Source organism: Pleurodeles waltl, chromosome 10 (genome assembly GCF_031143425.1).
Source record: "Pleurodeles waltl isolate 20211129_DDA chromosome 10, aPleWal1.hap1.20221129, whole genome shotgun sequence".
NCBI classification, from domain to species: domain Eukaryota; kingdom Metazoa; phylum Chordata; class Amphibia; order Caudata; family Salamandridae; genus Pleurodeles; species Pleurodeles waltl.
In genome coordinates, this window is record NC_090449.1 from 1,000,191,190 (window position 1) to 1,000,263,278 (window position 72,089).

The 72,089-nt window shown below is 42.6% G+C and overlaps 1 protein-coding gene across 1 annotated transcript; it reads left to right on the plus strand.

Annotated features, from left to right (window-relative positions):
• Positions 1–23,727: 23,727 nt before the first annotated feature.
• LOC138262098 (DNA excision repair protein ERCC-6-like) lies at positions 23,728–55,604 on the plus strand. Its single transcript, XM_069211842.1, has 2 exons — positions 23,728–23,956; positions 48,834–55,604. The coding sequence occupies exons 1-2, from the start codon at positions 23,850–23,852 to the stop codon at positions 53,311–53,313; spliced, it is 4,587 nt and encodes a 1,528-aa protein (XP_069067943.1). The 5' UTR covers positions 23,728–23,849; the 3' UTR covers positions 53,314–55,604.
• Positions 55,605–72,089: the final 16,485 nt, after the last annotated feature.

A 72,089-nucleotide genomic window follows, 5' to 3' on the forward strand; every position in this document is an offset into this window, starting at 1 on the left:
TGACCCCAGTCGCTGCACAATGGATGACATGGAGCCACCTCAAACTGAACGCCTTCAAACTGAAATACCTGTGGTAACTGGAAAATCTCTACGCCTGGCCATACAATATAGGACCACTACCGAATATATCCGTGGAGTTAAGAAACCTTGGAATTATAAAGACATCAAGCTGTCCATGAATGCTCAAGCTCACCTTTACCAATCACAAAAACATTACAGAGAATTCAGAATTTTGCCACCAGACTATTACTACATGTAAAGCCACAGTCCCTGATCTACCATCTCTTAAAGGCCCCCACTGGTGAGAATTTGCCAGAAAATCCTTTTTCAGGCTTTGTATCTCCCTCAAAGCAGTAGATGGCAGTGAACCACATTTCATCATGAGGAAAATCCCAAAATACATGCAACACAGGAAGGTACACTGTAGACTGGCACCCTGTCTCATAATCTCAGAATAGAAGTAAAAGGCACAGAGCAGCAGGTTGCTAAAATATGGAATTTGTTACCACCAAAATTAAGATGTCCTGAGACCCATCTTTGCTTTAGAACACTATTCAGGAGATGGCCCTTCCAGCATGATCACAATACTCACAACACAATAATGTACAGCAATAGTATGAAGATGGCATTTAAAAAATAACCTCTGCTGTGTATATAACATATGTGGACATTGTAATGTGCGTGTACATATGTGTATGCGTATATGGGTTGATACTTTGAACTAGGATGCACTGTTATATATATGTATTTTTGATGTGTGTGTATATATATATATATATATATATATATATGTGTGTATATATGTACCTATGCCTATATTTTAGAAATATCTGTTAGGTATATGGTAATGTTTGTATATTTATGCATGTATATGTATATCAGAATATAACTGTTGCTATCTGCATGTCTGTGAGCATCAATTTAATTTCGGATTTGTGTATGGATGTACCTGTATATGTACCGGTGTGTGTGTGTATGTACATCTGTATTCATGAATGTGTATTTTTTAAGTATATAAGTATATTATTAAGTATATAAATATGTATAAATAGCAAAAATGTGTACATATTCAACACTCCCAATAACCTCTCACATCTTTCCTTTATAAGCCCATTTCAATTAAGCTGTATCTAAGTTGTAACTCATATTAATAACCTATTACTTATTTACCTCTAAGCTTGAGTTCTGGAGTGGTGTGATACTTGCTGAAAGTGCCTTAACATCTTATCAGAGAGTAGTAAGCTATATATAAATACAATATACACATACAGTTTCTATGTTGTCAATGTTTGTGTGACTTGCCTTCCTGTTACAGCATCAGGACTGGTAATTAGTCCTGACTTCTAAGTTTTTTCAAACTTTGGGAGCTCAGTTGAAGTGTTGGCTCATTTAGAAGTGAAGAGAACTTATGGGTTTCCAACAGCAGAGCAGCAGCTGGCTCCGCCATTGGACACCAGAGCCGGCAGCCCAACTGTCACATGGCTATAGGCTAATTAACAAAGGCTGCTGAAGATGGGCTGGGCATTCCAATGCTTATTTTTCCTATCCAGGACCACTGTATGAGGCATGGCAGTCCTGAAATGTAACAAATGCACTTGGAGAACACATGTCCAGGAAATTTGTTTTGGTTTTGCAGAGATCAACTCCTGTTCCAGGGTTCTGAGACAGAGAAACAAAATCTTTGCAATAGCTCACATGTTCTGAAACTTGTCAAGAATGAGACCTAATTAACATATGTGATGACACAACAGGAAGTGATGCCACACAGCCTTTGGTATTGAGAGAGATCAAGTTTTATTAATTAATTAGTGGCAAAGAAGTAGCATATGCAGTTAACAAACCTGCATTTAAAAGGCCTTGCAAGAAAAGTAAGATAGAAAACAAAACGTGCATGTTTAGAAAACAAAACGTGCATGTTTAAAGTGTAGTGGACAATTTGTGCCTAACAGTCGTATTTTGACAGTGTTAAACATTAAATCATTATGCAGTCATAAATGAGTGAATTATTAATAAATGTTAACCTGAAAGGATTATTTTGAGTAGAGACAGTAGAAATAAAGTGTATTCATTTCATAATGAATTATGTGCTTAGAAAAATAAATGCAAATTTTAAATTTTTGTCGTAACATGAGTACAATGAATGTATTTCTGTGCAGTTCGGTTTCTTAACTTGACTAGGCCTTCAAGATTCATTTTGCAAACAGTCATGAAAAGTTTTACTTTTTTGTCTTGTTTTTAAAACTGAATTATTTTCTAGGTAACAAAAGCCATGATGAATTCTATATTGTATTCCAGGAGAAGAGTATGTTTCAAACTTAACTGATGTAACACTATTTGTTCTTGCTGTCGAATGGAGAAGGAAAACATAGTGTTTATATGAAATAATAATATTAGCTTAGTTATTCTAGATTGTGCAGAAGAAAAGGCATGTTTCAAAATTATTAGAAAATGCAATATTTTGGTAGGACCCAAATAATGACATGCGAAAAACAACGGACTATTCCTGTGAAATCGCTAAAAGTTTCAAATTTAGTGGTGCCATCTACAGTGATTGGATACTGAAATCAGCACCCAGAGTGTGCCCACTGAGAGGACCAATCAAATGGTTTAAGGGTATTTTAATTGGTGAAGAACTTTGGAACTGAGGTCAGTCCATTGCCAGAGTCAGACACAGTTCTATGTTGTCTCAAGTCTGCTGTCACATTCTCCTAAGTTTCCTGATGAGTTTCCTCATCATCATCTTAACTGCTTTATTCTGTTATGTGATTCAGTACTAATATGCCCAACTAATTCTGAACTGCTAATCTGTCCTATGTGCAGCCTGTGTTCTGCACCATTCTGAAACAGCTGTCAACCAATGCCAGAAGATAGTGGATGCTCTGCTTGATGAATCTCTACTGTATGCTGTCCCATCAGGGGAGGTATAACTAAATGTGGTTTCTTCTTTCCTTTTCAGTTAGTTGCTCACACCAGCATATTTTTGTAGTGAGTTATTTTAGTTACATGTTTTCCAAATGATTTTTTATCTTCTTTTATTTTTGTTTTTGCCCACATGTGTTAGCCCGTTCCCGCACATGCAAGTCTCAGTTCTGGTTAGTGTTAGGAATGGCCCAGTTCTGAAATCGATTGCTAAATCTGTATTTTGATAATTTACTAATGTCACCATCATCTGCTTTGAATTCTGGTAATAATGTGCATATAGTGTTGTTGCTAATTTACATTATTCTTTTGGAGTGTCTAACAGTATTGATGTTTAGTACGCTGAATCTGTTCAGATGCTATGGTCATCCTACGGTTTTCATGTATGTTTATAATTTAGTCTTGCGCACCATTTATGTGACATTGATTTTGGGATTGTAATAAAGCTTTGAAACTTTATTCAGTTTGGAGTTTGCTTTAGTGTTAGAAATTGGTTTATGGTGTTTAATATTGTTTATGGGTTTAAATTGATGAATTGTGTTTGTATAAATCTTACATCTGACTTCATCACCAAGTCCAAAGATTCGGTCGACCTCTAAGGATGAGTATTTATGATGGTGTCTCACTCGAGTGTTTACGATTTCTGAACTCAAGGTGGGAAGAAGACTTGTGTGAGTGCTCTAACATTATCAACGACAACACAGGAAGTAAAAACAGTAAAATGATTAAAAGGTATATAAAATATGTCCAAAATGAATAGAATAACACCAAAATATAACAAAAGTACACTTGTGTATAACAAAAGCAGGGGAACAGCACTTGCCCCACGCAGCTCCTGTGTGGTATATGTGCAGATTATACTGGTCACCTTATGTATGACATCATATAGAATGTTGGTGAGATTTGATGTGAGGAGTTATATGAAGGAGGCTGCTTTGTTTCTCTACTCCTCGTACTGTTAAGTTCCAGCATGCTATGAATAAAAGTTAAAGGAGAATCAGTGTGTGGACCCTCCTTTACAGATTTGGCAACGACCTGGCCCTTGAATCCATGTGTGAGGAGGTATTTTGGAAAAGTAGCATATGTTATTTGCATCCCATACAGAACTTTTCTTACCGAGTGTCTCGTTTCGGCTGAGGGGGGCATTTTAGTTGGATTGTGAGTACATTGCAGTGGCTCTGGCAGAGATACTTTTATTAAAACACTGACAGCGCACAGTATTTTTAAGGGAAAAAAACTGACTTACAGTTTAGAATGACCATTAGTCTTGACCGCACTCTTCTGCCTTCCTCACAGCCGTGACATATATTATTGTGAATCACTACAAGAGGCACGATTAGCTAGCAAATGTAAGAGAACCTGATTGGTTGCACAGTCTTCACAGCAATCCTAATTGGATGTTTTTATCTAACTCCTGGTTGGATACAGAAGCTTTAATAGAGTGTGAACCACGGAAGCCGTGCTGGAGCAACACAATCATTTGCATGGAACTTTGAGACGCAGTGGTCATGGTCTTCCTCGGGCAGGTGCACAGTGGAAAATATATACTATCTAACAGAGTGCTGTGTTGCAATACGCTATATACTGGCCAATATTCCTGCTGCAGTTTAATAAATGAGGTGATTGAGCTTAAATAGATATAAATAAACATATTGGCAGTGTTTTCTCTAACCTTATTTAACGTTTTTGAGGAAAAATATAAAAGTGAAGAGCAGCAGATTCTTCATGTAGATACATTATCAACAGATATTAATAAGTAAGGAACTGTGTGTACTGTTAAGAAATGAATATAGTTACAGGCCAAAGGGAAAACATTAAAGTGGAGTGAATGGAAAAGAGTATTTTATAAACCATATATCCATGTATGAGGATTATGAGGACCTGCCTGCTTAAAAAAAATATATATATATATATAAAAAACAAAAAAGGAAAATTCTATTGCACTGCCTGAGCGTGTAGGTTTGAAGATCTTCATGATGAGTTGGTACGTGACCAAGTAGCGATGCATACTGTTGATCCTAATATTCGAGATAGGTTGTAGGAAAAAGGAGAAGCAACACTGCAATAAGTATTTGGCATTGTAAAAAGGGCAGTGAGGACTGGACACAGTGCTAAAGCCATAATAGCAGAAAACAAGGGTAAAGTAGAGGAGAGCAAGTATAAGGGATTTGTGGCAAAATGTGTGCAATGAAGATAACATCTAGTATCCATAAAGATAGTTCTAAGAAAGAATCCCAGACTACTATGGAGAGATATAGACAGGGATCAAACCAAGGAACTTTTAAATGGAGATTTTACCAATGTGGAAATATAAGCCATTTACAAAATGACAAGAAATGCCCTGAACATTTGAAGAGATGCTCAGGGTGGGGGTTAATTGGACATTTTTACAAGGTATGTTGAAAGAAGAAGGAAAAAGCTGTAAAATTACTTAACCCAATCTCTGATACAGAATCAAATAGTGGAGGGGAAGATGATATGAGAATCAAAAGAGGAAACCAGTTTGTAGAATGTCAATCGGAGGCGTGGGCATTTCCATTGTAGCCAGTTCAGGGTCACCCTATACAATTGTCAATAAGGATGTATGGAAAGGAACATTTTCACCTATTATTGGGGATTTATTAGGGCCTGCAGATATTAAACCTAAAACATATACAGGGGAAAGCATGGATATATTGGGAATAAGAAAGTTGTTTTTTATATTTAAGGATAGAGATGCAAACTGTATGTTTCAGTCACTGGACCCTCAGTTTTAGGGTGGTGTGGCCAAGGAGAATTAGGGATTACCCTAAACCTTAACAGTCCTGAACCTGTGCTATCCCTTCAACCAAGTGGTGAGTATGAAGAGTATATTATGAAACTGTGCACAGAAGTATTTTCAGGTACTATAGGCCATCTTAAAGGGTTCCAGCACAAAAGTGTATTAAAGTCTAATGGGGAACTGTGTCTCCACAAAGCAAGGACTATACCTTTGGCTGTGAGAGAGCAAACGGCAAGTGAACTAGAGGAACTATGTGGAATGATAGAGCGTGTTGAGTCTTCAGAATGGGTGGTCTCTTTGGTGATTGTGAAAAAGTCTAATGGTAAAAAGTGCATGGACTTTAGAGACCTTAATAGGAATATTGTGGTGGATCAATTTCCCTTACCTAAAATAAATGAAATGCTGTCGGCAACCAAGGGAGTGGAATGGTTCACCACAATAGATCTTACACAGCATACGACCAAGACCTACTACACCCAGAGTGCCGGAGTTTGACCACATTTATTTCACCCCTTAGTTGCTTCCAGTTTATAAGAGTGCCTTTTGGTCTAGCCCTTGCAGCAGCCATGTTCCAGAGGATAATGTTTGAATTCTATAAAGGATTAAAGAAAGTGGAATTTTTCAGGATGATATCCTGATTATAGGAAAATCAATGAAGGAACATGACCACATTGTCGAAAAAGGTAATGAGAATCTTGAAAAAAAAATAGTCTGACTGCAGAATTCATGAAATATAAATTTGCCAAACAAAGCATAACTTATTTAGGACATAAAGTATCTGTAGAGGGAATTAAACCTAAAAAAGAAATACTAGAAGCCATTAGGAATTCCCTGAGCCCAAGTAATAAAGATTAAGTGAGGGCTTTCTTAGGCCTAGCAGAGTTTTATTGAAAGATTGTGGAAAACTTTTCGAGCAAAACATACAGTATCCGACAGCTTTTAAAAAATAAGAATACATTTAATTGGCCCCCAATATGTCAAAAGGATTTTGAAAGAGTCAAAAATTATATTTGTGATGCATTACCATTGCAAGGATTTGATCCAAGTTTTAAATCTATAATCACAACAGATGCAAGTGGAAAATGCATAGGTGCAGTTTTGGGTCAAAGGAATGAGAGTGGAGAAGAATGTATGGTGGTATTTTCTCCACATTTGTTAACTCTAACTGAAGAGAAATATTAAATAATTGAACATGAAACGTTGGCATGTGTATGAGGAATGGAACACAACAGTTAGTTCTTTTGGGGGTCTGAGGTAATACTAAGAAATGGTCACAAACCAATTACCAAAGTTTTAACCACCAAAGGACTGTATAATGCTTCACCACATCTAGCGAGGGTGTCAATAAAACTCTTGGACTATAAACATGTAGTGCAACTTGTATCAGGTCTTAAAAATAGGGTGGGAGAAAAGGATATTGAAATACTGTGCGCTGCAAACATTAATAACTGTGGTCAAAGTATTTTGAAAGAAGAGTGGATTGAAGCATATAATAAAGACCAGTTTTAATGGGTCTCATAGACAGAATTGCCAGTGGTTGCCCTGAGGAAAAGATATTTAGTGAAGAAATTAAAGTATTTGGGGAATTAAGGCACAAGTTATCGGTAGAAGAAAATACAATTTTGAAAAATGGGAGAATAATTCCACCAGAAAGTTTAAGAATTAAGGACATTTAGGAATCTGTAAGACTAAACGTAGAATGAAGGAACTATATTGGTGGCCGGGTATAGATGCTGCTACTGAAAACCAGATCAGGGATTGTGTAATGTGTGAAAACTCGGACAAGACACAGGTGACTTTTAGGCCATCTTTATGTCCAATAAGTACTCCAAATACGCCGTGGGTAAAGATCAGTTTTGTTGTTAGAGATCCAATTTTAGATGGGGAGACACACAAGTACGTATTGAAGGTTATGGATCATTTCTCACAGTGACCAGAAGTTGAGATCGTGGAACATGCTGAATTTAAGAACGTAGTTCAGGTTTTATATAAAATATTTTTGAAGGAAGGATTACCCAAATGTATAATTACAGAAACGGACCACAGTTGCATCTGATACATTCAAGAAGTTCTTGATGAGAAATGGTATTATACACAAGACCGCTTGAGTTTATCACCCCGCAGGAAATGGTGCAGGTTTACCCGGATCATCTAAGGAGCAATTCAGTTAGCGAAAAACAATTGTTTAGATTGGAAGATTGAATTGTTCTATACAATTTGGGCATTTAGGGTTGCTCCCTGCACTGCCACTGACCATAGTCCATTTAAGCTAATGGGGGAAGGGGCACAATTATCCAAAGATAACATTAGTCGGATGCCAAAGATAGGAGAGTGGAGTAGAGTGGGAACCAGAAGTAGTGAAGGTTAGAGTTACCAAAGCCCGGAACCATGATACTCAGAAGACTCAATGGCTTGGGTATAAAGGGTAAGGCGCTCAAGTGGAATGGATCCTTTTTGGAGGACCGTCGAACAATGCAGATCTAGGCCACATGCTCTCACGTCAGGAGTGCCTCAAGGCTCTTTTTTGAGCCCTTTACGTTTTAATCTTTATGTGAGGTCATTGGCTAACATCAGCAAGGGTTTTGGCCTCACTCTTTTCCTACATGGATGATACCCAAATTGAGGTTTCCCTGACGTCAAACAACCAGTCAACTGTGTTTGCATTCCCTCTCTGTCTTCAGCAAGTGGCAGTTTGGATGCCTGCAAATTTCTTGAAGTTGAATGGTAATAAGACTGGGGTACTATTGGTCAGTAAATCCTCTATACCACGGGGCCTGCACCTTTGGCTGGCATCCTTGGGCGCTCCTCCACTCCTCGTTGGTAAAAAGCCTGGGAGTGTGGTTAGATCAGGAGCTGTCAATGAAGCAACAGATAACTAAGGTGGCTGCCACATGTTTTGGCATCTTGAAATGGCTGGAAAAAAATATACATCTTTACTGTATTCCATTTACAGCCCATTGTACCATAATCCAAGCCTTAGTTATGTCAAGGCTGGATTACAGAAATGCTCTTTATCTTGGAGTAACAAAAACCTTATTAAAACGTCTTCAAATAGTACAGAATGCTGCTGCACTTCTTTTGCTTCATCCAGTACAGTTTACTAACTCTGCCATCTTAATAAAATCTCTCCATTGGTTGCCTGTGGACAAGCGGGTGCATTTTAAAGCACTCTGCTTAGATATAAATGTCTCCAAAACACTGCCCCTTCTTACTTGAGCTCTGAAGTTACCTTGACAAGGTGGTCATTCTTTCTGTGTTCTAGCACCTAAACTCCGGAACAACCTCCTGTTACTTTTGAAAGACTGTAACTCCCTTTTGGAATTCCACAAACTGCTGAAAACCTGGGTGTTTGAGCATTTGAGTATAGAGGTCTTGGAGGCCTGGTTGTCGATTACTGTAACCTTAACTAGCGCTAGTACACCTGATGGGTAGTCATGCACTTTATAAATTGCATAATCAATCAATCAGTCACAATGTTTATAAAGAATACCATGATAACAAAACATGGTTGTAAAAGTGTTGACATAAAAGTGGGTGACATGGTGAAAGTAAAATGGTTGGGGATTTTAAGGAAAGGGAAAACTAGGTTTTCTAATCTCCTCAAAGTAGATAAAATATTTTTTAATTTAGCCCTGTTAAGCGATGGGAAAATTAGACATTTTGGGTCATTGTCCAAATGCACCAGAGATAAGAGAGGAGAGTCTAGGGAGCCTTGGAATGAATTTCTAATGAACCGTAGGAATTGGATGATAGACGAGGAGGATATTGGGGAGAGTTTATATCCAGTTACTGAGGAAATGAGAAATCCTGTTGCTGAGGAAATAGGAATGAACCAAAATAGAGGTGCCCAAGCACTGAAAAATACTACAGTAGGTCAGACAATAACCAGAGTATCCAAATGGAAGGGAAAGTGGGAAGGTTTGGCATGACACTCCATAAACCTTCTAAATTGAATAAGTTTATCTGTGAGTAAAACCATCAATATGATACATTTTTGTGTGTATCAATCATGGAATATCATTTAAATTACATTTGATTTAAATCTATTACCTATAGGGATATTTAGCTACAAAGTAATGCATAGGTCAGTGTACTATTATAGACATGATATACAGTAAAAGTATATTTATCTTTTTATATATTTATGCATTTATTTATTAGAAGTACTTAGAATACTGTGCACATGATCATTAGTTATTGTTCAGGTTAAACGATGGGGGATGTGTGGTATATGTACATATTATTATAGTGGTAGTTGGTGCCAAGCATGGCACCATGCCACCTCTTGTATGCGGTCAAATAGAATGTTGGTGATATTTGATGTGAGGAGTTGTATGAAGGAGGCTGCTTTGTTTTTCTTATGTTCGTACTACGAATAAAGGTTAAAGAAAAATCAGTGTGTGGACCCTTCTTTACATCCTCCAATCAAATTCAAGAATTTGTAGGAGGGTTTCCAGTGTGGCATGGTTCCACAGCAATTTAGAAAAACAACGTAAATTTGAATAAATTATTTTACACCAAAATGGCAAAAATCCATTTAGCAGAACTGGAGTTTTGAATTTTTAATTTTTTTTAGTGAAGACTTGCACCTAAAAGATCAAAGTGCCAACCACAGACATCTAGTTGCCCAAGACTGCGTCGTAATCGAAGAATGTGGCTGACTGCGAGGAAGCGTGGGTCAGATACAAGAAGTGGATTAGCCTTGACTGGAGCTTACCTTCAGACTCTGGAGTCATCCCAAAACTACTCTACAATGGTGTTCTGATGACTTCCACTGGCACGTAGTGAATACCTTTTATAACTCCACGAATACTAATTGACAACTTCAGGATGAGTGTAAATTACCCCAGGATGGTCTCAAGGCAATTTTATGATGCCTGTGGCTTACTCTAGGATGATTCCACAGGTTTCAGGATGAGTGTGGAATACTCCTCTACGATCATATGTCCGCTTCAGGATGCCTGTTGATAACTCTGGAATGATTCTCTGACAGTTTAAGGATGAGTGTGGATTACTCTAGGATGATTTAATGACAACACAAGAATAAGCATGGATTTCTCCAGGGTGATTTTAGGACAACTACAGAATGAGATAGAATTACTAAACAATGACTACACGAGGACTTTCAGATGATTGTGAAATACTCTTAGATGATTTTACACCAACTGCAGTCCAAGCGTGGATTACTCCTATATGGTTTCATGAATAATTTAGAATGGCTGTGGATCACTGATGATTTATTAACGCCTGGGATACACGTTGACAATTCCATGTTACAAGCACATTACCTGACTAACAGTCTTCCCTGACAGGGTCTCCATAGTAGTTTAGGAATATGGATTTGTTGGTAGGGAAACGTTTAGGACAAATAAAGGCATTTCTCCTTTTAACACCTGCTTCAAAGTGACATTTTTTGGAGAGAAATCCTGTTTACTATTGTTAGTTTATAGGGCTGCATTAAAAAACATGGGCGGTTGCATGGAACATCCATGAAACACCCCTGGAATGCCCCCCCCCCTTGATGCAGAATAATGCAAAGCAGCTGTTTGTGATACCTTTACTTACAAACAAAAGCTGATACTAACTTGCATTGGTTTGTAAATCCTGAAAAGGATTGTGCCAGTTTTGCATTATAAAATGTATGCAAACCAAACACAAAACTTCTATAAATCTGGTACTAACAATCAGATCAATAATCTCCTGCTTTGGAAAGATTACTTGCTAAACTCTGATAGGTGGGCAAAGGTATAAAGTAAATCAGAGAAAGTTGCTTTTTGGATAGGTTTGTGCTGTAGGAATACCATATATCGACAGAAGTAGTTGTCTGCAACAATGTTATACACTTAGCAACTTGTGCCACCTCTCCCATACTCTTGACTCAATGGGACTTGCCTTACTTGGAGGTACAGAGCATTATCTGAAGTTGTTTTACATGGCAAATCACTGAATAAAAACAACAGTTGAATTGAAAAGGATCATAAAAGGTGTGTCAAAATGTAATTTTATTTATCTAAAGCATACATTTGGCCTGGATACCAAACAAGACAGCAAAAAGAAAGCGTAGGGCACTGTGCAAGAGAACAAAAAGAAAGGCCAGAATACTTAAAAAAAAAGAAAACAGAAAACAGAAAGGCTTAATAAAAACCAGCAACTTTGTTGTTCATTTCCAGAGTTGGAGTTTTCCTTAGTTCTCTTCCAGCATTGCAAATCTTTATAGCCAGCTTCCTTCTCATTGTTCTGTTGTCCATTGCTGGCCAGCTGTTGGCCCTGCACATATACTTCATAAACTCTGCGGGGGAATGGGGAGAACAACATATATTGGTATCACGTTATAACCACGATTTTAGGTTTTTAATAGGGCTGGGCTACTTTTAAAATGTCTCCAGCTCGATATTTCAAATAGTATACTTGACAAGATAATTAATGTTACAAGGGTTGATAAGTTTACCATGAAGGGCACGTGGTCAAAGAGGCACAGGTGAGAGCAAGGCATGATGGAGGTGGGGACAAGAAGGAGAAGGAAAATGTTCCTTTGGAACTTAAGAGTGAAGCAGCAAGTTGTAGATTTAGGAAATCAGTTCCAGAGTTTCAGGAAGAGGACAGAAAAGGTCCTTCTAGAACAAAAGTCTAGAAACGTTTTTTTCTCTGAGTGCCCCTAAGTAAAATGTATTGAGTTAGGCCCCTTCTAAAACTTCTATCAAGACTTGGGGGAGTAGGAGTGTAAGGGTTAGTACTGGGGGTACTTTTCTGTAGCTCAAAATCAGCAATATATGTGAGAATCATTAAAAGAGCAAATACAACTAACAAAAATAGAAGTTGATCACAAACCACCAACCCATATATAACCCAGGTGTTTAGCTCCTCATATTCCTGATCCCTAATGTAACTGCACCGGCTGCACTGATGTTTCCAGACCTGAGTAGCAGGCTGCCTTCTCTGCCTCTTTCACCCTTTTCCCACCATGCTTGGCCATCTGCCCAATGCTGAAAGAGTCTGCCCTTTCATAACAAAGTATGTTTTCATTAATAGACATACACATTGTAAAGTAGTGCCATGAGTTAACGGTTAGCTCCTTTCAAAAAGTCTTAGGTTTATTTTAGGAGATAATTGCAAGGCTTATGTGGACATGCATTCATTAAATCTTACTGCATCATCACTGGATTAACTTATTTCAAGCTATTAGGTTTACTGAATCATGTCAGTAATTTCTACCAATACCCTTCAGTTGTAATCACAATACAGAAGTCTCTCTCTTCAGTAATTGGCCGACCACTTTCATTAATATTTTCAACCAGCCATTTACATAGAACTTCACCGGATTGTCCAAAAGCAGACATTTTCCAACTTTTCTAACACAAACCGAACGATCGCAAGTGAAAAACAGGACATTGAAAGATGCCATGATTATATCCTGCTTGATACAAAAATCAGGAGTTAGTTGCAACTGGCCTAAACTTTAGAGTTTAGTGTTATGATATAGAACAGTTTAGAAATGGATTTACAGATTATTTCATTGTAAAGCAGCATCACAGTTTATATCTACCATGGGAATATTTTGAAATACAAAGAAGTGTTTAGGCCTCCACTGTAGGGCATTGAGGAAACTGCATAAATATCCAGTATGTGGTTATTAGACTAAAGGTAATCCAGATTCCAAGTAATATAATTTAATAGTAGGCAGATCCCCATGGAGCTCCAATAATCTGACTCAATTTTAACATAGTAAGTAAGGGAATAGACATGTGAGGCTGGTTGATGGGAAAGACAAAGCTGGAGTGGGGCTTAGCGGTATCACATACATAGCACTATATGCCAACCACATGTAGTTTCAAGGCACCAGGAGCAAAGACAAGCATTGGAGATTTTAGACAGTGTGGCAAACCTAGAGAGATGAAATAGTTGGGCATAGTGTTCTTAAGAAGGCATGCACATGCACACAGAACTATTGGCCAACTACTTTTAAGACATAGCACAGCGGTACTGTAAAAGTATTAGAAGGCTATCAATGTATTAGTAAACGTAAGCTCTACTTCACTTAGGCTAAAATACATTTGCAGCTGTAAAATGTATGATGAAGTATTAACTGTTTGCAGATTAACATTTATTTGCCACTGAATATAGTGAAATGCACAAATTAAATGGATATGCTCTTGTGCACAGTTGTTAGTTGTAAGGTGTTTTAAATGTGCTATCATATAGCAAGGCACTTTTTTGTCAAAACAAACAGTATATCTAATACTCTCAAATCTACACTAAAGCATGTGGATCCACAATGTCCATGTTGATCACATATGCAGGAGGATGTATACCATTCAGTACCATCTTGTCACTTTGCAGCAACTCAAACGGAACATAAGGCTTCTGGTTTCGATTTTTTTCCCTTGAGACACACAAAGCAATACAGACTCAGAACACACATGGAAGATGGAGATGTGGTGCCCACACACAAATACATACATTTTACTATTGACTGTTTATGTACATATAGCTGGTTATAGCATTAAAATTAGTGCTCCTAGTTTAATGGTATTTATTGTTTTTAATATTTCTGTCTGTATTTATCCATTTTAATTTTTTAGCCATTTTATTGGTACCTATCCATATGTATTTTATATTTTGAGAATAAATGGATTGTAAAATGGTATATTCCCACCTTTACCTGATAAACACTCAATCATACTTGGATGTGTTTCACATTTTAGCAAATTAAGGACCCAAATATAACAAAACACTACACTGATTGGTAATTATTAGCATTATATTCACAAATATGTTGACACATGCCTGTATTTAAAGGCAATTGCATCCTGGTTTTAAATCCCCATGCTGTCTATCTGCTTAGCAGTGTCTGTAATTCATGAAGCACAATAGAGAGAGTAACTCGCAAGAAGCACAATTTTCTGTATTTTTCGGCTTTTAAAAACAAATTCAAACAGAAAATAGACTGTTTTCCGTCTGTATTTATCTGTAATGATCAGTAAAAACAGAAATCTGGAAGCCTTAATTAAAATCAAATCACATATAAATGTTACATTTGTCTTTTACAAAACTGTACCATTTTCTCCTTATTTGGAATGAAGCCAGCAAACAGGAGTGGTTCACCTGCGAGGAAACAGCTTTCGTTGTTGCCATGCTGTTTACCAGGATGTGCCCTTAAACATATGTTCATCACAGAATGGGAAATATTTCTTTATGACGAGGATATTGCACAGCTGATGGCCCTTGCCACAGACAGGGAAATGCTGCAGTGTGAAAAGCTAACTGGAATTCCTAGGGAGGCAACATCTTTCGGCAGACAGTAAAATTATCCTGTGAGCCACAAGTGCTTGCAGGTGAAAATTAGAACTGAAAGCTCCAGCCTCTTTTTATTGGTGTATTGCACTGCAACTGGAATTCTACAGTATATTTAGCACTGCACTGAAGTTAATTTTTAAACATTGATTGTTTTCAAACATGAACCACTGAAACTAAACACATAAATCTAGGATGTTGCGCTGGCGATGGAATGAAGCTACAGGCATGAGCTTTCCATGACTCCCTGAGCCCATAGCAAGTTAAAAACATGCCCATATTGCCATCCTGTGTCACATTGCGCACAAAGTCACACTCGGTATTCATTTACCAGAAATTAAACACATAAGAACTAGGATGTTGCGCTGACTGTGGAACTGAAACCCAGCTCCTATAGTTCCCAAGCTCGTAGCTGCAGGTTGTACCGAGTGTAGATTCCGAGTGTAATGAAGGCAGCAGGCATGAGCTTTCCTTGACTCGCTGCATGCACCCATGCAAGCTAAACACATCCCTATTGTCAGCGGATAATTGCTGTTCTCTAGCTGGCTGCATACCGTCGGCAAATTAGCATTTCTGACCCCTGGATTTTTACCAAACCCGTCCCACGTGCCCTTCCCTAATAAGCCTGAATTAAACTACTGTTGCTTGCAGGTGAGTGTGAAAATAGGGAAAGAGAGCAAAGCATTGCCATTATGCCTCTCTTATACAAATTCATTTGCATCCTCGCTGTATTCTGTTGGCGCTGCAGTACAATGACATCACCTCAGGTGCTACCAGATGTGCATAGAGCCTTTAGGTCCACCTGTAGTTTCATTCAGGTATCTGCATAGAGGTGAGTGCACATCATGAAGATATATTGAGAATGAAAAATAACTGTTTCAAAAATGTGTATGTGATGGGGCAGTTACAAGACTGGCAAAAACCGGATTAAAATCTCGTGATTGTAGGCAAATTGTTTCCCCACACTTAAAAATACAGATCTGATTATGTAACATTTTTGCAAGTAAAGCGCTGCAATGGCCCTTTATCAAGTTTGCACAGCAAAAATACTGTATAAATAAATGTGACTGGGGCATCATGTTATTTCCACGGGCAAAAAAGTCGATGTTGGTAACCCCCATGACAAGGCCTTGTAGTAGATGGTTAACTGTTGTTTTCCAACTGTAATGTTTTAGGTATTTGTAATTTTATAACTGTACACCCTATGGGGCAGATCAGCAACACTTTAGGCTCATCTGCCCCTGGGGCAGAAAACCACTTGATACAAGGGAAAGTTTCTGTGTGTGTGAACTGGAGCTAGACTGATGGTCTGCATGTACTGGCATTTGGCTGGCTGTGTGTGTACTGGCATTTTGCTGGCTGCGTGTGGACATGCACTTGGCTGGCGGTGTGCGAGGACTAGCGCTTGACTGATGGTGAAGCTTGTGTGGATCCCCCAGCATTTTCTTACCCAGAATTCCATGCAAACCTCAGATTTAACTAAAAAGTTAAATTGTCCTCACATTTCTGTGTGAAAATGTTGTAAGATCGCTGCATCATTACAATTTTCCGACCACTCAGCATTTCCCTTAATCTCCTGATAAAAATTATACCTCACTTGTGTCAATGCCCAAAGCAGAGTCATCCAAAAAATGTATAAAATGAAAAACTGAGGGGGAACCAAAGTGGGTCCAAAAGAGCAATCTACACGTTTTTTGGGCCCTTCCCTATCGCAGGTGCTTGGCCCACCAACTTGTGAGCACATGTGTAGATGGGCCAAGTGCCTGCGATAGAGAAGGGCCTAAAACATGTAGACTGCTCTTTTGGACCCACTTTAGTTCCCCCTCCGTTTTTAGGCTGACTCTGTTTTGGGCACCCACACAAGTGAGGTATAATATTTTTGGGGTGCCGAGGGGAACCCTTGGTGGCAGGAAATTTGTGCTGATGCAGTGATCCCACAAAGAAATGTGAGGAAAATTAGTTTTTTAGGTAAATTTGAGGTTTGCAGGGGATGCTAGGGAAGAAAAGGTTGGAGGATCTACGCAAGCCACACCTTACCGGACTCCCCCATTGTCTAGTTTTCAGAAATGCCTGGGTTTGGTAGGTTTCCATAGATGGTCGCCGAGCCCGGGACCAAGAACACAGATCACACCCTTACAAAGCCAGGTTGTTTTGTGATACATTAGATACATATGTTGAATAGGCTAATCATTTTTCAAGGCCACGTCAGTGAATAAAGGAGGACAACTTTGAAAAGGAAGGAAACGGGGACCATTCAAAAAAATAGTTAACAGATAAGTTCACATTATGAACTCTGTTCATAGCACACTTCAGTCTACAAAACTGATTTACTCCTAAAGGCCAGTAACCTCAGAAGACACTCACCAAACTTACAGGTGCCCATTTTATCAGCCTTAAAAAACGAAATCGTGCCGTAATTTTAACGTTATAACGGGGTTAAATTGTCCAGTTTTGAGGACACATTAACCTAGTAAGCCACTAGACCAACTTCTCTGATTTGCATGAAGCAAAATCAATACAACTACACTCATCCGTAAGGAGGTTATTGTACGAGCACACTATTTGTTTATTTTCAAGTCTCATCCTATAGCCCTGCAAATGAGATGAATGCAAACAAGACACAAAATAATTCACACTGGGGTTACAAGAATTGCTCTATAAGTGGTACTTTTAGAAGTTGAAAAAAGTCCTGTGCTACACTTTACCAAGTGCAGAATGGTAATAATTGTCACTTATCTGCATGATTGCAGACAGAACATTTCACTGAAGAAGCAGATGGCAACATTATACAGTACTCAGCACCGAACAAAGTAAAAGAAGGATCCTTGCAGACTTCAGGCAGAGCAGATTACATTATCCTCAAAGGTGCAGTATGAAACTACAAACTCATTTTTATACTGCTGGCGTTAATTTGATGCATGAAAATATATTGTTGAAGGCTTGTCACCTGCAAAAATAAAGGTCCTCATTAATCCACCTTCAGTTTCTGTCATCACAAATGTTATTGGTTGTTGACCCATGATACAATTGCAGTTTAAATATATTTTACTTACTAAATGTATAATAACATTCTTTCTTTTGTTATAGTTCTTCACACATCACCTTCTGCAAAGCAGTGTACATTACATTCAGACAACACTACAGTGTTACCAGATTATACCCCACCAGTAGAAGACACAGATGACGATCCAAAGGACAGTGCTTGGGATAAGCTTTGTACCAGCTTAAAAGGTGAACAGTATGCTCAGCTCAAAGATGATTTAATTAATGATTCAGATTTAGCTTTTGAACAACTTGTGGATCAAGTTGGCTATACCATTCGAAATGAGTATGAAGAAATTCAAGTTTGTTCTGGTCAAATTAATACCACAGATGCACCTATTTTTGAAGGCTCCAACAAATGCTTAGGGGTGGTCATACTGTTGCTTTGTTGCTTCATTATTCGTTTCCCCTTGAGCAATGAGGCAGCTGCCTACATGCTGAATCTCATCTATTTGCTCTTACCTCGTGATAACAGAATGCTCAGAACTATGTATCACTGACACAAATATATATTTTTTAAAGTGTTAAGGCTCCTAGTATTACTTACTATTGTGCCACTTGCTATGCACGTGTTGATATAAACACTCAGGCCTGTCCTAACCAACATTGTATGAAAGATTTCACTCAAAGTGACTCTGTGTCTTATTCCATTCAGCATAGCCTAATTGCACAGTCACAGACTATGTTTAGGCGAAAACAGTTTACAGAAAAGGTGAGGAAACATCAATTTGATCACTATATGGAGAACAAGAAACAAACAGTGAAAGATGTATATGATGGGAAAATGTATTTGGATTTATACAAGAGTGGATTCCTGAAAAACCCCAACAGCCTTTCATTTGCAATGAACACAGACAGTGTTCCTGTATTTAAAAGTTCAAAAATATCAGTGTGGCCAGTGTACTTGATGGTAAATGAGTTACCTGTACCCCAAAGAAAGCTCTGTCATAATATATTGCTATATGGTATTTTAGTTTCCACAAAAAAGCCAATAATGTGGTCTTTCTTAAAGCCATTATATGATGAACTTGTACAGCTGGAAAGTGGAGTGTCATTTAAAGATCACAATTGTAGTTTTACTTGTCACGCTACACTTCTGACAATCACATGTGATTTACCAGCTTGCTGTCTTGTTTCAAACAGCACCCAGTTTAATGGCAAGTTTGGGTGCTGGCATTGTCTACAAGAGGGTAAAGTTGCTGTTTCAGGAAAAGGGCACTGTAGAGTATTTCCTTATAATGTTCTAAAGCCAAAAGGCCCACCAAGGACACTGGATACTATTAAATCTGATGCAAACAGTGCAGTAGTTAATATCGAGAGTGGGCTTCCTGATTACAGTGGAAGGGGGATCAAAGGTCCCATGTGGTTCATGTTTTTTTAAACATTTCTGTGTAACCAAAGGATTTGCTATTGATTACTTGCACTGTGTCTGTTGTGGCATTATGAAACTGTTGCTGACCATCTGGTCCACTAAAGAATATAAGCATTGTTCTTATTCTTTTTATGAAAAAGTCAAAGTAGTTAATGTCTATTTGAAACAGATAAAACCCACACTGGATGTTAGTCGGGTTCCAAGGTCTGTTGATGAACTACCATATTGGAAGTCCTCAGACTTTCAAAACTTTCTTTTATTTTATGGAATACCTGTGTTAAAACATGTTTTAGATAAATTGTGCTACTTACACTTTTGTGTACTTGTAAAAGCAATTCATAAGCTGTTAACTGACAATATTACCCAGGAAGATTTAAATATAGCAGAACAGTGTTTACTTCTGTTTGTGCAACTATTTAATGATTTATATCAAAAGAAGATTTTTGACAATGAATGTTCATTGACTGGTCCATTTAGTAGATAGTGTAAGAGCAGCAGGGCCTCTGTTTACTTCTAACTGTTTTGTTTTTGAAGAGCTTAATGGTTTCCTTTTACAACATGTGCATGGTATGGTAGGCATAGAAACGCAGATTCTAAATGGAGTAAGCATGATACAAGTAATACCTTTGTTGTTGGAGAATCATTTGCCTCTTGATAGTGCTGAGGCAGATTTTTACCAGAGTATGATGTGTTCATATAGTAGAAAATGGTATGTAAAAATAGGAACTTGCATTTACAGTGTTGTGTCTACATACCTGTACAGCTTAACAGAGAATGAATATATAGCAGTAACTCAGAATGTACATATTTCAGGCTCTGATGTAGTAGGCTATAACAAAATATTTTTATAACAAAGCAGTTGTCTTGTTTACAACTCAAATTACACTCATATTCAGAGGAGAGACCAAAGTGTAATAAAATATGCAACAGAAGCTGGGGTGTTTGCCTGTGGCAGGGTCACTAGATTCAATCAATGTAAGCAGGCAGACTTGTCTATTAACCTGGCTCTCATGATTCCACTTAAGTGTGAATCCTATGACATCAGGGAACCAGATCATATGGTAGAACTAGATAACAACATCATAGCTATCAGAATATATATGATACAATGTGCCTGTTTTTACATTCAGGTAAAAAAGGAATCATTTGTAAGTGAAATGCCAAATCAATTTGAAATAGTTTTCTCCAATTTGCAATTCTCTCTGTATACAACATTTAACTTAAAATCATCGAGATCAGCATACTTAACCTGTGCTCCAAGGACCCCATGGGGGTCTCCAATACTTACTCAGGGCTCCATGACTGCTTAGAAAATAATATAATGTTGACAGAGTAATAAAATGTATATCAATAAAGCAAAATGTCAAACTGAAAATTCAAAATGTTCTGTAAATGTACAGCAATGTGAAATTAGAAGTTAATAATTAATTTGGTATCCTTTGATGGATTTGTGAGAGCAGTGCAAGTACATCAAGTAGAATACAGTATGGCCGATTGGTGTCCCCAAATGAATTTAGGAAAGTTTCAACCTTCCACTTAGAAGTAAAATGTTGATTTTTTTTTAATTTGTCAATTAAATACAACATTTCACTATTTTATTATTTGTTTGATGAATGCTTGTTTTGTAGTTTTGTGTGTTGATTTGTTGTTCAAACCATCAACTATCAAGATGGCTTGATAAATAATATGCTACATAATGTGGCGCCAGTGATTAAAATCATGCAGTATTCCTTTTTAGGTCTCGGCTAGACAGCGCATGCGCTGTCTCAAAGACATGTGTTGTGCTTAATCTGTGGGTTTCAGCCCGACCACGAGCTTACCATTTGCTTGCTCTATCGTCTGCCTCATATACTTGGACTCCATTTGTCCATGGCATGCATATGTCATGCTTCCTCTTGTGTTTAGCCATCCCCGAGCACGGACCAAGTACTTGTGTCCGTCAACTGCTCCTGTGTTTGAACACTCCACACCTAATTTACAGTATCCTTCCAAGTGTTCCTTTTCTGTAAACATGCCTGTAAATCGTACTCTTATCTCGTCACATCTGCTGTGCATTCAAAGACCAAGGTCAAATGTCAGGCGCTGTTTTCCAAGAGTTCTTGTTTACTTTTGTTTCTCTGGCTTCAAGGTGAGAGGATATTTGTGACCAACTTGCTGGATACTGGGGTTAGGAAAGAGTTTTTGTAGCACACAACATTTAAATGAATTGTGTAAGTCCCAACCTGTGTATCGTTTGCAGTTCCAGTCATCAACAATGTTCAGTTCTGGGCCCCCAGCTTCCAGTAATGACTCAGTGGGGTTCCCGAATTCCAATAATCATTTCCAGGTTCCAGTAATGATAAAGTGGGGGTCCACAGAAGTCAAAAGGTTGGGAACCACTGGTGTAAGTATATCAAAAGGGATCAGAATGCAAATGATGAAATGTTTTTATTATTTCTGAAGTTTGTTGGAAACAAATACTTTTATATACAACTCCACTCTTCGCCACTTTCTCAATGCAACTCTGCAACACTGTGCTCTATGCCACTACACTCTATGTTTCTACACACTATGACAATGCGCTTTACTCTGTAACACTCAACTCTGTCCCCCTGCAGTCTACGCCAATCCACTGTACGTCACTCTAATCTACTCTGCACCCATGCACGCTACACTACTTTACTCATTTCCATTACACTCTAAGACACTCTACCCTCCACCACTCCACTTTACTTGTTTTACCTATTATTACAAAATAAAGTGGCAAACAAATGTTAAAAAATAACCTGTGACTTAGCCACAGTTCTCTAAACATGTTTTATGCTCAGTTGTGTCTAATAGAAAATGAATGTCATTTGCGTTTATCTGCAGATAATCGTGCAATCATCCAACAGTTTGAATTTTTCTAACAAAACTGAAAGCAAAGTGGTGGGCATGCTCTTGAAATAATCAGTAAATTATGTTGAAATCACCAGAAAAAATCTATTTTGATGGAAACAAAATGGTACTTTTGGAGAATTCAGATGCTCATTTCCAAATCACCCTAAAGTCATCTGGGACACTCGCATCTAGAAAATTAATCAGATACTCATTTTTAAGTCATCCTTAAACCATGAGGAATAATGACACCTGAAGTCTTCAGATACTCATTTTCATGTCATGCTGAAATCATCAGGGATAATGACACCTGATGAGGTCATCAGATACTCATTCTTCAATCCTCCTGACGTCATCAGGAATAGTCACACCTTATGAAATCATCAGATACTCATTTTCAAGTCATCCTTGTGCCATCAGGCTCAGGTTTCTATTCTTTGCTGATGACTTCAAGAGCTTGATGATGTCTGATGATGTGAAAATGACTTCTACAGTAGTTGGATGATCATCCAATGACCCTGAGATGGCTTCTAAAGTAATTATGTTTGACCTGAAAGGGTCAGGACCAACTACTGGCAGGGCCCCAGTGAAACAAATCATGGCATCTGCAGTATAGAGAAGGCATGGATCTAACTGCCAAGTGCCATGCATCTCGCGTTAGAATAACGCAGTTCGGTAATTTCCCCGCAATGCCTGAGATTGACAGTACTAAAACCGCGTGCTGAAGTATGATAAACCCGTATAATTCCAGTTTCTCACTTTGCCGGGATGCATAAAAACTGAGCTCTGAGTACTGGTTACCAAAGGCCACAAAGAAAGGGATATTTACCATGTTACAAAAGAAATCTGACAACCTCACACAAATGATTTGTCACCCACCATCTCAGTGCCAAAAGGTAAACTGATGGACGATGTTTTTACCAAGGAAGGTAGCAACCCTATCCACACGGCATCTGGAAGCCAAGAATGGACAACAATCGTAACGAAAAATGACTCTTGCAAATATTTTAATATGTATTCACATGGCTTTTGATTTACATGAATCAAAATAAAGTGCCGCGCTATAGAGCGGTTTCGGCCATACCCAGAAAAATGGGCGGAGTAAAACTGCTTACATCACGATCACTGGCTTGTGAACAAAGTGGCCATCTTGTGCTTGATGTTTTTACATTCTGTGGTCGCACGTTAGCGCGGCTTAATAAACAAATAATTCGAAAGACCTAATACGGCCAAAAGAACACATTGCACTCATAAAGAAACATCAGTAATCAAACAAAAAAATTGAATATAAACAATGGTTTATCTGTATTGCAAGTCAATAAATGCCGTTTCCAATACTCTTGAACGTTGAGTTAGTCAAAGCACTCAAACGAAAAAAAAAACTACTTGCACAAACGTTGTAATCGAAAATATGCACTTGCCATCGCCGTTTATGGGCCGTGGGCTCTTCTAGCATTCACCGTGACAGTTCTATAAACCCTGTCGCAAGGCATTGTGGGTGGGTATTTTGAACAGCGGCGCGCGAGCAAGTCATTGCTCCACCTACCGCTGCATCGGTGTGGCTGGTGAGAGTTGCCAGGTGCGCGAGGGGTTACCCCGATCTCGAAGATGGAGCAACAGGGTGGAGGGCCCTATCGGAGCGGCAGTGACTCTATGCCCGCAGTCCTGCCTCAGAGCAGCGCTGTAACCGACGAGCAGGCAGAGAGATACGAGAGGTACGTTTACGCCATAAGCATGCGTGTTAAAGTCGAAGGCGGGGGACACAGCCGTGACCCAGGGTAACCTATCCCACCACTGTCCTTTAATATCACACTTCCCATAGCTGACAAGTTTTTAGACTGCTTATTTGTAACATATCCGTAGTTTCACTCTGGTTATGTGTGACGTTTCAATTATTTATGTGACACTTAGAGTGATACCCCATAGAGAACAACAGCTGTATCTGTGTAGTGAGATACATTTCTCAAATTAGCCCACATTATGCCATAAATACAGACCCGAGTCCCTAAAATGTTTATAGAATGTCATTAACTTCCATGTACTATTAGCATCAGTTTGTAGTCACGCTTGGTATCTTGATAACCAATGAATTTATTTTGAAGGGCAATTGCTCTAGTTTAATAAACATGTATGTTATGTCGGGAACATACTTCAGTTCAATTATGGAGACTGTTAAACCATAATAGTTCATCAAAGACCGTGCATGGTAATCACAGACACCAGAACAGCATTTCCGCGTTTTAAAGAAGTGACACCTGGTCCAGTAGCACTGTGGTAACCCGCAAGAGGTTACAGAGCAGGTATTTTTTAAATAAGTCAATGTTTAACTCGGAAAACTAACGGCAAATGATTAGGACTACTCGCTGTTTAGCTCTGACCCAAAGCCATTTGGGATTCAGACAGCATTTGCTAGACAGGGGAACGACAACAACGGTCATTCCTTCTCCCTCTTTACCTTCTCGGTTGCATGATGCAGATCCAGTCCTCGAACAAGGTCATATGCCGGGCCTTGCACCTGATGAGTTTGGGAAAGGGCAGGTTTCTCCGTCTTTACGTGCTGGCATCTTCACGTCTCCATGATCAGGGTCAGCGGGCTGCCCTGGGCACCAGTATTTTAACTTCATGACAAAAAAGTGATAACTGTTTACAAGGGAACCTCGTCTCTTTTTGGTCCTCACCTATGCCTGGAGTACTCAGAAGTATGACCGTTTTATTTACTTTCACGCTGCCAAGCTAAGAGCAGCGTCTCCATTCAAGCAGGGTCTCTAATTGGCTGGACCTTTAGTTTCAGTGCGGTAATGCGAGGCCAAGCTCTGAAATACGTCACTCACAATACCATACCTGATAACTCTTCCCCGCTACGTTGCTCGTCATCCCAAAAGAGTTGAGTGCAACCTTGGAGTTTGCGCTGTCTCACAACGTCAGGGTTACTTGTGTTCAGAGAAGTAGATTAGTCTGGCTTCGCTTTCTGACTAAAATTAGTAGACTGACAATTAATTCTCATCGCACCAGACCCGGTGTTCCAGGCATACATTTGTACTTAACCTTGTGTATTTTGGGACTTGTGGTCCTGGTTCTATTCAGTTGTACAAATTCACCTCAAGGCTTCTAAAAATAGTGATTTGTGAATTTAAAGACTAGGAGGGTAACATTGTGTCCGTAGTACATTTGGAACCATTTAGTAAGGTTACTCTGACCTGCTGCACCATGATTCCACCATTCTGGCGTTCTAACCAGCACTAATGTTGCCCTCCAACTAGGCCTGAGTGAATTTTAAGTTATGCCAGCTGGGAATTCTGGGAATTTCACTTTACACTTGTTGCATACAATTTCCAAAATTATGCCAATTTGCAAAATTATGTACCATTCGCAGTAAAAAAAAAAAAAATCATGGAAATGGCGCCATAGCGGTAAAGATTTGCCACAAATGCAGGGAAACAACAGAATGCAAGGAACAGATGTTCACATTGCTTTATTTTAAAAGCGTCCTTGCACAAAAACATGGTGTGATGAGACAGATCGTGCAAAAATATAGTGCATAATGATGGGTTTGCATTTCACAAACTTTTGCATAATTTTGCCATAATTGTGCAAATTTGTCATCCTCTCTACCTCCGGTCTCTTGACTACAGGTTTCCCAAAGCCATAGTATTAGTTGCTGCCACTTGACGGTGGCAGTTTATATATAAATTGTGCTGCAGAATCCAGAATTCAGCAGGAGGGATAATTCTGCTTTTCTCTCGGCTGTCTATCTGATCATGACAAAAGATTTGCACTGGCTTGCCGTACTCAAGATGTATGTTCAAGGTCAGTTGCTTGGTTTTTAAAGCACTCACTAGCAAATGACACTATATTTTTCTAAAGCTGGAAAAAAAAACTAATCGGCCCACCAGATCTCCGTGGTCCGTCAATGGTAAACAAATATGCATCCCTACAATTAAGGCATGTGCTCTTTTGCCTTCTTGGTTTACAAAATCTGTAATTCTCTTCCTCTGAATCTTTGTCTCACATAATCCTAATCATCCTTCTGAAGAAAACGAAAAACCTAGCTATTTAATCTATAGCTTCCTGCTGTCTCGGAAAACAGTTACACTTAATCTAGATCAGTGGTTCCTATCCTGTGGTCTGAGGACCCCTGGGGGTTCTGCGAAGACTCCTCAGGGGGTGTCTGACTGCTTAGACAATTACCTAATATTAACAGATTAATTAACAAAGTGTATATAAATAAGATCAGTAGATGTACGATTGACAAATGTACTGTAAGTGTCTGCAAAGCCTCTTCAGAGGGTCCGTGCAAATTAAGACGTATTATCATTTGTCTGTGTTTGATGGAATGCCTTTTTGTGTATTGTTTTGCGGTTCAAATCATCAACAGTGTTTAGGCCTGGGTCCCCAGCTTCCAGTAATGAGCCAGTGAGGGGTCCCCAGATTAAAATAATGATTCAGTGGAGGTTCCCAGGTTCTAGTAATGATAAATTGGGGGTCAACAGAAGCCAAAAGGTTGGAAAACACTGGTTTAGATCTTAACGGCAGAATGCCCTGTTGAATAGCAGTCACTATATAAATTAATTCATTCACAACCTGGTCTGAGTACCTCTACCTCAAGGGCCACATTGTAAAGGAGCAGCTCATAGGATAGTGATAAAATGACCAAACAAACTGTTATTGTCTGTTTGTATTTTAATGTCATGCCCCACTTATGCCATGAATAATCGACTCCACATCAGTACTTCTTCCTCTGTAGGGACACTTTAAACTGTTCATCTCTCAAAGTATATGAGGGGGAATGCAATCACCCCTCTGTTTCCCTCCCTCCCTCCTTCAATATTACAGCACACAACCTGTACTTAATTACTATGGCAAACAATTTTGTTTCTTAAATTGGGTGTTTTTGGAGCGGATGCATCAAAGCCTGTCGTTCAGTTTTAAAGTTTCAACATTTTAGGGATTGTGTAGTAATTTACACATCATGTCACTTGTTCTTTTTTACAGTGACCTCACAGAAAGTAAGAATAGATAACAACATGAAGACCTCACTGACCTTGGCAATTACTCAACACCTCACTAAAAGCTTTCGTAGAGATATATATCACGCCTTAGAAACGCATTTTTAAGGCAATGTTGGCACTTATTCAGCCCCATCACTAGTGCATCGTAAGAACGAAAATTTAAGTAACTATAAAAACACATAACAGGTGTATTTGTAGAGTATGCGTTCTGCTGGACTGGTTTCATGGTGCTTGTTGTGCTACTCAATGGCTTAATGGACCCATTGATATTCGAACCTATGACCATGGGGACAAACCCAGATCCCTGAAGTGGATGCATTATTCAAATGAGCCACCAAGACTTGCGTATTGCAATAGTTTTGGCAAATGTAGAAGCCTGTACCTAAAGTATATATATTGTCTTAGAATACAAGGGTACACTAAATTTTGTTGTAGTCTTTATTAGATTTTTTTTGTAGAACATAAAATACATCGGCATGTGACAATCAGAGCTGTTTCTCCGAGCATGTCGCATCTAACAGGTCAATCAATAAGATTCCCAACACCCCCCTCCACCTGACAATGATCATCAAGGAAATTGAGACAAAAATTCTCTAGGGCATCACTCTGTCCTGCCTATTGCCCATTCCCCCGTGCTCTTTTACTTCACAATGATGTCCCTTGACGGACCAATACCCCCACAGCAGACCCTCGACATATGTCCGTGCTAGGGGCACAGTGAGAAGGTTCATACTCCTCAATGGCATACTTGAATATTTTCAGCGTTTTGATGTATGAAAATACTGTTGTTCAAGAGCTTGCATGTAAACCTTAAATGATGGGTACTCAAAATAATGCAGAAGCGCTCAATATTTGGTAAAGGATTCATTCTGAATCATGAGTAGAAAGGAAGCCACTTTGTTGTGGTGCAAACAACAACCTGGAAGAGTGGCTTTTGTAGTTCTGCACAGAAAGCAGATTGGCAGAGACGAAGATTGTTGGTGATTCAGCAATTAGGTGCAACAAGGTTTAGTGAGGATTTTCAAGGTAAGGGAGACCTATGTGTTAAGGTAATGGTGGAAAAAAAGGAAGTGTTGTTTAGAGGAAAGTGTAAAGGTGAACAGTTTTGTGGTCTTTAGGGAAAATGTCAGGAAAGGGAAGGTAGTGACCCAAAACCAGATTTTTCAGTATGTTTACTGTAGTTTCAATTGGTTAGATTGCAATGGTGTTGTCAGATTAGGATGTATTTTAGTAAGGTGACAGTAGGTGGTGGACCACTAACGAAAGGAATATAACAAAATTACTTAATATTGATTTGTCGAGGTGATGGGAAGAAGCTGCAGATGAAGCCTTCTCATGCATTTCCTGTAGTCTTAGTCAAAAAGAAGTGGCTAGTATAAGAGCCTAGAGGTGTTGAAAAAGGAAATCAGTTGAGTGTTATTGGGCTTTCAAGAGTGTTAATGGGTTGTTTAAAATGTACTTTGATTAATTCTTGCTGGGTGGTGGATTTTCCTTTAGTAATGCCCCAATAGATAGCCTTGTACAAACTACCCATCATACCAGTGACTGCTGATAGACACTCTAGCCCAGTCCACTGGTCAAACGCCCAAGATCGGTTCACCCTAACATTCGGGCTCTGAATAACTTGAAACTTGGGGTTTTAAGGGGTGTGTCCAAGATGGCGCCCCCGGACAGGAGTGAAACCTCAGAGTTCCGCCGTCGGCCAGATAAGGGGTGGAGATTTGGCCTCTTCTGCTCTGGGGACTGCTGGCAGATGGGGGAGCGTAAGTATGCTGGAAATACGAGCCCTGTCTGTCGCCACCTCCTGCCCCTGGGGGCCAAAGTGTCCTCAAACACCCCACCCCTGAGAGTTTGGGGGTCCAGACTTCGACCTCTGTCAGCCCTAGCACGTTCCCTGTCGCTCCCCCGGATAGGCAATCCAAGAGGCTGGAGACACTTGGGAAGATGTTTTCTTCCGCCAGCCTAGCATTGCGGTCTGTGAACGCCACATGTCTCTTGGGCTGCTATTCCTACACTCTGTGGAATACTGCTGTGCAAGTGCTGCCTACAGTCCCAGAGAAGACAAGCTGTGCTCTCCCAAGCAGCTGTAGCTGGAAGAGATGCAGCAAATTTCACGATCGGATGTGGATTCGACACAAATGAATCGCTACGCAGGGCGGTTTTGTCGACAGTGGCCATTTGGTGGGGGGATGTCATGTCTTCTTTAATGCACATGCCCTTTTGATGGCTCCTATCTCTTCAGAGCCAACGCAGACTCGGTGCTCAAGAGGTTTAAGCACAGTGGGGTCTACCCCAGTACTTGGGGCTATCTTTTGCCCTGAGCCCGCTCTTAGAACCTTTAATGGCTACGGAAGGGGCTACCAACTGCACCAGTTCCTGCCCAGTCACTGTGCTGCCCATGCTTTCCAACCCCTGTGTGGCCAAGTGTGCAATAGCCACAAGCCACATGGATCAGACAGTTAGAGATTGGGTCAGTTCACCATCCCTGCGGTAGCATCCAAATCTGCCCTTGTACCGTCACCGGCACCTAGTTGGTGGCAGGATCCGTGCCCCATTGACAGTCCATAACATCAGACAGGTGTGTTTTTTTTTTGGTTTTTTTTTGCAGTTGGTCTGAAAGGGTTACTCTCTCCCCTTCCTGACTTCTCCCCTCATTCACCCATCTCAAGACAGGCTGACAGAGGATCATCTTTCTCTTCTCCGCAGGGAAGTTGTGGCTCTCTTGGCCATAGAGAGGGTCCAGATGCCAGAAGTAGGTCAATGGGGTTATTCCTGCTACTTTCTAGTGCTGAGGAAGGAGAGGCCGTTGTCCTGTTCTAGACGTGCGGCCCCTCAACTACTTCCTCAAGGAGAAATTCAAAATGCTCAGGTTCTGTCTGCACAGGAGACTGGATGGTAGCGTTGGACTTGTAGGATGCAAACTATTATATCCTCAGACTGTTTGCCCACAAATGTTACCAGCGGTCCACGGTGAGCCATGAGCCTTTGATCAGTGCCCCTCGGCCTTCACCAAGGTGATTGCGGGTCATCTGCGGAGTTCAGGAATGTCGGTCTTCCCCTAACTCAGCAACTGACTGTTGAATGTGGCCTAGCCCCAGGCTGTCATCTTCCACCTCCAGGCTATGGCGAACATCCTGCACTTGTTAGGTGTAGGAAGCTGGCTCTGTATATACTATATTAAAATGAGATATAGTGTGCAGAGAGTCCAGGGGTTCCCTGGAGTCTAAAGTAGATAATACAAATGCTCTCTTTTGTGGCAGACTTTTGGGGCTCATGGCCGCCTGCATCCTGCTTATGCACATGTCCGCAAGTGGCATATGTGGGCTTTGCAGTGAGACACTGAAGCTCCAGTGGGCACAGCATCAGAGGAATCTCTCAGACATGGTCCTGATCTGAGAAGGAACGGCACATGTATCAATATCACTTTGATTAGAACTGGCAAGTTGTAGAGTGTGCGAATAAATGGCAATAATCTGTAATTTTCAGAAACAGCTCCTGGGGGAAAGAAAAGTTAGTATGATTTGAAGGTAAGTTCCAGTCCACGGGTTGGGGATAAAGTTAACCCCAAACACCCACCACCAGGAACACGGGGCCTGCCAAGTGCAGAGGTCAAAGATGAGGCGAATTTAACAGGGGCCCCTATGGAGGCTGGGGGCACTTGAAATCAGGCCTGCTTGCAGGTAAGTACCTGCGTCTTCTGAGGGCAGGTCTGGGGAGTTTAGAGGAGCACCGGTGGGAGGGGGTGCCACAGGTGAGCACCAAACACACACCCTCAGTGGCGCTGGGGCGGGCGAGTGCAGGATGCAAATACAGCGTCGGGCTCCCAATGCTATCCCATGAGGTGATCCCAGGGGTCACTTAGCTCGGGGAGGAGGGGGGAAAAGGGGGGGGGTTGGGGGGCCCTCAAGGGAGGGCAAGTGGGGGTGGGGGGGGCTCAGGGGAGGGCTCTGGATTCACACTTCAGGCATCGTCGTGGAGGACAGGAGAGGTCAACCCAGGGTGCTCAGAATCACCTGGGAATCCTCTAGTCTGTTGGGCCGTCAGGGCACAGGCCGTGGACGTCTAGTGCAGAGTGGTCGGAACTTGCGGATCCAGGTAGGCTCTGGAGTCCTTAGATGTAGTTTGTTCTTGGACAAGGCCTCTGTCCACAGAAGTTCTTGGTCCTCTGTGATGCAGATAGTCCTCTGGAGGCTTGGCAGAGGTCGCTGGTCCAGCAGGATGCGTCGCTTTCTTTTTCAGGGCTTTTGAAGCTGGAGACAGGCCGGTAGTGCTGGGGCTGAGTCAGTTTTTGTCTTCTCTAATGGGGTTTCAGCTAAGCAGTCCTTTCTACTTGTGAGGTCGCCAGGAATCTGACAAACTGGGTTCAGGGGAGCGCTTAAGTCCTGGTTTTAGGGGCGTTACAGGGGTCATAGGGCAGTAGCCAATGGCCACTGTCCCCGAGGGTGGCTACACCCTTCCTGTGTGCACTCTTTAGGGAGGGGGGGTACAACCCGAACCCTATTTGTCCCTGCCCTGCAACAAAGATGGAGGATTTTGCCAGGAGTGGGTCACCTCAGCTCTGGATACCTTGGGGGTTGGTCCCAGCTGAGGTCGTCACTCCCTGCTTTACCTGATCAGCCCTCTCTTCAAATCTCCTATTGTACATAGGTTCTTGAAAGGTTTTAGTTAATCTTTTTCCCCTTTTAGAAATTGAGTCTCTGGTCGGCAGAGGTATGCACCCTGTCCGAGTAGGGACCACAATCCTAGTTAGGGTAAATTAGATACACAACCTAAATTAATCTCTGCTCACCCTCTGGTAGCTTGCACAAAGCAGGCAGGCTTAACTTAGAAGGCAATGTGTAAAGTATTTGTGCAACACTTAATTTCAGTAACAGTGAAAACAGCACAAAAAGACCAGTTTAGAAAAATAGATATTTATCTGAGTAAAACAAGACCAAAACAACAAAAATCCAATCACTAGAAGTTGAGATATGAATTTTTAAGGATTAAATGTGATGGCAGTGCTTAAGTTTTTGGTGGTAAAAAGGTTACTTGAGGTTGCAAGGGAGCGGTGCAAATCGAAAATCTAGGCTGAATGTGATGGAGAGTAGGCCGACTACAGAACCCACTCGGGGTCCGCTGAACAGTACCTTTGTTGGAGCAGTACATTGACAGCGAGGACACGATGCGTTGATATTTCTGCAGCACTTGGGGCGATGCTTTTTAGGTTAAGCGTACAACCGCTTGTATATTTTCAAGTATACCTCTGTGGGCTTCCAGGTATTTCATTTGTCGGTTTCAGTGTCATTTAAAAATCCTTGCTTGCTTGTGATCAGTCATGCCCCTTTATCCCTCCTTCTGTGGGGGGAGCAGGGAGAAACTACTGTATGATTACGCTTTGGCCTGCTTATCTAGTCTGTAAGGGACGTTTTATTTACTTTGTTTCCTGCTCCTGTCCAGGGAAGCTTCCCTTTTCATTTGCATAGCATTCGTCCTCTGAGTTTAGCTTTAAACAAGGCTATAAATCAGGCTGCTATGTTGGTCACATTTGGTCTTTGTGGGCCCTCTGCACCCTCTCAGTTGCCTGGCTCCCGCCATTCCTTGGCTTGAATTTTTCTTTACCAAGTGTGTCTACCTGCGTGCTTAGAGCAAAGGCGGAGGATCACTTGTAATTGCTTATAGCCTAGGAACCCAGCTCTACCAGAGCTCTGCAATCTTAAGACAGTGCCCACTTCTGCTCCATACTGGGAACCCACTTGCAGCTCCATCATTGCACCTCAGTTCACACATTCCAAGCCCTCAGCCGTGCCAGGAACCCCACAAACGCTGTCTGCCAGAGCACCTCAGTTCTTCCAGTCAGTTCACTCTGCTGCTCCAGTACTGGGACCTCGGGGGCAGCCCCATCAGTACACCACAATTCACATATTCCAAGCCGTCAGCCGTGCCACAAAACCCATACATGCTGTCTGCCAGAGCACTTCAATTCTTCCAGTCAGTTCACTCTGCTGCTCCAGTACTGGGACCTGGGGCGCAGCTCCATCAGTGCACTGCAGTTCACACACTTCAAGCCCTCAGCCGCTGTCTGCCAGAGCACTTCAATTCTTCCAGTCAGTACATTCTGCTGCTCCAGTACTGGGACCTTGGGTGCAGCTCCGTCAGTGCACTGCAGTTTACGAACTTCAAGCCCTCAGCCGTGTCACTGCCAGGAAACCCACACACGCTGTCTGCCAGAGCACTTCAGTTCTTGCAGTCAGTACATTCTTCTGCTCCAGTACCTGGACCTTGGGTGTAGCTCCGTCAGTGCACTGCTGTTCACACACTCCAAGCCCTCAGCCATGCCAGGAACCCCACTCACGCTGTCTGCCAGAACACCTCAGTCAGTCCTCGCAGTCAGTACCAGGGATGTGGAATTCCTATCACCCGACGCCCGGGACATATTTTTTGGAGTACAGGGCAACATGTTTTCTTGTTTGTTTTGTCCTTGGGCAAATAGGCCCAACCCCCTGCAGCACAAACCCTTTGTCTGCCAGCTTACAGACAAGGGAACTGTCTGCAGTTGTGGTAATATGAGTGTCCATATGTCAGTGCTGTTTGAACTTGTATTTATGGTTCATTAATGAAAAGCCTTCATTATTAGGGTGAGCGCTGTAAATAAACATTTTAAGGTCACACTGCACTACTGACAGTTGTTCAAGTGTGAGGAAAAAAAGTGTACATGTTTGGAAACATTTAACAATATGAGGCTCAGTATAATGCTCCCAGAATATTCTCTGATTAGAAGCAAAAGCTTTATTTGCTTTCAAAATAGAAATTTGACTCACTCAGAGCAGGTGCTGTACTGAGGGGCCCACTGGATGGGGGCCGTAGGGCCTTTGTTACGCCACTGGTGTGGCAATGTGGGTTTTTGAGACCCAAACCCTTTTTTTTTTTTTTTTTTTTTTTTCTCTTTTTGCTAGTGTTTTACTGCCATAATTTGTGGCCGCACTACATGGCACCAAAGGGACAAGTAGATTTTTTTTTTACAGGACAAGTAGATGTCAGAAAGCAACCTGTCCCATGGACAAGTAGATATTTGAATAAATTCCACACGTCTGACAGTACACTCTGCTCCTCCAGTACTGGGACCTAGGGTGCAGCTCTGTCAGTGCACCTCAGTTCACACACTCCAAGCCCCTCAGCTGTGTTGGTGCCAGAACCCCACACAACACTGTCTGCCGGAGCACCTCAGTTCTTACAGTCAGTACACTCTGCTGTTCTAGTACTGGGACCTTGGGCGCAGCTCCATCAGTGCACCTCAGTTCACACACTCCAAACCCCTTAGCAGTGCCCGTGCCAGAACTTCACACAAGCTGTCTACTAGAGCACCTCAGTTATTACAGTCCGTACACTCTGCTGTTCCAGTACTAGGACCTTGGGCGCAGCTCCCTCCGTTCTACCCCAGCAAGGTCACTTTCATTCCTATACTGGGACCCCACTCGCATACAGTTCCATTATAGCAGCTCAATTCTAATATTCAGTCCCACTGCCAAGCCAATACTGTAAACAAAAGAGCAAAACACAGCTCAGCCAGAGCACCTCAAGTCTAACATCCAACGCCTCTGTTGATGGGAACCACCACAGCTCCGCCAGAATCCATCAATTCTAACATTCAGTGCACATTTCTTCTCAGTACTAAGGCTCACACACAGCCCCTTCAGGACTTATCGCTTCTGTGGTTCATAGGTAATGCTACTCCCATACTGGGCCCTACTTGCAGCTTCACCAGGACACCTCCAGGCTAACACTCCACTCCGCAGCACTGGTTAGCCAGTACTAGGTTCCCCACATAGCTCCTTAAACATACCTCACTTCTGACTTGTGTGCCAGTTACTATTCCTGTACTGCAGCCCACATACAACTCTGACAGTGCACCTCAACCCTAACCTGCAGCGCCCCATTATTCCAATACCAGGAATTACACAGCACTCCGTTTCTCATTCCTCACTCGCTGCCTTTGTTATTCCAGCACTGGGCCAGGACACAGCTCCGTCTATACCCCAGTCCTGATCTGAAGCGCCCCAATATTGCTGTTTTAGGGTTCACATAGAACTCTGCTAATGCGCCTCCTCCTGTTCTGCAGTGCCCCCTGCTGTTCCACACTCTGACTTCTGTTTGAGGACACTGGGGAGCCAATTAAATCTATTCTTAGGTGCCATCTTTATTTGGGAGGGTCTATTTCACATATCTCACTTTGTTCTTTCCTTTACTCTGTTTACTTTCATTGTTTTCTTGCTCCTCCACTTTTCTCTTTCCAGCTCTTAAAATCCACAAGATAAGTTTTGCTCTTTCTTTCAATTGTTTATTTTTACTCCTCTCCCATTTTTTTATTTGTCTTCCTCTTGCTACCTCCTCTTTCAAACTTGCAAAAACGTTATTTCTGTCCTTGTTTCGTTCCTTTTTTTTTTCTCTCTCTCTCTTCATCAGGCTTCATTCTTTCTCTATTTATTTTCTCTTCCCTTCATTCTTTCTGTGTGTTTTTTTTTTTTATGTGCTCTTTCCTTTGACTCGGTATGCGTCCTTACACTTTTTTTCTTAAAATTTATTATCTTTTATCCATCTTCCTTCCTTTCCCTGGTGTTTTTCTTATCTGTCACTTCACGTTTTTACTGTAAATCCCTCCTTCTTCTTCTTCTTTTTTTTTTTTTTTTTTTTTTTTTTTTTCCCCTGTCTGCATGTTTAAGACACAAGTTACTTGTCAGGACCCAAAGTGTCAAAGTGGTTTTCCCATTCTGTGTCTGTGTGAAATGTCATTAGCCCCTGGTTTTTTCGGTGATGGTTTCTCTCACCATCTCTCCTTTTTCTCTAATGTTAGTTTTTCTTTCTTTTCACACTTCTTTCATTATTTTTTCCTCTGTCTTTAATTCGCTAGCTCCCTTCTCTTTTTTCTCTCATACGCTTGCTCTGTTTCTTCTTAGCTTTCATTTTCTTTTTCTTTCCCTTCTTTCTTTTATTTCTTTGCGTCCCCTTCTCTTGCTTCCTGTCTGTATTCCTTTCGCTTCTGTTTTTCTGCCCGATCCACTTTCTCTCCTGAGGCCTAGTTATAAATGAAGCAACAGGTGCAGTGGCACCGGAGCCCAGAGACCTATGGATCTCACTGAACTCTAATTACTGCTGTATGTTCCTACCAAAATTGCAGGCAACAATTTTCCTTTCTTACTCCAGGGCCTATGACACCGTTACTACACCACTTGTCCTCTCAATCTTTACTCCCGACTCACTCTTTCCTTTCACCCTCCAATCCATCCCAAATTATATTTTTGTTATGGTGTTTTAAGCATTACACTCTAATGGCAAAAGTTTATTTCCGATAACGGTTTATATAATAATTGTGTAAGTTTTTTAAGATACAAGAAGGTAAATGGAAGTGCTCTAGTTAAATGATGGGCCACTGGAATAATGTAGCAGGGAAAGACAAAATTATGAGGCAGGGTTGACCAATGCATGTGGCAAGAAAAGTCCAGTTATGAGTTTACAATGCCAATAGCTCTAACTCCCAAAAATGCAAGACCTATTGCATTGCAAATGCTTGTTAAAATTTGGAGCTGCAGAACCCACTCCAGGACCCGAGGGGGGCACCTCAGCAAAGGTATGACTCACAGATGGCAGAGTCCAGCAGCACCAGGAGAGTTGCAAGCAGTCTTTGATGTCCCTAAGTAGAGTTCTGATCTGGTGGTGTTTGGGCTCCAGTATTTATACTGTGGTTCCCTGGGTCTGGAAGGTGGGAGAAACCTCCAGGCATTCCGTTGAAGCCCACAATGTCCCTGTCTTGCCCTCCCTGGCTCCAGACTCTCTACAGGGGATTATGTGATCCTTTGTGTGGGGAGAAGCACAGCCCTATTCTGGTATGAGTGAGGCAGTGCTAAGCTCTTCTCCTCCCCCCCCTCTCCCCCCCCACCCCCGCAAGGCAGGCCAGGTAGTGGGCAATTAAGTCACACCTAAGATCCCACTTTATGACTGTCTAGAGAGAATGCACAAAGCCTAGCTGTCATCTACCCCATATGTCTATTCAGAGACGGGCAGAGGCACAGAATGATTCCTAAAAGCGGCATTTTCAGACTTAGAATTTAAAATCAGATTTTACCATAAGTTGTGACTTTAAATTGTGAGTACAGGGTCACCAAACTCCATATTTCTATCTTTTCCCATTTGGAAATTGAACTTTAAAGTTTAAGATAATCCCGATGTTATCCTATAGGAGAGATAGGCCTTACAATAGTGAAAAACAAAAGTACGAGTTTTTCACTATGTGGCACCTTTCAGACTCATTACTTGCGAACTGTTTAACGTGTTGTTTGTTTTGTCATTGGCCCAGCAAGGTCTTGAATTGGCCACTATTAACGTCTGTTTGTCAGCTATTTCTTTTGTGTTTTATGGGTGTCGGATCAGCCTTCTTTGTTTGAATTACCTGGTGTGCTGAGATTACTTAAAGTTTTGCAGCATTTGTTTTAATCACAGCCCTTTTTAATGCCACAGTGGAACTTAAATTTGGTTCTTTCTTTCCTCATGCTCACCCCTTTTAAGCTGATGCGCAGTTGTCCACTGCATCTTTTAACATTAACGACTTCTTAATTGCCATAAAATCGGCTTGGCGTGTGGCCTTCAGGCACTCTGTCAACCTGACTTACACATAATATTTTGTTGCGTTCCTGCCTAAAATGGGAACCTCTTTTCATGTCTGACCGGCAATCACCCTTCTGGCGATCTTTGCCCCTTCGAAAGTGAAAGAAAGACTGCATCGCTTAGATCTCAAGAGAGCCCTCAGTTTTTATATTGATCATACAAAGGGCCGTCAAATATACAATCACCTCTTTGTGGGTTCCTTGGAGGCAAATAAGGGCATGGAGGCGCAGAAAAGAACTATTGCTACATGACTAGTACGTTGCATTAAAATCTGCTATGCTTTAGCTGAAAAGCAACCCTCTAGGGAATTCTGGCTCATTCCACTTGAGGTAAGGCTGCTACTACTGTGCTGGCACAAGGATTACCTGTGCTGGATATGTCAGGTGCTATGTGGGCATTGGTGCAACATTCATGAAACCCTACTATATTGACAGACTAGTCAGCAGGGATGGACGTTTTGCCTGTTCGATCTTGCAGGGGTTTTTGGTCTCAGCCATTCCATACCTCCAGCAAATGGGGAGGTAGAGCTTTGGTATTCACTCACAAGGTGAGTATTCTGCTATTAGAAGTACCCATCTGAGGCAATGCTCCTCTACGTGGATACTCCAACTGCAAATTCCTCCCACCATCTGCAGTTGAGTATCCCCATCTCTCCATTCCGTGGAATGGTCTCTTTCAGCTTAAAAAAAAAAGTCTTAATCTAGAGATCTGCACACTGGTCATACCAGTTTGCAGATGAGCTCTGCATCTGAGGTCGCGGACAAGCCTTTAAAAGTATCTGACTGCAGTGCACCTGGGTGGCGCTTATATGTGCCCCACTTGTTACTTACGGTGCAACATTGGTGCGGAGCACCACAACACCACCTACTGCTATGCCAGAGTACTGCTGCTGAGATTCTGGGTCCAGTCTCCTGGGAAAATAGTCATGAGGTCATTTAATTTGCGGCTAGAATATCTACCAGAAAGGGCGTTGCTGAAGATAAGTAACTTTTTTAATTATGAGCATCCAATAGCTTTGTCTCACTTTGTATTCGCAAGTGACTACCAAACTTTACACTCTAGCTCGACAGCCCTTGTTAATCACTTAAGTTGAAGGCAGCCTGAAAGGCTACACTGTTGCAGCACAGCCAGCCAGTTAGCTCTGTAGATCTTCAAGATGCAGCCAAAGGGCAAATATGAATTTCATAGTCCTATGATTGCTCAAACAAGTTTTGCATGCACTTTCCTTATCACATCCCAAGGGGAAATAAGCCAATATGTAACTGAGTTGCTCTAGTCGCAACTTCTTGGATTGTATTCAGGGTAGCATGCCAACTATCATAAACTATTGCAATTGTTGTAAACCACTGGGAAAAGAACCAAAAAGCTTGGCCCACTAGTCTATTTTGCATCTGAGCAACTTTTATTAGCTTCATTTGGGGGGGGGGGGATACTTTTAACTGTTCGAGTGTGTAACATAAAAGTTCTGTATCCACAGCAAGAAAGTTTGCCTCATCTAGATTACACGTAGCTGCCTTCTGCATGAGCTTCGGTCATCCTTAATCAATTCTTAGGATTTTTTTCCCTCTCAGGTTAAAGTTATAGCTTCCAAGAACATTTCTGTATTCTTTATAGGAGAAGCGAATTTTAAACGCAATTGCTTTCCTGTGTAATAAGGTAACTTGCCTCTCAAATTTTAGACGTTCATGGTTGCACCACCCTCGTAGGCATTCTGTTTTGTTTTGTTAGGTCACATTTTGTGTAGAAGGGCCTGGCAGCTGACATACGCAACCAGACTCTTCCTGTGAGCAAACAAAAAGCCCTTTTATGCTCTTTAATTTCATTTTAATTATTTTTATTTTTCGATGCTAGTGGTGGCTGCCATCTAAGAAAGGTCAGTAAAAAAACACTGATGCTTCATTCTTTAGATGTGCACGCTGCAAAACATCTGCAAAAAGCATTTACATAGCGAGTAGGTCTACAGTGCAAGATCTTTTGGCTTTTCCAGTGCTTGTTCCGTATTGGCAGCATCCATTTGTATGTGTACCGATTAGTAGTGAGAATGTGAAATTGAGATAATTGTGAGGTTAGAACAGTCGACATGACTAGGATATTGTTTAAAACCCACACTTGTAGCTAATTTCTGATTGGCAGCCAATGAGGCCAATTCATGCCTGTTAAAATGAGGATAAGTCAGTTGAAAAATCTTCCTATGGACCAATGACCAATCTTACCGTGCAGTCTACTGACTAATAGCAGGTAGACTCAACCAATGAGTTTATAAATGACCGAGCACAACCGAGACTAAAATCATCACTTGCCAAATCCCACTCCCCATGGTGTTCCAATTAATTAAAAGCCAGCAAAAGGCATACAAGCAAACATGAGAATACGAAACAAAATCCCAGAATTCTTCTCCAGCCTTAGAAAACAAGAAAGGCACATGAAGATCTTATCACCAGAATGAAATTCTAACTACTACAAAATTGCATAAGCAAAGCAATCAACTTACCAAGGACTTTCAAGTAATAAAACGGTGTACCAACCCTGTGAGAAAACAGAGCGGCTAACATTTACCATAAAACTAAGTACTTCGCTAAGTGTTTTACGTACATAATTGATAAAAACTACAACAAAATAAAGCATTCACCAACTACTGTAGTCATACCTTTTCCAGCCTAACAACCACTACTTAGACTTTTTTCATTCCTCTAGAACTTGACTTACTCCTGAAGATCATTGCCCCGACAAACCCCTGTACCTTTTCAGAAGACCCTATAGCAGCATCTTTATTCAAAACATTCCTGCAATCAATACTCCTCACTAACATAAGGTAATCGGCTCATAGCTCTGGAAAAAGTCATTTTCCCAGCAACACTTAGATCTCGCTAAATATCTCCCCTGCTTATAAAAAAGTAAGCCTCAATCCAAACAACGCTGAAAACTTTAGGCCCATAACAAAGTTACTCTTGCTGGAACAAAATTATTGAAAAAGCACTTGCACACCATTGGCAGGCCACACATCAAACAAGCATTTTCAATGCAACGGGGCTTGCATTTGCTCGATTTAGAGCTATTTGCGTTGTAAACTCCTAACCGGACTTTTCTTGACACAAATTAAAAGAAAAGAAAACACAACGCGATCACACTATGTAAAATGCAGCGTGATCGTGCTGAAATTGAAAATGTAGAAACGGAGCGCGATCGTGCTATGTAAACCCCAGCGTGATCACGCTGTGGGGAAAATAAACAGATAAAGTAGTCCGGAAACCCGCGCTGAAAACATCAAACCTCGAATGATTTCAGTAATTTACCGGTGCTGTGTAGGTGGGCTAAACACCAGAAAAGGCATGCCATATGCATGCCTTTAACAAATGAAAGCAAGCAGATTTTAAAGAGCAAGCCCAGGAACCAATGAAAGTGACTGACGTGACCTGGGTGTGGTTTGAAGCCCAAAGAGAGATCACATCATGGACGGAGCGCTTTGCGCTCGCCCATAAAAACTACCTCCTGAACAAATTCCAGTCTCTCTTGATACTCAAATGCAGCACCAAAACAGCCTAACGCTAGATGATGAAAATGTGTGCCTGTTGATGATCTTACCTATCTGCTGTGATTGACGCATCAACATAATTCACTGCTAAGCATTTTTTTAATGTGGGGTGGACTTAAAATACTAAGTTGTGTACTGGTTCAAGTCTTTCCTACCAACACAATCATATTTGTCACCTTGAAACACTTTAAGATCTTCTCCATTCCCAGCTAAGTGTGGAGTACTTTAAGGCTGGGTCCTCTCACCATATCTCTTTAATCTTGAGATGGAGCTGCTTAGCACAGTGTTCCATGATAAGAAAGAATTATTTCACCAATATGCGAATGACTCATCCTTACTTCAGTTTCCAATTCTGATATCACATTCTTGTTCATGCTGCTCCATTCGGAGAACTCCTTTCACTCCCTGGACATCTCATCATCTCTAGTACCATCATTGAAATCCCTTAGTTTCGTCATAGATTACAATCTCATTCCAACTGAACACCTCAATCTAACCAAAATTACAGCACACTAGCAGATTTCAGGACTGTTCAATTCCTTGTCTTTCAACACACTGTTGGCGGCAACAGCCACTGTGCCGCACTAACAAAATCATCCACTGAACCTCTCAAAAGTACTCTACATGTAGCTGCTGGCTCATTTCTAATGGAAAAAAAGTAGGGTCATATCACCCCTGTGTCAGAACCCTGTTCAGAGGGCCACAGGGCGATCGGGGGGGGGTTTACCTGGCCCAGCCGGGGGTGTTTGAGGCCTTTTACTCCTAATGTCAAGAGCCTGGCCTGCTATGGATCAGGAACAACTGAGCCAAGTACCCTTCAACACTTGACTCAGTGGTATCTCGGATTGAGCAGTCTAAAGCATCTTGGTAGTGAGGTAGACTGCCTCATAACTCAAAAAATGTGCAGCAGCAATAAATGATTGACCAGTCCATACTTTTATGATAAAATTAGTATTTATCTATGACTACGAAGTAAAATACGGAGGGTTTGTGTGATGATCTTGGCGCTGGTCCTCAGTCATGGTCCAGCCCGCTAGTATCACCGTGGCAGCCTCTCCCCTCCGATGACGTTCTTGATCAGGTCACACTTTCTGCCAAATGTGTTCACCGTCTCTCCACTGCACAGAGGCTCTGACCCGATTAGCAGAGTAGTACTCTTCATAGCGTTCCCGCCTGATATGGTGGGTCACAGACTTCCCCTGAGCACAGGCAGCAGGCCTGACCCGATCGGAGCAGCAGCCGTCTCCTCGCTATGGGAATCCACTTGCTAGCATTCCCCACTGGACCTCTCTCAAATGCTCTCCTCTTCCTGACTGGGCTCACTGGTCTTGGCAAGCAGGTAGGTGTAGGTGAGCTTGGATTCCCTGGGTGATGCCCCCTCACCCAAATGGGCATTTGACCCCCGTCCCAGTCATAGGCAGAAGTCTTGCAGAGCTTGTCCTCTTCACACAACCCGACTGACTGCTTGACATTTGACAGTTTTCGAGGTCTCAATGTTCCCTTCGTATAGTCCTTTTCCAGACACTGGACGTAATTTTAGAGTGAGTTTTTGATATTTTTTAGGGGAGTCTGCTTCCTTTTGAAGTGTCCTTTCCTCTGCTCTCTTCCTCCTGAAAGCAGTCAGTCAGAGTAGGAGTGACTCCAAATCTGCACCCCAACCCGGGTCATGGGAGTGACAAGAGGTTCACACCTGGATCTTGATTACAGTGATGTGTATCAAAAGATTACCACAAGGTCTTGACCCTACTTTTTGATTCTTATATCAGCCCTGTTAGAAATGGGGTCTCTAGTTGTCAGTGGTTTGCAACCTGTCCAAGTAGGGACCCTCACTCTAGTCAGGGTAAGGGTGTCACACAGCTAAGATAACCTCTGCTCTCCCCCTTGGTAGCTTGGCTCAAGCATGCTTATCTCAGCGGCAACGTGCAAATTATTTGTGCAGACAGTAACACAGTGAAAACACTACAAAACTACTGCAAACCAGTTTAGAGAAATTATCAATATTTATCTGAATAAAACAAGACCAAAACAACAAAAATCAAACATACAGAAGTAGATGTCACTTTTTAAAGGTTTAAATGAGTCTTAATCCATAGGAATCTATGGTTGTATCCTTTTAACACACAGTACCTGGAATGCTTCAAAAACTGATGCTGCAGGCTGCAGGGGAGGTGAGGTGCTGGAAATGCAAAGCAATGCTTCAGTTCTTACTGCCCAGGGGAGGAGATGCATTGGTTCTCACCTAGCAGGGGAGGCGATGCGTCAGTTTCCGGTCACACAGCCTCTGTTCCTTACTGCAGTGTGGGGTCGATGAGAAAGTGACGCACGGGGACGATGTGTGGAAAGTTCAGTCATGCTGTGATGTTGGTGGAACAGGCGCTGCATCAATCCTAAAGGTGCTACATCAATTCTTGTTCTGCAAAACAGGCGCTGCTTCGATTTCTTTTTTTTTTTTGTCCCAGTCGCAAGACTGCTGTTGTCAATTTTCTGCTGCAGCCCTTCTATGGGTGGAATTATTTTCCACAGTACACCAGTTTCCACTTCAAGGGCACAGGGACTGGATTTGGCACCACTTGGCAAGTAAGAATTCTCAGTAGAAAAGCCAAGACACTGGTCAATGAAGTTTTTGATGCCCCCTGAGACTTCTTAATAGGACGCAAGCTCAGTTCAAGCCTGTCGAGATCCTTCGAAAGCAGGAGGTAGAAAGGAAAGTCCAGTCCTTTCACTCCCAAGACAGAAGCAGTAAGCAGCTGTCCAGCACAGAAAAGCAACCGGCAGAGTACCAGTGCCTCCTACAGCATCCACCTCTTCTTTCTAGAGGAATGTCTTTAGTCCAGAAATGTTCCAAAGTTGTGGTCTCTGAGGTCCAATACCTATACTAATTTTTGCCTTTTAAAGTAGACCAACTTCAAAGGAAAGTCTTTATTGTGCACAGAACCCTGCCTTTCCTTGCCTTGGCCCCAGACACACTCCAGGGGGTGGAGACTGCTTTGTGTGAGGACAGGCACAGCCCTATTCAAGTGTGTGTCAGCTCCTCTCACCACTCTAGCCCAGAAAGACTCGTCAGGATATGCTTCCTTTGTGTGCCTGTCTAGATTGAAATCACAAACAGCCCATCTGTCATCCGGACCCAGACGTTTATTCCATCAGACGGTCAAAGACACAGCAAGGTTAAGCAAGAAAATGTCCATTTTCTAAAAGTGGCATTTTCAAACTTAGTCTAAAAACCAACTTCACCAAAATATATGTATTTTTTAATTGTGAGTTCAGAGACCCCAAACTTGAGATCTCGATCTGCTCCCAATGGACAATTACACATAAAATATATTTGAAGGCAATCTCAATGTTGACCCATGGGAGAGATAGGCCTTACAATAGTGAAAACAGAATTTAGCAATATTTCACTATTAGAATATGCAAAACGCACACACTGCCCACGAGCTGCCTAGGACCTACATTAGGGGTAACTTACATATAGTTAAAGGGAAGGTTTGGGCCCGGCAAGTGGGTTGCTAGGTTGAAATGGCAGTTTGAAACTGTACACACACACACTGCAGTGGCAGGTCTGAGACTTGTTTACAGGGCTACTCATGTGGATGGTACAATCAGTGCTGCAGGCCCATTAGTAGTATTTGATTCACAGGCCCCGGGCACACATGGTGCGCTATATTAGGGACTTATTATTAAATCAAATATGCCAAACATGGAACAACCAATCACCAATACAATTTAGACAAAGCATTTGCACTTTAGCACTTGTTGGCAGTGGTTAAGTGCCCAGAGTCCTAATGCCAACACAAGCGGGTCAGATAAAATAGAAGAAGGCAAAAAGTTTGGGGATAACCCTGCAAAAAGGGTCAGGTCCAGCAAGCCACATCTCCTTCCTGAGATGTGATGAGGCCCCTTTCTTTTGACATTTCTCTGAATCAAAGAGCAGCCTTTGAAGTGTCACAGAGAGACTGGCTCTCCTGTCCTCCATTGCTTCCCACCCAGCTTACAAAAATGAAGCAATCCACAAATCTGTCTGGGGGAGTTCCTCTTCCTCCCCGCCTCATGTTCCACTGTGCATTTATAGGCACCCATACACCCAGCAAATGCATATGGTATACACGCACTGCATCCTTCATGTATTGTACCACTTACACGCACACATACTCCTAGCATATACACTTAGCATACATGCACTGCACAGTACTCCATTAACCTTCTATAGTACCATTCACAGGCACACATACACCCAGCACATGTAGATTACACAGCAGCGGGAACTGTGAATGAGTGAGTCTGTAGGCCTCACTCTAGTGACACAGGTTAAAGAGGACTTGTTTACTCCTACTGGTCACTACACAGTGTATTGCTATAATGTGTTTGTGCTGCTTAATTCCTGGTAAAGGCACTGGACGTTTAACAATATGAGTGGTGCTTTGGGTGCCCCTCCTGGTCCAATAAGCCTGCAATCTGTGAGACAAGCCTATGTCATGGTACATATACATGATCTGCGTTTGCCCATAATACCAAAAATCAGCATTGGGGATCCAGACATAAGTATGTTTGGTGCACTCAGGGCAAGGGTGCGCATCCATCACGATGCGAAGAACATTCCCATCCCAACACCCTGTAACTATGTAACTGCACTGGTTGGTTGCCTTTATTGGCCCACATTGTCTTCAAAATTGTTTGCATTACCCACAAGGCCATCCACGCCAGTGTGCCTTCTAACATCAGAGATAACCTCTCACAACTCGTCACGAAAGACCCACAATAGGAAAAATGATCCTTTCTCTAAAGTAAAACTGCCAACCGAGCTGTCTCCTGCCTAGTCCCCAGACACTGGAATGCTGTCCCAGATGCTTTCAGAATGAACTCGGACCTCCTTAATTAAAAAAAGACCTAATGACTCCTCGCTTTAAAAAGCATTTACCGGTGTAATTCTCCGTCTCTTCAGATCAACTCAGTTTGCTCTGGTAGAAAAACAAGGTTCTTGTTCAGCCCTCTGATTGTCTTCAGTTTCAGGTGCTGAGATGGATAGGAGCAATTCACTGACTGAGAATATAGAGGTGAGCGTTCTACACTAGTCCCTGAAAACAGACTTTGATTGATGCCACAGTTCTTGCCCTATTCTGCACGTTTCTTACCTGCTTGTCCAACTTCTTGGCATCTACTGCAGGATCCAGCGTCTTACTGTCTACAAGATGTAAAGTGTTTGCAGCTGAGGTGTGTCCTGCTGTTGTGTTTTTTTTTTTTTTGTGTGTGTTTTTTTTATTACTGAAGTTAGTATCTGGTTAAAAATTAGATTTTATTTCTAACTGCAGGCCCTCACCATCTGTGCCCCTATTTAGCGTAGTTGAAGGGGAAAATAAAGCACCAAAATGCCCACTGAAGGAAAAACTGATTATTTTTAATCGTCTATTTGCAGTAGCCACTACTGGTTTTGCACATTCTAGAATAGTGTTTTCCTTAATAGGTATGGTGACTACTCCTCCTAACAGCAACTCCTTAACTGGGACGTACTTCAGTTCAAGCATTGTGATCTTTTTAACCTGGATACAACCCATGAGCTTGAGTCTCCAGCCAATTTGTGACTGATGGGTTAAAATAAGCATCACGTTAAGAGCCGTCAACAGAAAGTTTGATGTGGAGTCTTGTGCAAAATAATGGTCATTTGTTGTTTATTCACAGACTGGTTGCAATTTGGGGAACACCCGGCATTGTGAGGCATCCTGAGGCTAAATCGGTCATCTTCATGAAAGAAGACCAGAGCATTAGACCATGTCTCCGTTGCTGAAGAGATCAATCCGAGTATATGAAATTATTTTAATTGTAATTGAACAGCAATGATTAACTTGGGCTGAAAAAAAACAGCAATAAAATATATAAAAATGGAAAAATCTTTCTAGTTTTTCCAGCCGGGGGGCCCAGCCTAACTTCCTCTTTCCAGCCCGACAGAAGACTCAGCTAATTTTGAGCTGCTGCCCGACTGATGCACGTTCTTATAGTATGGGAGGAGCGCTAAGTATTCATGTCCACCAGCTAGATGAAGGCCTGAGCGACCCCCTGGTCTGTAGCAGAGAAAGGGCCACAGAGTAATCCAGGTAAATGCCTACTTTTTAGTGGGACTAACATTGCAGATTCCTGCAATATAATACTGAAAATATATATAGAAGGACACTATGAGCAGTCCTTTTGTAGCGTCGGTGCTGGGTAGGACTACCTACCATGGTCTCCCAAACTTCAGCTGAATGCAGGGCCCGAGTGGTCCCTTGGTCTGTGGCAGAACAAGGTGTGGAGGCGCACCACATATACAAAAAATGCTGAGCCCTGTATTTTAAAATGCACGGTGCAGGTAATGAGGATATTATTCAACCAAGATGTAATGTCCCCCGCCCCTAGCCCTCTTGTGAAGCACTTTTGATATCCTGTTTCTGCAGTAGTACTGACCTAATGTGATTTAGTAGGCATTTACTACTGCATTTCACAAGGATGTGTTGGCAGAGGATGTCTGACAGCCCTGTAAAGCAGGCTGCAAACCTACCATGTTTTGACCAATGTTACTGGCCAATATTTCAGTAGGCACTGATTGCAAAATAGAGTTCTTTAGAATCCTTTGTTTAATTTTCCACTGTTCCCAAACCTCCCCATAGGGACTACTTCTTTACCCCCTGCAGTGTTTTTTTTTTTTTTTTTAATCCTGCAATGTTGTAAACAAGAGTACTGGTCCAGCGTGTTTACAAATGTAATATGTGGCAGTAATATCCCCAGACGTCCTTTGGTGGGTGTGGGGGGGGGGGCTCTTGTCCTCTGGAAAATGGTCATCAAATCTTTCCCCAAATCGAGCAATTATACTAACCAAAATGCATTAAAATGCATAAGATGCAAAGATTGAATACCAGATATTGCATGATTAACAAAAGAGATTGTCTAAACTAGACAGTCACCTAGCAGGCCTATATTTGTGCTTGAGATCTCTCTCTGCATTATTTAGTTTTTCATCTTCCAAATTCCCGGTTTCCTTGTATTACAAAGTTATGGGTTAGTTGGTGCAAAACTAAAATAAGTTTATTAGATTTGAATTATTTTGTGTAACTGCATTTGCAGTGATTAGGGAGTTAGATGCTTTTGTTAACTTGCACACTCTTTAAGCACAGCAAATAACAACAAAAAGGAAGAATATTTTAACTGATTTGTGGGAGGGTTTGAAAACTATGCTCTTGTGGATTTGGATTGTTCGTATAACGTCTTATTTCTTACTTTTCAGTCTCCATTAAAGGTACAATAATTTGCATTTCTTAGTGTCTATGGTATTAAATAGTATATATTTTTCTTGACACTGTTGGGTACTGATTAGATGGCAGTGTGAATAGTGAATTATCAAGGTACACTGACTGAATATTTGTTCATTGTTTACTGTTTCCACAGGTATGTGATACAGGCGAAACAAGAAGCTAAACTGGGAAATCTCTCCAAATCAATAGAGCTGTTTACTTTGGCAAACGAAATTCACTCTAGTGAAAAGCTAAAAAGCAGAATCAAGAAACTCGAAGAGGCACTTCAAGTGGTTGCTCTTGATGAAGAAGATAATGATGACTTTGTTGATGTTTTGAACAGTGGTCTAATGCTGTACAAAGATCTTTACAACAAGCTTTTTGCACATCAGAAAGAAGGAATTGTTTTCTTATATGAGCTTTATCGTACCAATAAAAAAGGAGGTTTGTTGGCTGATGACATGGGATTAGGGAAGACCATACAAATAATTGCTTTCTTATCTGGAATGTTTGATGCAGAGTTGATAAGATATGTGCTCCTGGTAATGCCAACTACACTAATTACCAACTGGATGAAAGAATTTGCGAAGTGGACTCCTGGAATGAGAGTGAGTGAGTTTCATGGTTCAAGTAAGAAGGAACGTACGAGAAATTTGGAAAAAGTCCAAAGAAAGGGTGGCATTGTAATGACTACCTACCAAATGCTGGTTAATAATTGGGAGCAACTTTCTAGCTATAATGGACGAGAGTTCACGTGGGACTATATGATTCTAGATGAAGCTCACAAAATTAAAAGCTCCTCTACAAAGTCAAGTAAATGTGCCCACAATATCCCTTCAAAGTACCGAATCCTCCTTACTGGAACTCCTGTGCAAAATAATCTCCGTGAGATGTGGGCACTCTTTGACTTTGCCTGTAAGGGAACGCTGCTTGGTACATCAAAAACTTTTAAAATGGAATACGAAAACCCAATAACTAGAGCTAGAGAGAAAGATTCTACGCCAGGAGAAAAGGCTCTTGGGCTTAAAATATCAGAAAATCTTATGAATATCATCAAACCATACTTCCTCCGGAGAACAAAGGAAGACATTGAGAAGAGTCGGGCATCTTCACATAAAAGGAAAAGTGTTGCCCCTAGTGAAGTAAGTCGAGAAGTTAGTACTCCTGAAATGCCAACTCTTTCAAGAAAAAATGACTTAATTGTTTGGGTTTATCTAGCAGAAGTACAAGAAGAAATTTATCGAAAGTTCATTTCATTGGACCAGATCAAAGAGTTATTGATGACTACTAGATCTCCTCTGGCTGAACTAAATATCTTAAAGAAGCTGTGCGACCACCCACGATTACTGTCAGCACGTGCTTGCAGCCAGCTTGGTCTTGAAGGAGATGAATGTGATCAGTACAATGAAGTTGAGTATACTGGCCATACGGGACCTACTAAAATTGATCATCTTTCTGATGAGTCTCTTATTCAAGAATCTGGAAAGTTGGTGTTTCTTATTGGACTTTTGGATAGACTACAGGAGGAGGGGCATCGGACTCTTGTATTCTCCCAGTCAAGAAAAATGCTGGACATCATTGATCGCATCTTAAAGAACAAGGGTTTTAAGGTCATGCGTGTTGATGGAACAGTGACTCACATTGCAGAAAGAGAGAGGCGCATTAATATGTTTCAGACTAACACCGATTACTCTGTCTTTTTACTTACTACACAAGTGGGTGGTGTTGGCATAACCTTAACTGCAGCAGACAGAGTTGTAATATTTGATCCTAGCTGGAATCCTGCCACTGATGCTCAAGCTGTGGACAGGGCTTACAGAATTGGGCAAACAGAAAATGTAGTCATCTATAGGTTGATTACTTGTGGTACTGTGGAGGAGAAGATATACAGACGGCAAGTGTTTAAAGATTCCTTAATTAGACAAACGACTGGTGATAAAAAGAACCCTTTCAGATATTTCACCAAGCAAGAATTGAAAGAACTGTTTTCTCTTGTAGATGCAAGAACATCTACAACACAGATTCAACTTCAGAGCCTTCATTCAGCACAAAGGAAAACAGATACAGAACTTGATGAACATATTGCGTATCTTCATACTTTAGAAATCTTTGGTATTTCTGATCATGACCTTATGTACTCACATGAGACATCTCCACATGAAGATCAGGATGGCGATGAAGAGGAGCATAATTATATTCAGCACCGGGTTCAGAAAGCTCAAGAACTTGTTACGTTAGAATCTCATATGCATGGACAGATGGTAAGTGGAACTGGAGATGCTTGGATAAAGCAACCTGTAGGTGGCCCTGAAACCAAAGCAAAGCGTACTCCTGCTGCTGTGCCAAATAATAATGCAAAACCTGATTTCTCCATGCCTAAAACAGTTGATCTGACATTGGATGAGGATGAGGATGTTATTAATGTCAGCTGCCATATGACTAGTTTAGTTATTGAAGATTCAGATGAAGAAATGTTGGAAGTAAATACGTCAAAACCTGATGTGTTTATTACAGAAGAATCTCTGTGTACTGAGCAGCCGAGAAAAGTCCCTCAGTCAAGTTTCCCTCCACCCCATGCTCAGGCTTTGATCGTTAACGACAGCCATATGTTAGATATTTCAGCTGAGTTTATTTCCAATAAGAATCACCGTTCTATGTCACAAACTAGATCATTTAATGCCCCATCATTGGAAAGTCCCAATCCTTGCACTGAGGATGACCAGCAAACTGAGACTTATAGACCCATTCTCCCTTGTGAAATTGAAGCTTCTATTGGTGAACACAACGGATATTCTGTTAATTCTGAACAAATACCTAAAACTGATGAACCAAAACTTATGGACATTAATTTAATAATGGAAGATCATGCTATGCTTGAAACCTCTGATGCATTAATTTCAAGTGATGTTAGTAGAAACAAGACGAGTTCCAATAAAATATTGTCAGAAGGTATGTTTAAGTCACCAGTGGACGGTCTTGCTCAACCTAACCTTGCCTCAGGATTAAATTGTTCAAGGTACTCACATGAAGAAATGTTACAACTTCCTGGGCAATTGAGGCCAACTGGGGACAGTAATTGTGAGGGTGATTCATTGGCCTCACAATCTCCATTCCAGTGTGACTTTAATCTTTTGCTAGAAGACTCTGTGGAGGGTGAACACAGTACAAAGGAAAATTCATGTGAATACATAGAAAAAAGCTCTAACCTTCATCTTCTGGTAGAAAGTTCAGCTGTATCTGAAAATAATTCATTTGTGGAAGAAAATCAAGGTTACAGACGCATAAATCAAAATGACATGCCTAAACGAAATCTGGCTGATAATCTCAAAATGGAGAGTGGAGAAGAGTCTGATACAGAGGACATGTGTGTTTCAAACAGGAGAAGATTTGACCGAGTTAATTCTGATAGTGATGAAAATAGCTCTCTTCCCGCTTTAGTTGATAATGTAACTGATAAAAACAGAAGAGTCATAAGAAGAATTGATTCCGAAAGTGAGGAAGAAACTGCCATTATTGACCATGTAAGTGATAGGAAGAAAAGGGTACAAAGAATTGATTCTGAAACTGAAGACGATGTTAGCCTTGTAATTGACAATATGAGTGATAAGAAGAGAAGAGTCCAAAAAATTGACTCTGAGAGTGATGAAGAAAATGAGCTCTTTATTGATGGTGCAAGTGATAAAAAGAGGCAATTCCAAAGAATTAATTCAGATAGCAAAGAAAAAAGTGGCCATATTTCTGCTTTTATTGATGACTTAAATAAGAGAGAAAGCCAAAGCATACATTCTGAAAGTGAAAATGAAAAGATCTCTCTTTGTGGTTTCATTGATAGTGAGAAAGCAATCTCTCCTTATAGCAGTCCTTTCCGTTCCTCAGTTAAATGTATAAGTGCTTCAACTCCAAAACAAGACCGCTCTATCCTTGGGCTGCTTTTTCCAACTAGAAAGAGTATGGGTTTAAATGCATCAACTGCTTCAAGAAGATCTCTTGTGCAGGTTGCCGTAGAGGATCTGGATGACTTGGATGAAACCGTAGCAGGCAATGATGTGCAAGAAGATGATATGCAAGAGACCGATCTTATGGTTGAAGAGGAGGAGCTCAAACAGCCCAAAGATGGACAAGATGATGATGATGCAGGGCCACTAAACAATGGTAACTCTAGCTACATAGATGATGAATCTGATCTTCATAATTCACCTGAACTAGATACGGTGGAAGATACAGCAGATGAACTAAGTGAGAAAACTCACGGTAGATCCCCTGAAAGGGAAATCCTTAATGAATCCACTGAAGAAAGTACCCATGAAGAAATCACAGAAGAAAGTGCAGGAGAGGAGTCAACCAGTGATGGAGAGCTTGTGTCTGGAGAACAAATTGACTTTTGTAGTCCTGAAAAAGGGGTTTGCAAAGTGGATGATGTACGGAGTAACTTAAAAAATAGTATTGCCCATGCAGAGGTTAATAATACAACAAGTAGTTATGATACCTTAGTTGAACTTGGAAAAAAATTTAAAGACGATGGCAAGTTCAAAGAATCTTTGAACTGTCTGCTGAAAGCACTCGATATACAAAGTGGTGATCCAGAAGTTATGCTATTAACTCTTGGGTTATATAAGCAGCTTTCCCAGTGTTGACAATTGAAACTCTGTTATCTTAATGTATTCAATTACACCATTTAATGAGTGATGTTTTTATTTAAAGAACTCATAAATGAGGGCCACCTTAGAGAATTATCCTTTAAAAGGTGCACTTTATGGTCCTATTTTTGGGTTAAAACTGGGTCCAAGAGTTTTGGGATAAGCAAATAAGGCATGCCATCTCTACAAATGAGTAACAATCACATACCCTTGGCAATTGTGAAGTAGAAAAGAGTAATGATATTTAATTTGTTTTGCAGAGTCACTCAGAATTGTGATTGGAGATGAATAAATTGGTTTTATGCGACTGACCTAAATCACAATTGACGTGTAGCTTTCAACTTTTTTACCAGAACCGTTATGACTCATTGCACATATTCTTTGTCCAACAATAGCTCAAATGACCTATGCTAGTGAAATTGGTATTGAGGAGTAAGTAGGTTTCAATATCCAGGTTGATGATAGCGTTGCTTTGATGTGCAGTACTTGATATGATGTAGACCGTTTTTCTACTTTCTCCTTGAGATGTGTATATAAATATGTATATATTTGATTACAGAACTCAACGTTGGCACTTTTGTACCCTTTATATCACTTTGTGAGAAAGAACAAAACTAAATGTGTATGCTTTGTAAAATGGCTGTTATATCTACTTGTTTGTTCAGGTCTCTTGTGCTAGTTGCAGATTCCCAATAATGCAGTATTAAGTGGTACATTGGAAATCAATGTTTTCAACAGAAACACTTGAATGGAAAGAACAAAGCTCTCTTCTATAGAATTAAAGGAGTTTATTTCAAAAGTTAGTTGAGCGCGTCTCATACAGCTTGGGGTCATTTTCAAGATGAAGTGAAATTTAACTTTGAGTGTCCAAATCAATTTACATGTAGAGGTAATTGACTGCAGCAACTGGTAATAGGAAATTAGGCAGATGATCTGCCCTACAGATACCACCACTATACTTTATCCAGGGTTATAATGTAGATACATATTTGCATCTCTTGAGGTCTGAATATGGGATTGTTGGTGGTGGCTGATGTGAGCCATATAACATACTGCATTAAAAATAAATTGGTCAACAATATTTGTAATACATTGGTATTGTTTTGTCAGTATATTCAAATACCTATTGCTTGCTTTCATTCATTGCCACGTGATTGTGTGGAGAAATGTCATGCTAAAACTTGAATATCTTGCCCAGACATGCTTGATGCCAACGTAATCCTCTTTGGAATGTTGAAGAAATATTGGAGGCATAATGGATAAGGTCTTGGATGTATTCAGTCTGTTAAGCTATTGGTACATTTATAAGTTGATGATCTTTACCAAATTTAGTACAAAATATTTTTTTCTTAAAAATGAATAGGCTATAGAAAAAAAATAATCCCTTCATGCAAATCTAGAATAAGCATTTGAGTACGTGAGTGTATTTAAACCCCGTATCTATGACCTGAAAATGTAGTTTAAGCGACCTATAACAGGAGCTGCAGAAATCTTAGTGGTTCAAAGTCACAGGTCAAAATCCTAGCTACAGTATTGAGAAGATATGAATTAGAAATTCACCTTTTTCCATGTAACTGTTTTCCTGGATCACCTTTCTAGCTTTTCATTTGATTATTCCCTGTAGTTTGATATTGTTAATTTCATTTTTGCTATGATGTTCATCAAAGTGTTGTGGTATTGGATATCTGTGATCGGAAATTGGTAGCCATTCACACAAAAAACAATCAAAATATGGTCTGCTAATGATGTTAAAATGATTAATAGCAAATGGCATTTTGCTAGAAATGTTCATAGCCTAGGTAATGTTATCCAAAGTGTTTGCAGCATTTACATGTTAGCTATCTATAAGGACTCGGCCCGTGTTTGTGGTTTTTTTTTTTTTTGTAGTTTATTGAAACACTCCTTTGCAAATGTCAACCATTGGTCAATGCAAGCTAGATATTTGAAATAGACTCTTAGTGTTCACACTTTATTTGCAGTACCTCCAGACTGGTAGCTCTGGTAATCCACATAACAAAGGTCAATATAGTGGATTGTACTTGATAAGCACAATTGAGGTAAATAGTGCTATGCTAGTAGTTGAAAGATCATTCCTTTCAAGGCTATTTTTATCATTTTTATATCAGAGGTAGGATAAAGTGTCTTTACAAGGTATATGCCCAAATCCTAACTGTAAAGTGCATTGGGAGATTCTATTTGTAATCACAGGATGTTTTTTAAAGTTGCACATCTCATGAGACTAGCTTACCCATTATACATGCTGTAATAAAGAATTACACATTTTGAAAGCACGTTTGAGATTTCATTATTCTCACAGAAGATTTGAAATTCACAGCGATGAGTAACATACATTTTTTTATAAGATGGACTGAGGAGCAACCCAACTCTTAGTTTTTAAAAAGGAGAAAATTATGGGGAAAATAATCATAGACTGGATGTGTAATACTGTTCCTACTAAAATGATAAAACTGCATATTAGAACAACGGACCTTCAGAATGTGAAAGACTAAGTCTGTCCACATTGTCATAAGCCGCTTCCCAACTCCTGGCTAGCTCACAGGTCCTCACCTGAACCCCTAATCTGCCTGGGATGGGAGGTGATCATGACAACCTAAACATGACACACTGACTCCCCAGGTCGGTTGTGGAAACAGGTCTCACCCTTTCATCGAATTCCTCGAGCTGGAATGCACCTCTGCCCTTTGCCAGGTCCGTGCATCATTTATATAATAAAGCCACGCTGTGTTATAAGCACAGTTCTGAAGCAATGCTATGTCTTGATGTTAGAAGCTGTGTCCTCGACAGGCAAGGCCAGCACTAGAATATTGTGTATTATGTTCCTAGCCTTGAACAGAATGTACTGATTACATGTTGAGAGAGGATAACTAAAATAAGCAACTGTAGGAAGCTGGCTCTGTGCACACTATATCTTACTTTCATATAGTATATACAGAGTCCAGAGGTTCCACAGAGGCTAAAGTAGATAATACTAATGCTCTCTTTTGTGGTAGTGTGGTCAAGCAGTTAGGCTTATCAGAGGGTAGTGCAAAGCATTTGTTGTACACACACACAGACAATAGAAGAAACACACACTCAATGACTTAACTCCAGACCAGTGTTTTTTTTTATATAGCAAAAATCTTTTCTTAATTTATTTTTAGAACCACAAGATTCAAGTTGCAGGTAAGTACTTCAATAGATTCCATTTCACACATGTATCAACAGTACTTTGTTTGAAATCAATGTTATACAGTTTTTGAAATATTGGCAATAATCTATTTTAAAACTTGTCAGTGCAATTTTCAGAAACCGTTCCTGGGGGAAGAAAGGTTAGATTGATGTGCAGGTAAGTACAACACTTAGTCTCTGGGGGTTAGGAAGTCCACAGGTTGGGGTTCAAGTTAACCCCAAACACCCACCACCAGCAACATTGGGCCAGTCTGGTGCAGAGGTCAAACTGTAGGCAAAATTAACATGGACTCCTATGGAGACTGGGGGCACTCTATTTCAGATCTGCAGGCAGGTAAGTGCCTGTGTCTTCGAAGGGCAGCCCTGGGGGGGTTTAGAGGAGCACTTTGGGGGGGTGGGGGAGCTACAAGTAGGCACCAAACATACACCATTGGCGGCACTGGGGTGGCAGGGTGCAAACAAAGCATCTGCTCTCCAATGATTCTCTGAGGGGGGCCCCGGGGTCACTCAGAGGCTGCAGGTGAGGTCCAGGGGGTCGTCTCGGGCACACCACAGGCTGGACAGGAGGGCTGCCTGCTGAACATTACTGCACCGGAGGTCGGATTCTCAGAGGCCTGGTGGCTGTGTGTGCAGTGTCTTTAGGCGTTTTATTTCTTTGTCCAGAGCTTTCGCAGTTGGGTGTGGCGGGTGGGAGAGGTGGGGGAGGGTTCTTGGGATTCCTTCTGCAGGTGTTTTTGTGGAGGGGTGGAGAGGTCAAACCAGGGTGGGCACTTGCTCAGAACTGCCTGGGGATCCATGCTAGCTGGTTGGGCCACCTGGATACGGGCTGTAGGCGTCTGGTGAAGAGTGGTCAGGACTCTCACATTCGGAGTGGTGTTGGAGTCCTTGGATGTTTCTTTTTGGACAGGGCCGCTGTCCACTGGTGTTCTTGGTCCTTTCAGACGCAGGGCAGTCCTCTGAAGCTTGGCAGAGGTCACTGGTCCCGCTGGTTGCGCCACTGTTCTTGTGCAGGTTCTTTGAAGCAGAAGACCGGCTGGTAGGGCTGGGGCCAAGTCAGTTGTCTTCCTTCTTCTTTGCTGGAGGTTTCAGCTTGCAGTCCTGGCTGGGGTGGTCACTCATCCCTGCTTTCCCTAATTTTTCTGCTGGACCTGCTTCCAAAAGTGGGGCTTTGTCCTAGGGGGCGGGCAACTCCACTAGCTGGAGTGCCCTGGAGCACTGTAACCCCAGGCTTGAGCCTAGGAGGCTCACTGCCAGGTGTTACAGTTCGTGTAGGGAGGGAGGTGTGAAGCACCTCCGCGCAGGATAGGCTTTGTTTCTGACCACGGAGAGCACAAAGGTTCTCACCCCATGTGGTCAGAAACTTGTCTGAAAGTGGCAGGCTAGCACAGACCGGTCAGTCCAGCACAAGTAGCTTGGCTAACATACAGGGGGCATCTCTAAGATGCCTTCTGGGTGCATTTTTCAATAAATCCCACACTGGCATCAGTGTGGGTTTATTGTGCTGAGAAGTTTGATACCAAACTCCCCAGTATTCAGTAAAGCTATTATGGCGCTGTGGAGTTCGTAATGGGAAACTCTCAGACCATATACTCAATATGGCTACATTGCACTTAGAATGTCTACGAATGGACTTGGACATTGTAGGGGCATATTGCTCATGCAGCTATGCCCTAACCTGTGATATAGTGCACCCTACCTTAGGACTGTAAGGCCTGCTAGAGGGGTGACTTACCTATGCCACAGGCAGTGGTTTGTGGGCATGGCACCCTGAGAGGGGTGTCATGTCGACTTTGCCGGTTTCTCCCCACTTGCACACACAAGCTGCATAGGCAGTGTAGATGTGCTTGGCTAGTGGTCCCCTAGGGTGCCAAAATACATGCTGCAGCCATTGGGGACCTTCCCTGGCCACACGGCCCTTGGTACCATGGTGTACCTTTTACAAGGGACTTAATTGTGTGCCAGGATGTGCCAATTGTGGAAACAGAGGTACAGATTATGTGAAAGAACGCTGGTGATGGGGCCTGGTTAGCAGGATCCAGCACACTTTCAAAGTTGGCATCAACACTAGGCAAAATGTGTGTGTGTGGGGGTGGGGGTGGAGGGTGGGGGGTGGAGGGAGTTAACCATGCCAACATTGTCACTTTCCTACACAACTCTCCCAATATGTTCCTAGAATAATATCATGCAAGACAAGGTGTAAAATGTCACAGCTAAAGCGATGCAGCTAAAACCAGTAAAGCACGAAATATAAAACAAAGTTAAAAAAGATGGGGGATCTGACTCGTGTCCAAGAGGTCCCCACGACAGATGACAACCCGCTTCATGGATTTATTTTTGCAAGGCTCAAATCAGGATCAATGATTTTAGATAATTTTAATTTTGTCTGAGGTTTACCTTGAACAAATCATTACCAGTGTTTTCTGAACTAATAGGCAAAAATGGCACATATGCTTTTTGGAAAGTAAAAACCAATGAGCATCAGCATATCCTGTGTTTATTAAAAAAAAAAAAAAAGGACCTATCTGGAACACACTCTTCAATTTGCACTTGTATTGATAAATAACAGGCCTCTGAATATAATAGGACCCTCTGTGGATCACATGACGTCAGCCTGGTAAATTTGCTTTTCATCCAGCATTGTCTGTTGTTAGTATGATGGATACATCTAACCATAGAATCCTCTCCTTGAAAGTAATCCTCTTGCGTCAGACTTAAACCAGAAACCTATAGAGCAGCTCTCATGTGTGCTGTTAGGTTGCATTTTAGGACTCCACGCTAGTGTTGTTTCACTCCGGAAGTGACGAAAGGACCAGCATAAATGTGCTGACATCCGTTCCTTTCCTTTTTGTGCCCTCCAACAGGAATCTGGAGCCTCTCCCTGGTCTTTGACCAGATTTGTTGTTGATAATGTATCCAGTGTGCAACCAAAATGTCGTCACTCCCCAAAAATAACAAGGTTCAAACTGCGGAAGGACTGTCGCAAACTGTGACGGACCATCTGATGTAGACTTTGAGCTGCAGATTCCTTACCTTAGAATATCTCCAGATATCGGACTGGATCCGGAAGATTTTGAAGCAGTACCCATGCATGCTGGTAGGTGACGTAGTTTGACTCTGTGGCACAGAGCCGGAAATTATGTATGTGGTTCCTATATAGGCGATACCCCGGTGCTATCATCGGTTCTTTCCTTTCCGCGCCAGATAGCACTGATCTGGTCTACCACACTGTCACTTTTTGACTTATTTTTTTTAATTTTATTTACACTTTTGTCGCGTGTTTTGGGTACATTTTCCCCTGGTGTGAGGTAGGTCACCCAAGAAACTTGCTGGTTTTAAATTTAAACCATGTGGGGCCTCTCACAGTCAAATATCGGTAAGGGACCCCTCACTTGGTGTGTTGTGGTGTTTGGAGGAAGACCACAACTCCAAGACCTGCAAGGACTTCCATGCCATGAACCCGAAGCCTCTGAGGGAGCACTCACTCAAGTTCCTCATTGCCTAACATCTGGTGACTCAGTTCCAATTGCTTGGAAGGTCCCAGGGCCATTCGTGGAGCCCTTACTGACAGTAGTCGTCGCTCTCTAAATCTTTGGGTAAGTCCCACACACATTAGAAATCTGTCGAAGTCTTCCAGCGAGACATGTACGAGTTGGCACTCCAGGTCCTGTGATTCGGGGGAACCTGAACCCAGGTCCCCTTCTCAGTTCCCATATTTTCCTGGAGCGACCCCTGTCCAGCAGGAGGAGTTCTGTGAGGCCATGTGCCTCATATTTGGGCAGCACAGCCCCTTGAGTGCTTTTGGTTCCCATGGGGAACACACTGGACCCAAGCTGGTGGGTTGCCCTCTGTGATAGTTGGGCTCCATGCATACCGTGCTGTATCTAAGCAAAGCTACCGCTGAGACGGAGACCTTCCTCTGCACCCACACCAGTGCCGACACCCCCAGGACCCACCTACACCCGTAGGCAATGCTGCCCCATCGTTATTCCCGTTTCCCACACGGAGCCGAATAGGTGTCATCTGACTCTGACTGGGTCTATGCTTACTGGAGCAGAGCCAGTGCCTTTTGTGTTTGATAGGCCTGGCGATGGAGACAAATAGAAGGGGTATATGAACCCTTATGGTTACCAGATGAGGAATAGGACAACTGCTATTAGTAACTGGCTGAGGCCAGTGGGCTAGACATCACACCTGACACTGGCCTGGTGCCCCTTACCGTTGTTAAAGAGAAGGGAGCCTTTTTTTGTAACGGTGGTGTAGAGGGCAGCTGAGGTCATGGACCTTCAGTTGCCCACATAGAAGTCAAGACAAATGTCTTTCTAGAGGTGTCTAGAGCCAGGAGTCTCCACTTCTGAACCTTCACATCCCTTTAATGAAGCCCTTACAAAGTCCTACTTTGGGTCCGGTCCAAGCCGTGCTCAGAAAGTCCTGTGCATAGAACGATTGCCTGCCACCCTCACCCAGCTCCTGGGGGAGCCCAGTTTCCTTAACCAGCACGCACCCTGGAGAGCTTGGTTTTCCAAGCTGCCACGTCCAGAATTAATCCTGGCATGTTTCCTACCGCTCTACTGGATAAGGAATCCAAGATGCTGGATAACTTTGGCACAGAATGTTCTCTTCCGCCAGCTTAGCACTGCGGTCAGTGAACACTGCATGCCTGCCTGTTGCCCAAGTGCTGCCTATGGTCCTGGAGGAGGCCCGATCCATACTTGCCCAGGATATTCCTGATAGGTGAGATGCAGCTAAGGTCATCCTAAGATATTGGCTCGAAACAACCAACTTACTCGGCAAAGGGATTCTCAGGGGATGCCCAGGCATTCCTCATAAACATGGCTATTGCTTTTTTGGAGCACTGATTGATTCACGGACCTAGTAAGTGTGCATTGCTCACCCACTGTGCAGGTCCACTGGGTAGCTGTTTGCCCCCCCGTGCTCTAGTTGTAGTGTTCAAAGCCCTCATCTGCCTGCAGGCTCCTGCCTGCGCCATATCCCTGGTGGTCCAGTGGTTAGTATTGTTTGTCTTGGATTCCGCTTTTCCTGTCCTCCTGTTATTTTTCCTGTGTATCTTTTTTTCTGTGTTTCTCTTTCTGTGCCCCTTCGCATCTTGTTGCACTCGCCGCTGCCTTCCCCTATGGCCCGCTCCCTCTCAGCACGGCTTCCCACCTCTCAGCTGACCAGCATCTCCCACCACTGCATCCTGTTCAACACATGATCCCTCAAGTAACATGCCGTGGAGATATGGGGACCTGCTCGACTCCACCACCCCACCGTTGCATTTCCCATGGATACTTTGATAAACCCCACCTCTGTACTGGACTTCGCCGCCACGTTCCCCGACGGCTACAAGATCATCCACAAGGACGGTGCCAAACGACCTGGAGATGGCATCGCCATTGTACACAAGAACACACCCTTCGCCTCCCAACCAGCACCGATGACCACGCGCTGGGCATGGAGCACCTCCACTTGCAGACAAACCTGAACACCACCCTACATGGCACCCTCTTCTACAGCCCCCCCCCCTTCAGCAAATCCATAGCTGACTTCATCGCACATCACGCCCTCGCCTCTACAGACTACATTCTCCTCTGTGGCCTCACTTTCACCTGGACAACCTCAGCGACCCCAACACCTCATCCCTACAGGAGAACCTTGCTAGCATCGGACTCAACTGGTCACCTCCCCAACGCACTCAGCAGGACACATGCTCGACACCCCCTCTCCCCCCCCCCCCCCCAATCTTTTCCATCAGCAGCAACGTCTTCATCAGCTGCACCACTGTGTCCACTTCTCCTTCACCAAACCCACCCATCACCACCACACCCTCTGCCACCCACACAGGAACTGGAACAACGTCACCAAAGACCAACTTGCCACCACCTACCTACACCGATGCCACCATATCTGCACCCCTCTTCGACTGATGGCTCATCGACTGTGGCAACACTCTGGCCCCCCCTCAGGAAAGCCTCCGCAATCAGACTTACAAAGCCAGCTGGTTCTCCCAAGCGTCCAGAAGCACCTGTAGACAACTCGAGAGAAGATGAGGTGCAGCAAGACCCGGGCAGACCACACAGCCCTCAGAACTGTTGTCTCATCACAACCACCACCTCATCAGAGACACAAAGAAAACCGCCATACAAGAACAAATCAATGCAACACACACAACAGCAGAGAAATCTTCACAGTGATCAAATAATTCACCAAAACCAGCACTGACACCACAGACTTCCCCCTATCCCAAACCCCCTGCGACAACCTCACCACCTTCGTCCACCACAACATCTCTGACATATGACAGCTTCACAACACAGGACCCAGCAGCCCCATCTGCAGTCACTGCACCCAAGGGTTCTGGATCCCATCTGATCCTGACCAACTTGACCAACCTCACCACCGACGACACCCTATGGATCATGAAGACTGTCCACTCTGGAGCCCCCTCAGACTCCTGCCCCCACCACATCTTCAACAGAGTCAACGACACCATCACCTCCAAGCTCTGCTGCACCATCAACTGCTCTATTGAGACGCCACCTTCCCTAAATACTGGAAACATGCAGAGATCAACCCCCTGCTGAAAAAATCCTCTGCAGACCCGACGGACCTCAAGAACTACAGAACCATCTCTCTGCTCCCCTTCTCTGCCAAAGTCATTCTGGACCCCCTCCCAATCCAGCTTCAGAAGCAATCACAGCACTGAGACTGCTCTCCTCACCACAACAGACATCAGCAATCTCCTGGACCAAGGTGAAACCGCAGCCCTCATCCTTCCGGACCTTTCAGCCACCTTCGACACAGTCTCCCACCACACACTCTGCCCAAGACTCCACAATGCCGGCACCCATGGCAAAGCCCTCAAATGGATCCTCTCCTTCCTCACTGGCTGAACCCAGAGAGTCAGGCTCCCACAGTTCACATCCAAACCTACAGAGTTCAGCTACAGCGTCCCCCAAGGCTCCTCCCTGAGCCCCACCCTCTTCAACATCTACTTGGCCCCGCTAGCAGACATTGTCAGAAACCATGCGCTCAACATCGTCTCCTATGCTCACATCATGCAGCTGATCCTCTGTCACCGATGAACCTACAGTTGCAAAGACAAACAACCACAATGGGATTAAGGAGGTCGCCACCTGGATGAAAGACAGCTGCCTCCTGCTCAACATGGACAAGACAAAAGCCCTCATTTTAGGCACCACCCCTCCACCTGGAACAACTCCTGGTGACCCACACTAACCACACACACATAACGTCTGCATCATCCTCGACTCCTCGCGCTCTATGTACCATCAAGTCAACACACTCATCCTCCTGCTTCCCCACGCTCTGCCTGCTTCGAAAGATCTTCAAGTTGATCCCCATCGAATCCAGAAGAACAGTCACCCAGGCGCTCATCAGTAACCATCTTGACTACGGCAACACTACGCAGGCACCACCCAGAAGCTCCAAAAGAAGATGCACAGAATCCAGAACGCCGCCGGACATCCCCTGCCACAGCCACGTCTCCGGGCATCTGAGAGACATACACTGGTCCTCGATCAACGAAAGAATCACCTTCAAGCTCCTCACTCACGCCTACAAGGCCCTCCACATCATCGGACGTGCATACCTCAACCACTGACTTGCCTTTCACACACCCACCAGACAACTCTGTTCCGCTCACCTTGCCACGGATCGTCAGGACCCATCTGAGGAAGATCCTTCTCCGCCCTCACCGCTAAGACCTGGAACTCTCTTCCTCTTAGGCAATCTTTCTCTTTCTCGCTCTTTCTCTCGCACTATCGCTCTTTCATGCTCTTTATCGTGCTCTGTCTCTCGTGCTCTCTCTCTCGGTCTCGTTCTCTCTCTCTCTCTATCTCTATGTCTCGTGCTCTCTCTCTTGGTCTCGTTCTCTCTTGGTCTCGTTCTCTCTCTCTACGTCTCGTTCTCTCTCTGTCTCGTTCTCTCTCTCTCTACATCTCGTTCTCTCTACATCTCGTTCTCTCTCTCGTTCTCTCTCTCTACGTCTCGTTCTCTCTCTCTCTCTACGTCTCGTTCTCTCTCTCTACGTCTCGTTCTCTCTCTCTCTCTACGTCTCGTTCTCTCTCTCTCTCTACGTCTCGTTCTCTCTCTCTACGTCTCGTTCTCTCTCTCTCTACGTCTCGTTCTCTCTCTCTCTACGTCTCGTTCTCTCTCTGTCTCGTTCTCTCTCTGTCTCGTTCTCTCTCTCCCTCTCTCGTTTTCTCGTTCTCTCTGTCTCGTTCTCTCTGTCTCGTTCTCTCTCGCTCTCAATTCGCTCTCTCTCTCTCTGTCGGTCTTGTTCTCTCTCTCTCTCTCTGTCGGTCTCGTTCTCTCTCTGTCTCGTTTCTCCTTTTTTTTTTCTTTTTTTTTTCTCCTTTTTTTTTTTTTCTCTTTTTTTTGTTGTTGTTTTTTTTTCTCTTCAAGATATGAAGGCTTTCCAGGTGAATGGATTCCTAGAGAAGCTGCTTGCTTTACAAGTAGGTCATGGATGTTGTTCCTGCTACTTTCTGGTGCCAAAGAAGGACTGAAGACTCCATCATATCCTAGCCCTGTGCTTTCTCTACCTCTTCTTGAAAATAAGTTCAAAATACTCATGCTCGCCCAAGTTCAGTCTGCCCTGGACCCAGGAGTGCGGATGGTAGCATTGGACTTTTAGGATGCATATTTCTACATCCCTGTCCTGCCTGCGGTTTATATGGGACACAAGCACTTTCAGTTTGCTTTGCTCACTTTCGGTTTTACCAGAGCCCTTTGGGTGTTCATGAAAGTGATGGCGATAATTGCAGCTCATCTGCGGAGGTTGGGGGCTTCTAGTCTTCCCGTAACTCAACAACTGGCTATTGAAGGTGGGCTTGCCCCAGGCAGTCTTCTCTCACCTTCATTCTAAGGCAGACCTCCTGCACTCGCTGGGGTTCACAATCAACATGCTAAAGTCAGACCTGACTTCCTCTCAGATGCTAACTTTCATTGGAACCATTCGGGACACAGTGCAGTTTCTGGCCTATCTTCCTAAGTAGCAAGCCCAGAACATTCTTGGTATGATTCTGATGTTTCAGCCTCGATCCTGGTTTCGATGAGACCAACTCAGAGGCTGTTGGGACTCATGGCCTTCTGCATCTTCATTACACATGCCCATTGGCATATGATGGCTTTTCAGTGGGACCTGAAGGCTCAGTGGGTGCAGCATCCGGGGAATCTCTCTGACATGGTCCAGACCTGAGTTAGAACTGCAAAGGATCTGCAGTGGTGGCTAACAAACTGGGATTATGTTTGGTGGCAGACCACTCTTCTTTCCCCAACCAGAGCTGGCTGTAGTGACAGATGAGTCACTCCTTGGGTGGGGGCAATCTGGAAGAGGTGGAGATCAGAGGAATCTGATCTCCATTGAAGTCTGAGCTCCATATCAACCTGTTGGAGCTGCGGGCAATTTGCTTAATTTTGGAAGCCTTTCTTCCTTCAATCATGGAAAGACTGCAGGTGCTCACAGATGCCAATTCCATCAAGTACTTTAACAAACAAAGCGGGGTGGCATTGTGAACTCTGTCAAGTGGTCCTGTGTCTTTGGACACAGCTGGAACATCATGACATCTCCCTGGTGGTTCAACACCCTACGGGTCTCTGAATGTTAGAGCGGATTAACTTTGCTGAATGTCTAGTGGATCGCAAATGGCATCTCCATCTGGAGGTGGTTCAAGGTCTCTTTTAGCAATTACATCCTTGTTTAGATCTGTTTGCCAATGCCAAGAATGCACAATGTCAGCAGTTATGCGCGCTGGAGTTTCCAAGGCAACTCTTCCTTGGAGACTCCTTCTGCCTTCAGTGGAGCTCAGGTCTTCTGTTTGCCTTTCCACCAGTACCACTCCTGCCCATAGTTCGCAAGATCATCAGGAATAACTGGGCCAAAGTCATCCTTGTGGCTATGAGTTCGGCATAGAGTCTGGTATCTTCTAGATTTTGAGCATGACCATTAGTCCTCCAATCAGGTTGTCTCTTCGAGATTATCTTCTGTTGCAGCAATAGGGAAGGGTCCTGCACCTGTGCACCCTCAACCTTCATGTGTTGAGATTGAGCGGCAACAGTTAACAGTTTTCAACCTTCCTCCCAAAGTCTGCAATGTTGTTCTGGTAGCCAGGCGTCCCTCCCCTAAGTCTGTGTAAGCCTGCCACTGGGATAAGTTTTTATCATGATGTGCTTCCCACAAAGCTGACCCCCTTTCTGCACCTTTATCCAAGGTTCTCTTGTTTGCTTTATCTTTAGCCCAGCAGGGCTCTGCTCTGGGCACAGTTAAAGGTTATCTCTCTGCCATCTCTGCATTTTTGTGGTTGCCAGCCCAACCGTCTTTCTTTAACTCACCTGTTGTGTCTAGGTTCCTTAATGGCCTACAGCATGTGTTTCCCCCACGCCATTCATCATGCCGTAGTGGAACCGCAACCTGGTCATCAACTTGCTCATGTGTGCACCATTTGAGGCCCTGCACAATTGCCCTCCTAGGCTGTAGATCATCAAAACTGGCTTTTTAGTGGCCATAATCTCGGCCAGGAGGATCAGCAAATTGCAGGCACAGTCTGCACACCCTCCTTATACCATCTTCCTAGATAAGCTGGCCCTCAGGACACATGCCGCCTTCCTTCTGAAGATTGTGACTCCCTTCCATGTAGGCCAGAACATCACTGTGCCTACTTTCTTTGCTCTACCTCATCCCTCCAAAGAGGAGAGTGTCCAGTGTCGGCACCCAAAAAGTGTTGTTGTATTGTGACTACATAAAAGTATTTTGGGTCAATGAGCAACTCTTCGTGGGCTAAAAACGGGAAGGCTGTGCAGGAATGGATTATCTTGAGATGGGTCGTTCTCTGCATTAAGATCTGCTATTCATTTGTCTGCTACTCATTGGTTGAGAAGCAACCACCTGAGGGCTTGTGGGCCCACTCCAGCAGAGCCAAGGCTGCAACCACTGTGTTAGAGCATGGCGTCCCAGTACTGGACATTTGTTAGGAAGCAACGTGGGCTTCGCTGCACACGTTCACCAAGCACTACTGTCTGGCCTGTCGTGACAGGCGTTTCACCCGTTTGGTCATGAAGAATGCCAAAGTAACTGACGTCAGCATGCTGAAGTTGCACCTATATATGTACTGTGCACATACTTTGTGTGTCTGATGACGCAGAGCCTTCCCTTGCACCAATTGTGCTCACTTTGATGCTGTTTTATGCAGGATAAGGATATGATGCTTATTGTGCTATCCAACTCTGAACTGAATCCACCACGTTCTTGTGCAAAGTCACGCCAGGGCTGACCAGTCCGCAACTTCTTAGCAATCACTTACATCATCTTTTTTGTACAGATTCTGAAAATGACAACTGTGATGACTGGGACAGTTATGTTCTAAATTGTGAAGAAGAAAATTGGTATAAAGAGCTTCAGGAACACTTCCCCCAATGCGGGCCTTGTGTCTCACCAGGGTTCTACTACGGAGGAATACTCCTCTCGCTGTGGTTATGCGAAGGACAGCCTAGTCTTAGATTTACAATTGCAACCAAGGAAGTTAAAATAAACTTATTAGCAGAGGTTCTACTACCTGGATTCTTAAATGTAGAGTTGCGTGCCTAATTATCTGAATTTAGAAGATCACTTAAATTTCTCCAACCATCACATAATTGCTAGCCCTAGCACCTTGTGCTGAATGTGCCCCAAATCGATGCCCATCTACTCCTTTTTATCACCTTCTTTAACTACCTTGTCAAAGTTTGTGAAGAAACTGGTCAATGAGGATATTTGCAAGATAACTGTGAAAGTACACTTTTTCCATCATCTGTACAAAACATTCTATACTGTAGATAATTCATCCTTCAAAGATGTCGAGCTGGAATAGCTGATCTAGATACATAAACTGCACTGAATGATACAAGTCTCTGTCAAAAAATTCAATACACTAACTAAAGGTGCTGTAGTGGGATCCAAATCCCTTTCACTGAATTAATCTTCTCCATGCCAATCCATATGTCTTTGTTCCTGGTGCCCAGGATTATTTAATGAGCTCTGAAATCTTGGACAGTAATCCTGACAGATTCTCCTGAAATCATCTATGCCATGCCAGAACTATTACAGCCAATATAGGATAGAGGCCTTTTGTGGATAACCTGGCAGAAGTACTGGATTATCAAATAATAATTCCATCACGTTGAGAACCCATGTTTTTGTGTCTGCTAAAAACAGTATTATCAATAATATGTTCTACTTAACTCTTTCCTCAAGTTCATTAAAACTCACTGGATCTTTGAAAATGGCAAAAACACACAAAGCAGGCACCTGTTCCACTGCTTATAGAAAGAAACTACTTAGTTGACCCCTGGATCTGGTCTCCAACAGACCCTTTGCCAAGATTTTACCTGCAAATGGCTGCGCCAACAACTAGAGATAATTTATGTTAATTTCCTTTTCTGCCTCTGACCATTTGGCCCTTGTTACTGATCCACAGCTCGCACCCCAACTTGAAGGCTGGCAGGTGACTCTATGACCTCTGCTTAGACTTCTCAAAAACAAATTGCCCTGGTGGTGTGACTCGTGTGGATCTCTCAATATTATTTTTCCAGAATGCCTTGCGTAACTCAAACTTTGGCTAAAATGAACGAGTTACTTACCTTCGGTAACAACTTTTCTGGTGGATATATTAGCTACCTGTGGATTCCTCACCTAATGAACACTCCCATGGCGCCAGCATTCGACGGAAATCTTCTTCCTAGCTTCTGCACGTCGACGAGGACGTCACATTAGCCCACGCGACGCCGTCTGACGTCATACAGGCAATAAGAAGTCCTCGCCGACGTCAGTACCAACATTTTTTACGTGCCTGAGAACAATAATCAAATGCGATGAAAGACAAAAGCAATATTTCATAACATTGTAAACAACACATCATTGCGAGAAGATGGCTATAAATTTAATATATATTTTTTTAAAATAAATATATACACTAAATATAAATATACATATACATACATATATAGATAATCTATTCCAGTCCTCAAAACCAAGAGGAGCACACTCAAGAATTACTTGGTGAGACCAAAAAGGCAACGGGGAGGCGGGTGGGACCGTGAGGAATCCACAGGTAGCTAATGTATCCACCAGAAAAGTCGTTACCGAAGGTAAGTAACTCGTTCTTCTGATGGATACAACTACCTGTGGATTTCTCACCTAATGAATAGAGTCCCAAAGCAGTACCGCGCCCGGTGGTGGGTGCCTAAATGGTCAAACCAAGAAATCCTGCAGCACTGACCGTGCAAAATGGCCGTCCCTTCTGACCTCAGAGTCCAAGCAGTAATGTTTCGCAAAAGTGTGAAGGGACGACCAAGTTGCGGCCTTGCAGATGTCGACCACAGGAACACCTCTGGCCAAGGCCGAAGTGGCCAACTTAGCTCTGGTGGAATGAGCTCTAATACCATCAGGAGGATCCTTCTTTGCTAAAGAATAACACATTTTAATGCAGAGAACAACCCACCTGGAGAGTGTTCTCTTGCGGACTGCCTTTCCTCTCCTCTTGCCCACGTATCCGATGAAAAGCTGATCCTCCAGCCTGAAATCCTTCGTTCTGTCTATGTAAAAGCTTAACGCCCTCTTTGGGTCCAAGCGATGTAGTCTCTCTTCTTCCTTTGAAGGATGAGGCGGAGGATAGAACGTGGACAGAGTAATTGTCTGGGCCAAATGAAAGGGTGAAACAACCTTCGGAAGGAAAGCAGCCTTGGTCCTCAACACCACCTTATCCCCATAAAAAGTTGTATAAGGGGTTTTACCGATAAAGCCTGCAACTCACTCACTCTCCTTGCAGATGTTATAGCCGCCAGGAAGAATGTTTTAAGAACTAAGAACCTTAAGGGGCAAGAATGCATAGGCTCAAAAGGGGACCCCATAAGGAAAGTCAGGACCAAGGACAAATCCCATTGAGGCATAACGAAAGGATTTGGAGGAAATTTATTCATAAGGCCCTTTAAGAATCTAAGTACTATAGGAGATTTAAATAACGAAGGTTGGTCTGGATGACAAATGAAGGCTGACAAGGCAGACAAGTAACCTTTAATAGTAGCCACTGCACAACCTCTCTGTGCTAAAGACAAAGCAAAAGATAAAACCTCTGACAAATGAGCACGTAAGGGATCAATCGGTCTCTCTCCACACCATACCACAAATTTAGACCACCTATTAGCGTAGATAGATTTAGTGGAGTGTCGCCTGGCCGCTAAGATAACATCTACTACATCAGGCGGGAGAGAAAAGGAACTCAGGTTGCCCCGCTCAATCTCCAGGCATGTAGGTGCAGACTCTGGAGGTTGGGGTGTAAAACCTGCCCCTGCGACTGCGAGAGGAGGTCTACCCTGAGAGGGAGACGGAGCGGAGGGCACAGTGAGAGTTGGAGAAGGTCGGAATACCACACCCTCCTTGGCCAATCCGGAGCAATTAAGATTATTCGGGCCCGGTCTTGGTGAATTTTCCTCAACACTCGAGGAATCAAGGGTATGGGGGGAAACGCGTAAAGCAACTGGTCGCACCAGGTTCTGAGAAACGCGTCCCCCAACGCTCCTTGCACCGGATACTGGAGGCTGCAGAATAACGGGCAGTGCGAGTTCTCCCGGGTGGCAAACAGATCTATCCGAGGAAACCCCCACATCTGGAAGATTAGACGGACTTGATCTGGATGGAGACGCCACTCGTGGTCGGCCGAGAAATGGCGACTGAGACTGTCCGCACGTACATTCAAGACTCCGGCCAGATGATTTGCTACCAAGCAAATCCGATGGTCCTTTGCCCAGGACCATAGCCGAAGAGCTTCTCTGCAGAGAAGGTACGACCCCACTCCTCCCTGTTTGTTTATATACCACATCGCGGTAGTATTGTCCGCAGGACCTGAACCGACTGACCGCGAAGGGATGGGAGGAAGGCCTTGAGAGCCAGACGTACAGCCCGTAACTCTAACAGATTGATATGAAATATCTGTTCCTCTGGAGACCAAACCCCCATGATCTCCAGGTCCCCCAGATGAGCTCCCCACCCTAGAGTGGAAGCATCCGTTATGACCGTGGTCACTGGTGGAGGCTGCGTGAACGGCCTTCCCTGGGAAAGATTGTCGTCCGCAATCCACCACTTCAAATCCGTGGCAGCATCTCTGGAGATCTTGACAGAACCTTCGAGATCTCCTTTGTGTTGAGACCACTGCCTTCGGAGGCACCACTGAAGAGCCCTCATGTGCCAGCGAGCATGCGTGACCAACAGTATGCAGGAGGAAAACAGACCGAGCAGACGAAGGACCTTGAGGACTGGAATGACCGCTCCACTTTGAAACATTGGAACCAACTCCTGAATATCTTGAATCCGCTGAGGCGGAGGAAAGGCTCGATCCAATGTTGTATCCAGTACTGCCCCTATGAACAGGAGGCGTTGAGAGGGCTCTAGGTGAGATTTGGGCACGTTCACCGAAAAGCCCAGGTCGAACAACAACTGAGTTGTCGACTGCAGATGATGCAGCACAAGCTCCGGGGACTTGGCTTTGATCAACCAGTCGTCCAAGTAAGGGAATACTGCTATCCCCTTCCTT

Excerpts from the sequence above, each read along its gene's own strand:
- LOC138262098 (XM_069211842.1), top strand. The coding sequence starts at position 23,850 with ATGGAGCAACAGGGTGGAGGGCCCTATCGGAGCGGCAGTGACTCTATG. Across the intron at positions 23,957-48,833 it reads CAGGCAGAGAGATACGAGAG|GTATGTGATACAGGCGAAAC; the intron begins GTACGTTTACGC and ends CTGTTTCCACAG.